Below are 71,938 nucleotides of genomic sequence, written 5' to 3' on the forward strand. Positions count from 1 at the left end.
TTTCCCAGTACGTTATAAAGTGCCCGAATTTCAGGTGTGATGGTATCAATCTGAACTCCTACTCCATCAGCATGACCCCAATAGGCTCCACCTCCTACGCCAATGGAACCGACATCGGGTCTTGTCACCAGCCTGCGGGGCCCGTATACCCAAGACTGTTGGGGTGGTGTAGAGGAGGGCTTCGTGAGCCCCAACAAAGGTGGGGGCAGGATTGGCCCTACAAAGCCAGTCTGGACAGCCTGGTCCCTGGTTATAGGTCCCGCCCCTTGCGCTCTCTCTAGCGCTCTCTCCAATGAACGGTTCCTCCGTTCTAGTTCATGCACCTTGGCCAAGAAACAACGAAATCGTAGATTGAGGGTCTTCAAGACACTGATATTGGATCCAAAGTCATTTCGTAGAGCCGAAGCCCCCCCACCACTCTGAGCATATGGGGCCCCGTGGAGCAGTGAGGACTGGGATGGTGATGGGGGACTGTCCCCCGATTGAAGAGGGGGATCTGAGGAAAGGAGAAGCAGATTAGGAGCCAGTAATGGGTTCATTGCTCTGCTGTTCTGAGCACTGCAGAGAGGAGGGAGTAGGGGAGGATGTGAGGGAGAGATGGTGGGAGGGGAGACTACACAGAGGAGACTGCAGGATGGAGGAAATAAATGAGCAGAAAGAGAGGATGAGTGAGAGCTGTAAACTGGCAGGAGGAGAAACAGGACACATCATCTGTGACGTATGGACAGCAAAGGGGGAGAAATTCCTTCCCCCCCTCACCGCAGGCAACAAACACACCAACTGCAGAGAGACAGGGGGAGACTGGACATTCCAGTGGAAAGAGAGGGCTCCCTTCTAAATCACAGAAAGAGACAGACAGGGCAATCTAGGAGAAATAGAGGATTCATTTCTAAATCATATGAGAGAGACGGACCAGGCAGTCTAGGAGAAATATAGGGCTGCTTTCTAAATCACATGACAGAGACAGACAGGGCAATCTAGGAGAAAGAGAGGGCTGCTTTCTAAATCACATGACAGAGACAGACAGGGCAATCTAGGAGAAAGAGAGGGTTCATTTCTAAATCACATGAGAGACAGACAGGGCAGTCTAGGAGAAAGAGAGGGCTGCTTTCTAAATCACATAAGAGAGACAGACAGGGCAATCTAGGAGAAAGAGAGGGTTCATTTCTAAATCATATGAGAGAGACCGACCAGGCAGTCTAGGAGAAAGAAAAGGCTGGTTTCTAAATCACATTAAAAGAGAGACAGACAGGGCAGTCTAGGAGAAAGAGAGGGCTGCTTTCTAAATCACATGAGAGAGACAGACAGGGCAATCTAGGAGAAATAGATGGCTGCTTTCTAATTCATGAGTAAGACAGACCAGGCAGTCTAGGAGAATAACAGGACTCATTTCTAAATCTTACGAGAGACAGTCATACAATGGACAATGTAGGGGAATGAGGACTCCAAATTATAGTAGAGAAGAAAATGCTTTCTATATGTATCAGAGCAGGGAGACAATACTCTAATGGATATGCCACTCTATGTGCATCATTTCCTCCTTCCCCCAGCCCATCCATGCACCCCATTCCCTTCCCGAGACCCTCAATTAGTCCCATTACCTCCCTTCCCCAGACCCTTCATTAGTCGTATTACTTCCCTCCCCCATCCCCTCTGTTAGTCCCATTACCTCCCTGCCCCATCCCCTCTTAGTCCTATTACCTCCTTCCCCCATCCCCTCTGTGAGTCCCATTACCTCTGTAAGTCCCATTAACTTCCTCCCCATCCCATCTATTAGTCCCATTACCTCTATCCCACATCCCCTCTGTTAGTCCCATTACCTCCCTCCCCCACCCCCTCTTTTAGTCCCATTACCTCCTTGCCCCATCCCCTCTGTTAGTCCCATTACCTCCCTCCCCCATTCCCTCTGTTAGTCCCATTACCTCCTTGCCCCATCCCCTCTGTTAGTCCCATTACCTTCCTGCCCCATCCCCTCTGTTAGTCCCATTACCTCCTTCCCCCATCCCCTCTGTTAGTCCCATTACCTCCTTGCCCCATCCCCTCTGTTAGTCCCATTACCTTCCTGCCCCATCCCCTCTGTTAGTCCCATTACCTCCTTCCCCCATCCCCTCTGTTAGTCCCATTACCTCCTCCCCCCATCCCCTCTGTTAGTCCCATTACCTCCTTGCCCCATCCCCTCTGTTGGTCCCATTATTCCCCTCCCCCATCCCCTCTGTTGGTCCCATTATTCCCCTCCCCCATCGCCTCTGTTGGTCCCATTATTCCCCTCCCCCATCCCCTCTGTTAGTCCCATTACCCCCCTCCCCCATCCCCTCTGTTGGTGCCATTACAGTCCCATTACCTCCAGGTGATTTGGAAGCTCTTATAACTTGCTTAGCCTCTTTCTGCCTAATCTTAGATCTTCCTCACTCTTTTTTTTTTATAATTACTAAATGCTAACTTTTTGTTTTTTTACTATTTTGGCCACATCTGCGGAGTACCACAGTGGTTTCTTAAAATGTTTGCTTTTATTGACAAGCCTAATGCAATTTTCTGTTGCTTTCAGTAATGCAACTTTTAAATAATCCCATTTCTCTTGGACTCCATTTAAATTGCTTCAGTCTGATAATGACTCCTTTACACATATTCTAATTTTAGTCTGTTTTTCTAAAGTCTAAAACTTGTTTTTGTGTGGTGTGACTCAGTCACTGTTCTTATATTAAACCACACTGATTGATGATCACTGGATCCTAAACTTTCACCTACAGTAATATCTGATACCAAATCTCCATTTGTTAAAGGACCACTATAGGCACCCAGACCACTTCAGCTTAATGAAGTGGTCTGGGTGCCAGGTCCATCTAGGATTAACCCTGCCTGCTGTAAACATAGCAGTTTTAGAGAAACTGCTATGTTTACAAATGGGTTAATCCAGCCTCTAGTGGCTGTCTCATTGACAGCCGCTAGAGGCGCTTCCCACTGTGCCTTCCCTGTCTTTTTTATATAAAGAGTACCCTGGTATTGCTATGTCTCAGTCATTTTTCTCATTATACCATGTCTCAGTAACAGCGACTAAATCTACATTATCAGTTGCCACTATTGCCACAAGTTCATGGATCTTATTCCCTAAACTGCGAGCATTTGTAGACTTGACTCTAAGCTTATCATTTTTTAACACACTTGCTACAGGCACCTTCTGTCCTTGTTTTGGGGGGCAAGTGGATTGATGTTTTATCACCCTTTCCCAGAATGCCATATTGAATATGCAAATAACGTCAGGCTGCATGCACTTTTTTATATTTCTAAACCCTCATTTGTGTAGGCTCCCTTAATAACAGTTTCTTGTTTTATCAAACCGTTGTTCACGCCGGTGCACAGGTTAGAATCTGACGGAATTAATGCACAGTTATGGGATGCACAGTTTTGCCTTTATGGAACTTGTCAGCTGTCAGAGATTATCAAAATTGAACCAGATCCATGCAGGACACTTTCCAATGGGTGAACACACTCAGTCCATGGATATAAAAACTGCTGTGTGGCGCATGATCGCTCTTTCTAAACACATTTGAAAACATAGTACAGCTGTGTATTTGAGAATTTAATTGCTGTAGAAAAATGGCAGAATCCGTAATACTTTGCCTGCTACTCATTTAGTCACTCGTTTAGTGTTTATATATCTCCACGTAGGGATCAGATTGTAAACTTGTGGACGGACTTTAAACGTATATTGAGACAGGTGCAGACTAGCATGGCTTTCGCCCCCCACCATATCTGTTTGCAAAAAAACAGACAGGCTTGGAAATTGGAGAGCGAAGCATTCTGGGAATCTATTCATTCCCTAAACTGTACATATAGGGAGCAGTTTTGTTCTAAGGGGGTGAAAGTGAGTCAGACACGCAATTTTTTTTTATATATTAATCAGTAGATCGTAGCTTTTTTTCCCTAAGGGATAATAAAGTGCATTAGTTCACACCCTTAAATTTAACCTGAATTGGCATGTGATTAATAGAGGTCTCTGTTACCCAAGTCAATGTTAGGAGCTAGTATATGCAGGTGGATATGATTAGCCAACAAAGAATTGAATCTGTATTAATTACTCTGTAACACACCAGTTATGGAGTAATCTATCAAAATGTTACGGACTCCTCAAATATACACTCCATAAGGACAGCACTCCCTGCAATAAAAAAAAAAAAATATATATATATATATATATATTAATTATTGTTCAGTATATAAAAAAAAATTCTATTGCAGTAGTGAGTATCAAGTTTATGTTAGAATAAAATATGTTGACACAACCGATCCAAAGTAAAAGCTAGAAACAAAAACAAACATTTGAGGTTACTGAATTTGCAAAAAAAATCCCAAGTTTTAAAGTTCTACTGACTAGCCTGACCCAGACAAGGAGCTGATCATCAAGTCAGGATAACTCCAATAACTTTCTATGACACAGTTCCAAGTGCTGACTTTCCCTCGGTTTATTAGCGTAGCGCAGAACTTTATAGAAATTGCAGCACAATTATCAGCTTTTTACTTTCAGAAGTTGTTAAATGAACTATAGCTCCAGAAACGTTTGTTGTGCTTTATGATGGCATGAACACTGCAGTTTAGGAGGGTGAGAAAGAAATCGAGCTGTGACATCACAGAGCCGCTACTAATAAACTAGCAAGGAGCAGTGTAAAATGATGTAGATGGAACAGAGGAGACACGGTTTTAAGGCAGAATCCTGACACATTTTATTTATTTTTTGCAACAAAAAAAAGTACAGCTAAATATTTTATCCAAAAGCTATAAATGTTGTGTTGGTGCCTTTAAATCCCACCTTAGGTTAATTAAAGTTTTATTCTCAACACCATAACCACGCCAGTAACTTGATGTGGTCATGGTGCGTGGAGTCTGCATGTGCAGTGTTTTTCTCTGTTACACCTTCGGGAGTTCCGGGCAGGCTAATGTTAATTCTGTGCATATTTGACGCCAGCATGCTATGCATACCGAAGACAGATGGCAGAGACACAAATTAACAAAGCTTGGCCAAACAAGCGAGACCTTTTAATCTCTCTAACCAGCCCATAACTGCATGCAGCCATTGGTCATCTGTCTATGTCTCGTCTGTCAACACCTCATTATCTCTGCTCCCTCTCGTATTCTGACATCTGACTATGCAATGACATTTCTAATCTAGGAACATGCGCAGGCTGCTGCTCTGACTCACAAGAGGGCAGTGAGAGAGGTCTGTCTCTGTTATAAAAAAAAAAAAAATACAAAAAATACACCAGTGCTACCTCTACACCACACCACCACCAACGATGATCCCTTTTCAGATTACAAAGAAACGGGAATTTCAAAATACATGACAATAAATAACATTTTATTTATGAGAGGGAGAGGGAGGGCATATAGATATGAACAGCTGCCATTTTTTTTAGGAGTGGACAAAATAACATAACAAATTAAAGTTAAGGTTACGATTAGGTAACAATTAAAATGACAAACAACGCTACGGTTGTGATTCATTAGGTGGACTGCCAATTAGAAGCAAGTGTCAGGCTATAAAACAGGGCTGAAAGTTATAGCTGAACTTTCACGGCAATATAAGTAGGTAATTAACAGCTTGAAAGATGATAAAATAGACAGGGACTGATTAGCAGGCATTGTTCACAAATACCACAGTATCTTAATTCTTCAAAGACTGAACATTAGAGGTTTAACCCCTTAAGGACCAAAGTTCTGGAACAAAAGGGAATTATGACATGTCACTAGTGATGTACCGAACTGTTCGTTGGCGAATAGTTCCCGGCGAACATAGCGTGTTCGCGTTCGCCACCGCGGGCGAACACATGCGCGGTTCGATCCGCCCCCTATTCGTCATCATTGAGCAAACTTTGATCCTGTGCCTCACGGTCAGCAGACACATTCCAGCAAATTAGCAGCAGACCCTCCCTTCCAGACCCTCCCACCTCCCTCCCAGCATCCATTTTAGATTAATTCTGAAGCTGCATTCTTAGTGAGAGGAGGGAAAGTGTAGCTGCTGCTCATTAGATAGGGAAATTGCTAGCTAGGCTAGGGTATTCAGTGTCCACTACAGTCCTGAAGGACTCATCTGACCTCTGCTGTAAGGACAGCACCCCAAAAAGCCCTTTTTAGGGCTAGAACATCAGTCTGCTTTTTTTTTTTTTGTGTAATGTAATTGCAGTTGCCTGCCTGCCAGCTTCTGTGTCAGGCTCACAGTGGATACTGTGCCCACTTGCCCAGTGCCACCACTCATATCTGGTGTCACAATAGCTTAAGCTTGACATTTAAAAAGAAAAATAAATTTCACTGTAATAGATTGATTAGCAGTTAGTTGTCTGACAGCTTCTGTGTCAGGCTCACAGTGGATACTGTGCCCACTTGCCCAGTGCCACGACTCATATCTGGTGTCACAATAGCTTAAGCTTGACATTTAAAGAATTTTTTTTCACTGTAATAGATTGAATAGCAGTTAATTGTCTGCAAGCGTCTGGGTGTCAGGCCTTCAGCGTGTACTCTGCCAACCTCAGCAAGTGCACTTTGCCACTCATATCTGGTGTCTCAATAGCGTGCTTTTACAAAGAAAAAAAGTTTTTCAGTGTAAGCTAATAGCAGTCAGTGTCCTTAAAGCGGGTGTCAGGCCTTCAGCGTGTGCCCTGCCAACCTCAGCAAGTGTACTTTGCCACTCATATCTGGTGTCTCTATAGCGTGCCTTTACAAAGAAAAAACTTTTTTCACTGTTATAGATTGAATAGCAGTTAGTTGTCTTGAAGCGGGTGTGTCAGGCCTACAGCGTGTACTCTGCCAACCTCTGCCAGTGCACACTGACACCTGGCTTTTCTGAACTATTAGCCCGCCAGCTTTTACCATACAAGCTGGTGAAGTCTGAGGCGTTCAAAAAATTTGTAGCTATTGGGACACCGCAGTGGAAGGTACCCGGCCAAAATTTCTTTGCACAAAAGGCAATCCCCAACCTGTACTCGACTGTGCAAAAGGAAGTAATGGCATGTCTGGCACACAGTGTTGGGACAAGGGTATCTGACCACTGATACCTGGTCTGCAAAGCATGGTCAGGGCAGGTATATCACCTACACTGCGCATTGGGTAAACCTGCTGACGGCTGCCAAGCATGGAATGCGTGGCTCTGCAGAGGAGTTGGTGACACCGCCACGACTTGCAGGCAGGCCTGCTGCCACCTCCTCTACTCCTCCTACTCCATCCTCTTCCATAACCTCCTTGGCTGAGTCCTCTTCTGCTGCTGCGTCTTGCTCCACATCAACGGCACCCCCCCAGCTTCCCAGGTACTATTCCACATCCCTATTCTGCTCTGTGTCAGTGTGTATCAGGGATCCTTAGGATAGGTGTCAATCCATATCTGCCAAGTGACCCTATGTAAGAGGAACAGTCCCTATTCTGCTCTGTGTGAGGAGGAGGAACGGGAAATGAGTAGCTCAGCATCCAACCTTGTGCAAATGGGGTCTTTCATGCTGTCGTGCCTGTTGAGGGACCCTCGTATAAAAAGGCTGAAGGAGAACGACCTGTGCTGGGTGTCCACGCTACTAGACCCCAGGTATAAGCAGACAGTGGCGGAAATGTTACCGAATTATAAGTCGGAAAAGATGCATCATTTGCAAAATAAATTAAAAAGTATGCTTTACACAGCGTATAAGGGTGATGTCACAGCACAACGGGAATCTAAAAGGGGAAGAGGTGAAAGTCATCCTCCTCCTCCCACGACCCCGCCATATCTGCCAAGTGACCCCATGTAGGGGAACAGTCTCTATTCTGCTCTGTGTCAGTGTGTATCAGGGGCTCTGAGGACAGGTGTCAAGGTGTCAATATGTCATATGTCAGGTGTCAATCCATATTCATTGTGATTTAGGAATGTTAGGTGATTTCTGCCCTTTATGGATTAAAACCAGACTCTGCATCAACTGTGTAATTTTCCATGGGAGTTTTGCCATGCATCCCCCTCCGGCATGCCACAGTCCAGGTGTTAGTCTCCTTGAAACAACGTTTACATCACTTTTGTGGCCATAAAGAGTCAATGGCGGTTCGCCCGGTTCGCGAACGTTTGCGGAAGTTCCCATTCGCCGTTCGCGAAACGAAAATTTTGTGTTCGCGACATCACTACATGTCACACATGTCATGTGTCCTTAAGGGGTTAAGCTGAAAGGACATGTTTATTCGCTATGGCAACATTCAGGGTAAAATAAGTGATCTGAAATGATCCTAAATGGCTACAGTCACAGTTTGGTTATTCAAGACTAAATGTTGCCAGGTTTCAGTTTGGTAATTAAATCCCACAGAGTTGAATCAGCAGCACCTGTGTGACTAACCGGACATGACCTGCCATAAGGCCATGGCCTCGGGGCGGCACAACTGGTGGGAATACACTTTAGGTTGTGTTAAACTTCTTTATAAACAGCCCCTATCCCACACACTAAAATCCAGTCCTTCCTCCACAGCCCCTGCCCTCCCACTATAGCCACTGTTCCCCCCCCACCATAAACACCACCCTCCCCACGACGGCCCATATTCTCCCACAACAGCACCTATATCCCTTTCTCCCCCTCAGCACACACATAACACCCACTGTCTTTACTAACACACAACAGTCCCTACCACCCCAAGATGCACCATACAGCCCCTGTTTCCTGCACACATACACCACAGACCTGGTCCCTTCCATACATTCTCTACTACCCCAATTTCCCCACAAACAATCCGCAGCCCCGTTTTCTTTCCAAAAACACATACAACCTATACAACTACTATCCTCCACACCACACAAAAAAAGCCCTATCCTCCCAAATAGACACACTACAGCCCCTATCCACAAACTGCCCCTATTTACATACCCTCAAACACAATACACCGCAAACAGCCCCATGCACCCACAACACGCAACCAAACCAGGAGCATCTCCCCCAAGCACGCAACCCTACAAGCAACTTCCCCCACATACATACAAACAACAACACAAGCAGCACCTCACGTAATAAACCCCTTCCACCTTAAAATCGGTGGATAGTAAATACATTGTTAAACACAGATCTGCACACACCAAACATGCCATAAGTCTTGCTTTTCCCACCAAAATCTCCTATTTGCACTGCTATTACTACTGAAAGGGATTCTGGGTGGGCTTATGTAAATTAGCGCTACAAAGGACCACCTTTTTTTGCCTCATAAATACCACTTTATATATGGATTCCTTGGTGTATATGTCTGCTGTATTCAACAGGTTTGAAAACAAAACCAGATAACCACTTTCGTTGTTAATGCAACGCTTCAGCATGAGGTTGGTTACTGGCTTACTATTGAGGTTTGGTGTATTGTGGGGCACTAAGCAACAGAGTTATAAGGCGAACCTACTAATTTGGCTTATGTCTTAACCACAAATATATATATATATGCGCGTGTGTAATGAGTCACCATCTCTATTTTCTACATCTGAATGGGGTAGAGAAAGCATGCCTTCAAACCACAATGTATTTCGCCAACCATTTAACATGGTGGGGGATGTGCAGCAATGTGTGCAGCCATCTTGTGGAAGTCAGAAGATCCAGTGATCGCGCTTTATGTACGCATAATGTTCAATCAACACTAGGCTGTTTCAGAGAACGAATTGGCCTCTTATGAGGTTTCAAAATTCTAGAATGATAAAACACACTCTCTGCTTTTTTCCGGGTGTGAATGAAGCTGCTTCTGAATATTTTTAGCAAACTCCATCCATGGATCCAAAAATCTAATCCTAGAACCTTTATGGGATGTTCTAGAGTGAGTGGTAAATAAATATCCACCTCTTTCATGAAGAATGGGCAATATCCTTCTACAATCTGTTCAGGATTTATATAATCACATTCCACAAAAGATTAAAGAAGCTCCAACCACCATATCCACTACCGAATCATGTAGTGGTTATGGTTAGTGCCAGGTGTGCTCTGGAACCCCCTCATTGGTAGCCTTAAAAAGGTTTTAGAACGTTTTTTTCCTTTCTTTTCTTACCGGGGGTCCACAGGGAACCACTCCCTGCCTTCGTACGGAGGGAAGAAGCTACTAAGCAGGAGCTTCCGTGAGCAATCCTGTGCTAAGCCCTGCAGTGCAGTGTCAGGATTGCTCTCAGCCAATGAACTAAGACCTGCACCACGCTGTAGTGGTTGTGGTTCTTTGAGTATTCCTTTAACCCCTTAAGGACACACGACATGTGTGACATGTCATGATTCCCTTTTATTCCAGACGTTTGGTCCTTAAGGGGTTAAAGCCCTCTTAAAGACAAAGGGTGGTCCTACTGTTTATTAGACCTTGAATAGATATGGTACATTGCATCTAAATGTCATTTTGACCATTGCTTTGTCTATTGGGGTTATGGTGGAGTAAGCTGACAGACTCAGAAAGGTGTTGAAAGACGAAGGAGACCAATCGATATAAGAGGGTCTGAAATGCAAGAGGGTCTCTACATAATATTGAAGGGATATTATAGACACATGGATCACTATAACTTAATGTAGTGGTTTTGGTGCAGATACCCTGTCCCTCTGTAGGCTGAACTCTGTAAACGCTGCCTTTTCATGAGAGTCCACCTTCAATGGCTGTCACTTTGAAAGTCATTACAGATGCTTCCTGGTATCAGTCTTGCAAAGGTTGCATGAGTGATGTTCAGCGTCTTCACTCACTACAGAGATACATTGATTCAGTGTGTCTCTATGAGGAGATTCTGATTGGTGCAGTGCTGGGATTTGACGTGCATGCCAATAGCCTCCCAATGTTTCACTGTGGGTAAGCAATGGATTGGCTTAGGTCATAAAGAACAAAATAGGCGAGGCAGCCGTGGTGAGACTGGCATGCTGCGAGAAGAAAGGCAATGAGGGCAGGAGTGGGGGGTGTCTACATCACATCTGAATAGTTAGTAGGACATGGTTAATATTACATGCTTGTATTCTTATCTCTATAGTGTTTCTTGGCGTGAATCAGTTCTTAGTGGGTAAACTATCAATATAAACTAAGGCGTGTGCCGCTTGCTCCTGTAGGAAGCTAACAGCTGTAATTTATTTTGGGAGGTCTGGTTGCACAGGGTACGGGTAGACAGCCCCTTTTTACTCACATTGAGGTGTGGGTTACAGGACGAGGTTTTGGTACGAGAATTCAAGTCCCAACTTATAACTTGACTCATGGATTGTGAATGACTCTAAAGCCCACCGGCAGGCATTCCACTCGAAATTCATTTAGAGTGAGTATTTTTTAAAAAAATGTGGAGGTGGGTCACATTCTTCCAAAAAAAAAAAAAAAAATCACTTTCTTATTCAAAACAAGTGTGAGTAAGCTAAACCCCTTCCAGCATTTCTCCGAGAGCAATAGTTACAGGGATATATTTTACAAACGTATATCTCTCAATCATATGAACTGCCTGTTATTTCAGATCATATCTTCGAACTCTCTTACATGATGGCCGATGTTTGGTTCTGCACAAGATTAGTGGGAGCTATGCTCTTGGACAGTAGCCGCTACATCCAGTTGCCATGGTTTAAATTTAGCTCTCTCCTGAGGTGAATTAATGGTGACCTCTGCAAATAGCAGCACGGAGTGTAACTCCCACTAATCTCTGACAGACTTAGACATGCATGTCCCAACACTACACTGGGATTAAGGAACCTTAAAGGGTTACTCCAAACAGTGGAGCATGCATTATGGTAAAACACACCCATCTTGGGGTTCTGAAGAGACATTTATAAGTCACTTGACTGGTCTTTTGGTTTACCGCAACATCTCGGGTACCCCTCTATGGCCTTGTTTTACAGTGATGTATGTACACGGCCTCTGTGTGAATTGTTTTGTAACCAACATGTGAGTCAGTATTTCTATTTTGTCTTCTGGCTTACTCTTGCTTTGTGAAGGCAGCCATCTTTGGTCAGCACCATAGACTATCGTGACTATGCATAGTTTGAACTGCTGAAACTGGCTCAGGGCAATGGTGAAGTGAAGTTTTGAAGATGGTGGGGAGTTAGACTTTGCATCCAACTTGTTGGGCTCTGTTATTTTCACCTCATGAAGTTAACCCCTTACTCAATAAGAGCTCACTCACAATTCAAAGCCAAAGATATTGTAAGAAATTCTGTTAAAGTAGACTAGGTATGTGTGAGTATTTTTTTTCTTTTTTTTTTACCCAGGCAATGTTGTTTATTTTACTAAAAAAGTGCACCAAAATCTTGACACTATTAATTTCTCAGCTTTTCAGCAGCATCTATATCCATTAATAAAGGAGAGGGAAGGAAACTGCAAAACTACTCATGATCGACAACCAGCACTGTATTTAGTGTAAGTCTAACAACGTTATTTGCCTTGGATGGCAAAAAATGTCGCCCCCAATTGCCCCGGCAGATGCCGTGTTAGCTTCATGTCTTGGGGAGCCCAAGAGCTGGCGGCTGGCCACCTGAGGCCCCTCTGAGACAGGTGGCTGCGCACATTAGACATACTCTTGTGATGCCGGGAGTTTGAATATAAAGTCAGTCCGACCCCTAAGTCATTAAGAGGCACACAAGGGAGCAGGGCAAGACGATCACAGCTCCCTCGCCACCTCCATTGCATGCCCAGCCAGCAGCACAGGAGACCAGCAGCCACACTGGGCCCCAGGGAAATAATCCACTACAGGTCTCCCAAAGGTAGGGAGGCTGGGTGGATTTAAATAAAAATATGAGAGACAAAAAAAGTGTGTTGGTGAAACAGTTTGCCAACGTATCTGTCAATGCTTGTATTTTTGAGGGCATGTGTCGGTATTAAACAAAAAGGGGTGGGGCAAATTTAGATTACGGAGGGTGCCTGTGTTTAGTCCTAACTAGGACAGCACAAATCCAAAATACACCACTGGTTGCTTGTGTGTGTTTTACTATGTACTTGATCCTCTTTACACCACATCAACCTAAAGTCGGTCTGTTTAATTCACTAAATGCAGGGCCAGTCTTGGGCCTTTATGCACCCTGTGCAAAAAGTCTTCACAGTGCCTCTCCCTGGTCACACCCGCTCATCTGTATATAGAGGTGTAGTGTTTGTATAGGGGATTTATTAAATTCATAATTACTGATAGACAGTCACACACAGTGTCACCTCTTTCCATTATGAGTACTGACTGCAGTCCCTGGGGTACAATTGTTGTTAGAGCAGGGTCTCCTTCCTACTTCCCCCTCATTGTGCAGCAGCTTCAGCTCCATCCCGCTGCCCATTTAGGCTTCGACCACCACATATTTAGCTCCGCCTCACTTACTTGCGGCCGACTTTTGAAACTCTGCCCCTGCGCACGCACCATACCCCTAAGGCTGGCCCTGATTACAGAAATTCTCTAATATGTTGGGTACAATTTACAAGAACTCTTTTAATTGTGCATGGTGCCAACATATTATGAAGAGCTGTACAATGGCTGAACAGATTGTACATACACTGGCAACTAAACAAATTTGAAACCTTGAACAAGAGGTGATTACTGTCCTAAAATAAATAAAAATCTTGACGGACAACTGTCGCCTCAATACTATTTAATATAATTATCCTTTCATTCAGTTTTTAAAGGAAATACATTTACTTCATTTAACACAGAGTGTAAAAACTCATCCTTCCCTATTGGAGCATGGCAAGATCATTCCGCTCTATACATATAGCATGGGGTTCACTCGGTTCTAGAGGGGGAAGCGCCTCTAGTGGATGTTTGGGAGACAGCCACTAGAGGTGGAATTAAACCAGAAATGTAAATACTGCAGTTTTGTACAAATTGTAATGTTTCACACAGAAGGGTTCAAATGGCAGGAGCACTTCCTGGAGATGAAGTGGTCTGGGTTACTTTAGGGGTCCTTTGAACATAAAGTTTATGTCCTGCTGCACTTGGTTAAGGAGGGGAACTGGGATACAGTTACAATGTGCCTGGTTTCAGCCTGCACATTATTAGTGTTTTCAAATGACCACTATAGTGCCAGGAAAACAAACTCGTTTCCCTGGCACTATATAGTCCTTAGGGCCTCCCTTCAGCCACTTACCTTAATCCAGCGCCGGGCTCCCTCGGTGCTGGTGACTTCTCCTCCCCCTCTGACGTCAGCTCCTGAGTGGAGCCGAAGGCGCACATTCATCCAGCCCATTGGATATAATTACTCATTGCTTTCCTGTGGACGTCCAGCGTCTTTTCACTGTGATTTTCACAGTGGGAAGCGCCTCTAGCGGTGGTCAGTGAGACAGCCACTAGAGGCTGGATTAACCTTTAGTGAAACATAGCAGTTTCTCTGAAACTATGTTTACAGCTGCAGGGTTAAAACCTGAAGTGCTGGAGCTGAAGTGGTCTAGGTGACTATAGTGGTCCTTTAAGGTAGAGATTATTATTATTTTTTGTCTGGAAAACCTACATAAGTTTGCCATTACTATATTGCCAACAACGATCTTGAATTTTAGTGTAACAGATTAATTGTAACACGTGAGGTTACAAACTGACACGGATAGGGAAACAGAACATATAAAGAGAAATTTGATCTGCAACAAGATTCAAATATCTACAGACAAAATCTGCAACGGCTCTTACCCCCAGGCTCAAAACATGAAGTGAGGCAGGGCGTCTGAATCAAAAAATGCTAGACTGGGAGCATTATTTACTAAATCTCAGCGAATCCAGTTACTCGTGTGTGTGGTGGGTCAGAGGTTAATAATTAAAGGGGCACCTTCCATTTTAGGTGTAATTCATATTGCAGATTAGCAAGAATATGTTTTGATAGTAAGTGGATATGTATCTCCCCCCCCCAGCAGTATTTTAAGAATAGAAAGGAATTGTAAAGGATAGTAGGCTGAACTAAAACCAAACCTGTTGTGCCTAGCTCTCTAGTTTTTAAAGGAACACTCAGCGCACCATAACCACTACAGCATACTATAGTGATGATGCCAGGAAAGCTTTGGCACACCTGGTGTGTGTCACTCGATTTTCAGCCACATGAAATAATTGGACAATTAGGTGCTCAGCAGCCTTTTGGCTAGGTATGGGTTACGGCATAATTTCTTCACTCACAGCAGTAAAAGTATAGGGAGGTGATTTTAGATGTGAGATCTATATCGGCTGTGGCTCTAGCTGGTGAGCAAAGATGTGCCACTGCCAGTAAAGGGGACTCGTGTAAGCAGATAAAATCTGCAGACCGAGACAAAACTTTAGGTATGGCAACAGGAGAGCTATAATACCGTATTTCACAGCCACAACACGTGGGTGGGATCAGCTATAGCAGAAGACAGGGTAGGCAGCTGTAGAGAATGATCAAAGTAAGTTTGCAATTAAAATAAATACTTGCAATGGCAACTGATCAGAAAAGAAGTGGAATTAAAAAATCGTTCCAGGATGTAGAAACACGTATCCGTACCACAAACATTACATCAGCTTTACCTAGGTTTACAACAAGATTTAAGATTTAAACAAGATTTAAACACCAGCTACATCTCAACAGAATACTACAGTTTGTGTGTTTTATATCGTATACATAGAGATCATAATTAACTGGTACTACTATGACATGTCCAAATGGCTGAGCATCCAACACTCCTGTACCACTGCCTACATGTTAATACCAGAGAATTTGCTCACCACTCATATACTACTAAGAGCTTTGGAGAAAGTGTATTGCACCCCATTCTTGCTGCACTGACAGTAAGAGTATTTATAAATTAGGAAATTGCCAAAAGCCGCAATTTCCAGAATGGATGGCAAGAATCTGACTAACACCACTTAATCCGTAGCAGAGTAATGGTAGGTTTTGCAGCACATGCTGTACTTTTCTTTTTACGGACAATCTAGTAAAGGGACACTATAGTCAACAAAACAACTTAAGCTTAAAGGGATTCTCCAGTGCCTGGAAAACTAACCTGTTTTCCTGTCACTAGAGAATCCTGGAGTGCTCCCATGTCGCTGAAGGGGTTAAAACCACTTCAGCTACATCTCATTCCAGTGGCAATGTCCTACAGCGCTGGGTCAGGCTCCATCCACACTCCTTCCCCGCCAACGTCAGCCAGCAGAGACCTAATGTGCGCGGCAATGGCCGCACGCGCCTTCCCATAGGAAAGCATTATTCAATGCTTCCCTATGGGGAAAATCTAATGCTGGAGGTCCGTGAGGACGTCCAGCGTCAGACCAAAAGTCCATTTGGATTCTGGAAGTGCTCTAGTGGATGTCTGTTAGACAGCCACTGAGGGCAGACTTAGAGCTGCAATGTAAACATTTTAGTTCGCTGGAACTGCAATGTTTGACATAGCAGCACTAAGTGCAAAAGGGTTACAGCACCCAGACTACTACAATGTAGGTTGCACAAAGCAGTGCCTACCACTCCACTTCTATTTGCAAACATGCTTGAGCAAGCTGTATTCTGGTCTGCTTGTTTGCTAGAACCTATGCAGAAGGCTATGAGAAAAGCCACATCCGGGTTTAGATGAATATTCTTGGGTAGAACATTGGCCTAAAGGACCACTATGTGTCAGGAAACTAGGTCTCCCCTCCTGCTGGGCTGTATGGGTTAAAACCCCTTCAGCCACTTACCTTTATCCAGCACAAGGCTCCCTCGGCGCTGGTGACCTCCCCTCCGACGTAAGCTCTCGAGTGGAGCCGAATGCGCATGGGTGGTAAGAGCCGCGCGCATTCAAAAACGCCCATAGGAAAGCATTTCTCAATGCTTTCCTATGGACGTTCTGCGTGCTCAATGCGATTTTCGCATTGAGAGTCGGTGAAGCGGCTGTCAGGAAGACAGCCACTAGAGGTTGGATTAACCCTGCAATGTAAACATGAAAATATTTTGCCTAATTATAAATAGCTGGTAAGACCACACCTTGAATATGCTGTGAAATTTTGGGCACCTATTCTAAAGAAGGATATCATGGCACTTAAAAGGAATGAAGCATTTTAGTTACGAAGAAAGGTAAAAAAAAAAAAATTTTAATATCTTTAGTTTGGAAAAACAGCGCCTCAGAGGGGATATGATATTATACAAATATATTCGGGGCCAGTACAAACCATTATTTGGAAATCTATGCATAAACAGGGCTATACATAGGACATGAGATCACGCATTTAGGCTGGAAGAAAGGAGAGGTTTCTTTTTTTAAAAAGAGCGATATGGAATTCTCTGATAAAACCACCTCATCAGGCAGAGTCCATACAGATGTTTAAACTGCAATTGGATATATACTTGCAAAAACATAACATACAGGGATATAATTTCGAATTAGTGGGGTAATAACTGCTTGATCCAAGGAGATATTGGACTGCTATTTTGGGGTCAAGAAGGAATTGTTTCCTTGTTTGTTGCAAAATTGGAAGCGCTTCAGAGGGTTTATTTGCCTTCTTTTGGATCAACAGCAAAAACATATGTGAGGAAGGCTGAACTTTATGGACGCAAGTCTCTTTTCAGCTATGTAACTATCATAGAAACCACTTAGTTTGGAAAAAAAAAAAATCACACACGGCTGGGGTAAGAATGGTAACAATAACATTTACTTTAGAGAAAAGTCATGGTGAGTATAGTTGGCTTTTAGCAGATGGTAAAAGTTAAATTGGAGGCAGAATGATGATGTAGGTATACATTCACACCAAAGGGAGCAAGGTTTAAAAGGAAATGTGTACCTATAAGCACACTGTAGGCTCTGCAGCATATAGTTAAAGTGGTTATAGGGTTTAGAGGCCTCTGGTGTCTGCCATATGATCAGCATTAAATGGTTTAACACAGGAGTACCATACCCTTCAGTGCTGCTTGGGCTGACCACTTTCAGCCTACCAAAGCTACCCATTGTTTTATAAGTGTGTAACCTCTGCACTCAGCATATAACTCCAGTGGACCGTGGGCTGTGTGTGACCAAAGACCCTCATGCAAGTGTTAGACTGTTTATTAATAGTTTTATCACTGTTTAGAGGGACCGTATCAGGGGACTCCAGGCACTATAACCAACTCAATGAAATAAAATGGTTTTAGTGCCTACAATATGTTCTGATTCCCAACCCACCCGCAACATACAGCATCCTCCCTAAGGACAACGCAGCCCATACCATATTTCTCATTGTACTCAAATTTATGATAAAAAAAGTCACAAAAACAAGTATTGCAGAGCAGCAGATCGATCTGTACAGCGTGACACAGAGAGAACTAGCCAGAGATAAAACAACTGCAATGTGTCACAGTCCTAGGCCAAGCAGATGTGATGGAAACTATTTATTCTTTTTCTTGAAACTTTTTTTTGTTTTTGGTGGACCTTTTTTGAGTTTTTTGGCTTTAGCTTTTCCAGTCAACTTGGGTGAAGACTTTTTGAGTGATTTGGATGGACCTTTGAGTGACTTGGATGGACCTTTTTTGAGTGACTTGGATGGACTCTTTTTCAGTGACTTGGATGGACCTTTGAGTGTCTTCGATTGAGCCTCGGTAGTTGCATTGGGTTCACTTTTCTTTTCTTCACTTGGTTGAGCAGGGTTTGGATTCTCTGTTTTATCTAAGATTAAAATAAGGAATTATTAAAATGGTGCATAGGGTGTTGACCTAATCTGTGCATGGTGGGTAGATGGAGGAATAATCTGGAAAGACTGACTCACCACTGGTTGCGGTTGGAATGATATTTGAGAACTTGCGAAATTTTGCAATGAAGAATCCATCCATGTTGTGTGTATGTGGGTAAAACCTGCGACACTGGCGAAGAGACGGGTGAAACCGACGTTCTTTAAATCTGAAACAAAATTCAGGAGGCACTGATAAGTGGTATTAAGAGTGATACAAGCATCTCTGACGACGACACAAAGATAATACCCAGCGATCATATAGTAATTCTTAAAGCGCTTCACATCTACATAGACACTTTATTAACATGATGATAAAGCATCTATCTAGACGTGAAACGTGTTCAGGATTACAGAGTCGTTGTCCCCTTCTAACTCCTGTAAAGATATTTTAGGTCTTGGCAATGGTTAGCTTTGCATTATACTCCGGTGGATTTATGCCGTGCCTGTACTGTTCCTATTAAACTGGCACAGCAAGGAATTCTTGCCTTATTTCTTTCTGCATTTACCCAAGTGCTGTGTATCTTCTATTTAAGAGATCTCGGGAATTGAAACACCAGCACAGAAGATTTGACTAAGCGTGGGAGTCTTCAAGTAAGTGGTTACTTATGTATAAATAGAGCATTTAGAAAGTTACATCTTCCGGATACATTGTTAAGACTGGGGCAGCGGATTAGAAAATCTTTGGTTACAGTGACTAGCAATGCAAGACGCATCACTGAAGAATTACATTATATAATGTCCCCTGTGTGGTGGACTGCCCACAAATACCACCAATTTTATAAGGCTGTCATCTCCATTGCGGAGTACTCCTTTTCAGCCAGCTGCATAATCATATTCAACAATATCTTACTAAGCATTTCCTTAATGCAGTTGGGATGTCGAACCCTGCACTCTGGAAGCAGAATGTTGGCGATTTAGGCCTTATCGGGCTTGATTTGGAGTCTAAAATGGCTACGGACTAGATACAAGTAATCCTTTCTTTATTGATGAGTGGGTTCTTCCGAATTATTATTTTTTTTTTTTTAAACACACAGCCATATTGATGCTATCCTTTCCCCTCTCTTGGGTTTCCTGATCTATTATTTGTCCCCTCTCTGTTAACCATTAACTTACCTTCATAAATAAAGATTTCCAACAAATTAATGTCCACTAACCAATCAGAACTGGTGTAGTCATTTTGTATCCAAGTGGATTTACCAAGTAAATGAATTAGCTAGGAGCCTGAGCTACAAACTGTAAAGTTTTTCCAAAATCACACAAATGTAGTGACACAAAGCCTGCACTAGTGAAGTGCCCAAAATCCTATTTTGTTACATTTAATCCAAATTGCCAGAAAATTCACATTTTGGGCCAAAACAGCTGAAGTAGAAACATTCAACACTGTATCAGCTAGTTTTCAAGATTGACTGACTGACTTGTGAATTTTAGATCTGAGGCCAAAATTAAAGTCCAGTTTAGTGAAAAAAAACTGCGTGTTTTCAGAAACCAGAGAGGGGAATACGGCTGCATACCTTACAAATCCTTCCTTCCCGAAGTCCAGGCCAGTGGCTACCAGTTTCACATTCCTTTTCTTTAACGCGTAGTCCACCACACATTCGTTCTCTTCTACCTGTGGAGTGGAAAAAAAATCACTGAAAGATCAATACAGACAGGAATACAGGTGAAAAGAGTATGAGAAACCCCAGAATATGGGAGATATAAACAGGGAAAGAATTATGCAAAATAAATAATGGTCAGATAAGCCACTAAAGTGGCTGGGGCCTGTTACTCACAGTGATTGAACAAGTGCAGTACACCAGGTATCCGCCAGTGGGCGACTGAGCATCCAAAGAATCAATAGCACTAACAACGAGCTCTTTCTGTATGTGGGCACAACGCTGGACATCTTGAATGCTCTGTAAGTACATGTATAAAAAGTCAATACATATAACCGGCTACTCCATGTGTGCAGTACATATATTGATTAGATATAGAATAGGTAAAGTTTAGATATACAGATTACTCTTCTAACCTTGCCATACATATTCACTACTCCCAGCTTATCTCTTAGTCCCTCCCGTCTTTCCAAGTGATATTTTCCATTCCTTGTTAATTTAAACTAGCTCCAATCTTAAAGCTAGCATGGTGTCATACTGTGAGAACTGGCGCGCACACACACGCTAGTGGTCGTGTTAGTAAATTATTTCCAATTATCTGCTCTTCAACGTACCTTGTTGGTTTTCACGGCCGGGTCTTTGCTGATTACTCCAGTCCCGCTGCATGGGGCATCGAGGAGAACTCTGTCAAAGCCTCCTACGATCTGTTCGAAAAATAATTAGACATTTCTTATTGTATTCTTGTAAGTTTATCCTCTTTAACAGGTGCTCAAGTTACAATAATAAGCGTAAAGGAAAAAAAAACAAAAAAAAAAAAACCACACCCCTAACAAAACAATGGTACTTTAATACAAAAAGAAAAAATGCTCAAAATCTTAAGGGAAAATATATATATATAATGTATTTATTATCACTGAATACTGAACAATAATTATATTTTCACTGGTTTCCTAAGGCCTTGTGAGAGAGATATAGATCTATTTTTTTTTTTTTTTAAATCCGACTTAAAGACTAATTTTATCAACCTTGAAAGCATATAAGTGGTTTAACTTTGTCAGAGTGTGACTGAGATTGACCCAGTTTTTCTTACGGGGGTTCAGTGATCAAATGTTTTGTGGGTAACTGGCAACAAAGACTTAATCAAGTCATTGCTAAAAACAGATCTACATATCAGATTATATGGTAGACAGTAAGGATAAAAGGCCTAAAAGGATTCACTCACAGATATTAGGAAATGTCTGATAATACATTTAAACCTTGTTCAACAGCAACAATCATCAACAATGTGCTTCTGCCAGGGATTCATAATCATAAAATAAAAATATTTATCATCTGAACTTTGCCTGTAGAATTGACCCAGTGTTTCCTGCTGAAATTGGACTTCTCACCTTTGGAATCTGTCGCCCATCATAATTAGAGATGACACAGTTAGTAACTCCCAGTCTGTGCAGATTTCCCACCACGCTCCGGAGACGTTCGGCGTTTACATCATTAGCAACAATTACTCCAGTATTTTTCATCAGTTGGGCTGGGAAACACATAAAATCATTATTAACAGATCACAAACCAATATTCTCACTAAGAACTGCTATCGTGATTACCCTACAGAGGGTATTCTCATCAATTATTTTAGCAAGTGATTCAAACAAGTTGATTATAAATGAATACCGCACCATTACTGTATGTATATTTTAAGGTGGTTATTTGGGAGTTTGTTTTTTTTTAATGCAATCGCATCACACTGCTGCTATTTTAAATGGTAACTACAGAGGTCAGTTATGGATCTTGGATACGGGTGGATTTATATAAGTGCGATATTGCACTGTTTCTATACAAGTAAATAGACATTCAAAATATTAATCATTTAATTTCTTTATGAGCAACACATTAGGGGTTATTCATTAAAAGGCGAACTGTCTGGATTTCAAAGTGAATTTCAAATGGATGCCAAATTGGATGACTTGGAGGATTTTTCCAGTTTGGATGTTTTAGCCTTAAATTTGAAATTCACTTTCATTTCCCAACAATTCTCACTTTAGTAAATAACCTTGTTTGGCAACATGAACCAACCCTGGTGGGAACAGGTGTTTTTCGCGTAATATAGAAGGTGTGGTTTAAACAGTCTTTGTTTTCCCAGTTAATATTTTAATTTATAAATCCTAGATCCCTCCACCGCAGTGACCATCTTGTGAGCCTGGCATGTGAATGGGCTGGATGGATGGTTGGCGGGTGGGTGCCATGATGGAAGAAGAGCAGAGGACGTCTTACCCATATAGCTGGTCTTTCCTCCTGGAGCACAGCACATATCCAGCACCCTCTCATTCTCCTGAGGAGCCAACGCGATCACTGGGAGCAAACTAGACGCTCCCTGCAACATGTAGTGACCAGCCAAATATTCAGGGGTGGCACCTGCAGCATTAAAGCAAATGTAAATATACACAGTATACACACACACACACCAAACCACCACATTTGTACTCACAAACTCACCAATAGGAACAGATGAATCGTAAATAACAAGCCCAGTTTTCGACCATTTACCCAAAGGGTCTAAGTTTACTCCACGGTTAATCAAAGCCTGAGTGGATGTAGAGAAAGAAAAGCTTACAATAAACGCACAAACAAGTTGAACCAAGAGGATACTATGGAAAAGGTGGAAAAAAGAAAGGCAGAATGTGGAACCTCAGTGAAAGGTGGGTTTTAAAAGGATGAGGGAAAGTCTAGATAACAGGTTTGGGAGGTGAAGCAGTTATACCTGTGCTAGATCTCTCCTGCGGGTCTTTAACGTGTTGGTCCTGATTGTGACTGGACGTTGAACCTCACAGGACTCCAGAAAATCAACCAGCTGAGAAGGAAAGAAAAAACACACAAAGGTTAATACAGACAAAGAAAGGTTATGTGATGTAAGGGCATCAAGTAGACTGTAGGGGAGAGAAGGGTGTGGAAACAAATTGGGTACAGATTGAACAAACAGTGAGTTACACAAAAGGTGAGAGGGTAATGCATCAGTCAAGAAACCTTGTGCTCAATGGTCCACTGGAAAAGTACATTCAACTTCCCTCACCTCTGACACAGGAAACAGATCACTGAGGATCTGAAGCATGAAGTCTCCATAGCTGTAGTAAGTAGAAAGATCTTTGCGAAGAATGTTGAGGTAGTCCTGACGTGAATGAGGTCCGCCGCGACTAGTAAAATCCTGCAGAACTCCTACCACATCTTTAATGCGCTCCTGGACAGTGGAAAGATCTGGGGCATTCAGCACTACATGCGGGGTTAAGGAAAAGTCACTGGAGAACATAAGTATGACTTAAGAATAAAGGAAGGAGCTAGGTTGGGATATTGTTCTCTTTAAAGATCTAAATTAAAAAGTTATTATTTGGGTACTTGTAGAAACGCAGGTAAGAGGGAGGACTATGGGTGAGCATTGCCTGGTACCAATGAACAAGATGGGAATGTGTGGAATGAGACAACATTTTTATGGTAAACAAATTCAAGGATACATTCATTTTCCATCTCCTCGTTAGTTGGCATTTCGAATGGCTCCTCTGCATCCACATTGAGCTGAATGGTAGACTCCTTCCCATCTTGGGCCTTCTCACTGTAGAAAGGACAGAAAACAGACTTAGATGGAAGTGTATGTGTGTAAATAAACATGGTGGAAGGAGCAGGGGGCAGGTTACATAGGGTCCATTTGAGCAAGGGAATACAAATAGTGACTGCACAAGAACTTGTAATCAGAGGGCAGTGCAAGACAGTACATGCACAGGACATCTAGTTCCCAACCCATCCCTACAGACAAACCAACAGTCCTGGTTTTAAGCATTTCTCAACACTGTTTAAATGGAGATCCCACTGGTTGCCTTGAGAACTGGATTGGGAACCATTGGTGTAGATGCCAGCGCATGACAGCAAGTGTGTGGAATAAACAGATGTGGTGTGTGTGTGTGTGTATATATATATGAAGCGGGTGACTGGCTTCCATGAGCCAGAAGCAGTGCAGATTAAACACATGTGAGCGAATGGACAATAACCTTGCAATAAACATTCTTAAAGGGACTCTAGTTTAAAAAAAAAAAAAAACTTTAGCTCAATGATGCAGTTTTGGTGTATAGATCATCCCTATGACGTCTCACAGCTCAATTACATGCCATTAAATCAAGTTTCTGTCAATGCAGCCCTAGTCACACCTCCCCTGGCTGTGACTTGCACAGCCTCAATAAAAAAAACAAAAACATTTTTTTTTCAAATAAAAGGTTTACTTTTTTTTTATTAGAAAAAAAAGTGATTTAACTCCTAAATGGCAGAGAATTGAGCAGTGAGACGTACATCAAAACTGCTTCATTATGCAAATTGTTTTGGTGCCTATTGTGTCCCTTTAAGCCAATACCAATGATAACTATTAAAACACAATGTCATGGATTATGATAAAATGCACAAGCATTCCCCCAAAATATCCTTAGTGCAACCATAAGAAAAGAAAATGAATCTCTCAAAAGTTTGGGGTCCAACCTAATTTGCTTCTTTTTCAGCTTTTTCTGTTTCAGTTTAGCAGATTCTTTTTCTATTGGGAGAAGCTACAAAAGAAAAAATGAGAAAAAAAAAAAAAAAAAAAGTTATAAAACGTAACGTAAAATTTTTTGTAAAACATCCCGCAGTAGTGGGGACAAGAATAGCACGAAACTTAAGATATGCTTACTTCCTCCCCATCTTCCTCTGATGAGATTCCAAAATCATCCTCTAAATCGTCACTGTCCGAAATGGAAAGTGCTCCTGCTCCTGCAGACTCCTCATCACTCTGGCCTTCCTCGTCCTCACTCTCTTCTTCCTCCTCCTCATTTTCGCCCTCCTCTACCTCCTCCATCTGCTCCTCTTCTTCATCCATGGTCTCTTCCTCACTGTGGCCTTCCTCTTCATCCTCACTATCCACTTGGCTTGGCATTTCTTTTCGTGCTCGTTTAACAGGTTTCAACCATTGGGAATTCTCATCACTAAATCCACTAGTAACCTTTTCCTCTTTAGTATCAGTTTGCCCACTTCCTGCAGGGTACAAAGAGGTAAGGACTACAGGGCATGGCACAGAAATGGAAGTAGAACGGTAAGGGAAAAAAAACATTGTACTTACCATTTTGCTTTGCTGTTGACTTCACCACAGGGGGTTTTTCCTCTACGATTCGCCTCTTAGCCGCCCTGTTATGGGATGAATAAGGCACGTTAGAAAAAGGTAACACTTGGCTTGAATATTAAACCTCAGAAAAGAACGTAGCTGAAGCGGTCTCACCTCTTCCTGCCGCGTCTGGACAGACGTTTTACATCGGAATCTGAAGACAAAGAAAAGGAGAAATGTCAATTTCTGAAAACTGGCCAAGAGTGGAGGGAAATCCAAACATAAGAATACATATAATTTTATATTACACACACACACACACACACACACACATTTATTTTACTCTACAAACTGCTTTCAAATTATACAGTCAATAAGCACCATATAGGATAATTGCCCAGAGATTGTTATAATAGATGCATGCTAGGTTTTGTGGGGTTTTCTTTGAACCACTTCAGATTTTAGTTCAATAAGATAAAACAGACAAAACATAGTATAATATCATCCCCATTTAAATGACAGTTTCATAAAGACACAGTCTTTTTTTCCAAGTTTCTGACCTCCTGAATATGGGCTCCAACTCTGTTATAGTTACGGCTTGGCTACTTAAGCGTGAATTTTGCGATTCATTACTTACGGTTTACAAAACTTAAAAGGAATAATTTTCAGCTAAAACATAGCTATATTCTTCTTTGTTCCTAACTGACCTTTTAAATCTCAAAGATGAGTGCCCTAATTTTGAGTTAAAACATAACTTATTGTTAACGAATAAAATGGATGAAAGAAAAAAGAAAACATTTAATTACTGTGGTGCTTAAAGTGAGGATAAAACCAAAGGAACTATTGTTATAATGAGATCTTGACTAATGATACATTTTGATCTATGCTCGATTAGTAAGATAAGCTGCCTGCACTGTATCCAAGTTGAACTTGCAGGTCAGCTACAAAGGATGTGTTAATACACAATTAGTAAAGTCACCTAGGCTGTAATAACACAATTGTTAGTATTAATAATGCAGAATCTTGCAGGTTGACTAGTGATACATTTAGATCTGTACTTGATTGGTAAAGTCTACTGACTATTGTCTTAGGTTTCTCTCAAGATCTCATTGTAACAATATTTCCTTTGTTTTTATCCTCATTTGGAGCACAACAAGCACCACAGTAATTGAACGTTTTCTTTTTTCTTTCAGCTTTTATTATGTAAAAAAAAAAAAATTATTATGTGTTAACTCCAAATTAGGGCACTTAATTCCCGTTTTCCTTTGAGATTTTTCCAGTCATCTGGGTTACTCCCAGCAAGAGTGCTAACCCTACTTTAAGCTTCAATTTCTCTTTAAATGTGGTACTAACTGTCTATTACACTCATTGGTTAAAAATATCATGCTGTGTGTTCATCTGAAAACTCACCCTCAGTAAGGATATTCTTCAGTTCATTCTCAGCTCCGTGTTGTTTTCTGGATTTTCGACCAGGACCTCGTGGCACCTTCTTCAGGGGGTCTAGTTTCCTACCCATGCTGGAACTGTACAAAAAGTATGAGCATTACATAGTGTATGGTTCCCTGATACATGCCTTGAATATACATATCTAACAAATACAAATTTCACTTTCCCTAAAAGGCTATTTCAGGTATCTACTAAAATGTCATTTCCTCAGCGTTCCCCCTGTCCAATTTCAAATAGTAAGCCCTTGTTCTAACTGTTCGTTTTTATTGTAAAAATGTCCTTTGTTCACTTTTAATGTTACATACACAAATAACGTACATGGCAAGTTCACATAGATATATACTCAGTCTACACACTGTGCAAGTATATTGTGTAGATGAACATTATCTCTGATTTAACACAAATTTATGTCGGTCATGACAGGAGCACTAATACAGCAAAGGAACATTCCTGGCATCATAATCACTTCATTGTAATTAAAGCAGCACTGTCGCCGTCTAGGGACTTTGCTGAATTCGCGAAATCCCCCGACAGTGACATCTCCACTGGTGACGGAAGGGGAAGCAGGGAATGGTGAGATTTACTTACCTGTGCCAGTCCCTCGCGGATGCCGCTATCTTCCTTAATCAGTGCCTCAGCGACGGTAGCCGACGTCACTGCTGTACAGCATTGAGATGCATGGAGGATCCTACAAGACGAGACCCTCCATTGACACAGCAAATTCCCTGCATCCATCACTGGTGACGGCTATGGGACTGACACTTAGACTCCGCCCTGAGACTGTAACTCAGGTGAAGGAAAAATACAGAAACAAAGTAGTTCCTTTCCTGTCTCTCTATATCTCTTGAATGTGTTTGAATTTTAGTGAAATTAAAACAGTCAAAACGAGTATTTCATAAAGATTATATCTTTATGAAATATATTTTTTTCAGGTACCACTTTAAGTTATTGTGCAAGGAGGTCCTGTTCGTTGACTTACCTTCAGGGGTTTAACAGTTAACGAATGGTATACAGTATGGGGGATATTCAGCCTACATGTCAGCTCTGCACCACCCCTTTCATTCCAGTCAGAGGCTTCAATCTGGAACTGATGCTCTCAGCAACGTCCGTTTGAGTCCGAGGCTTCAAGCAGAAAGTCCTTGGGTTTAAATGGAAGTAGCTAGGCAGAGTTGAAAACCGCCACAATAAAAAAATTGTGGGGTTAAGCCGTTCGTTAATGGTTTAACCTCTGAAGGTAAGCTGGCACTGGGGACCACAGCAACCTGATTCCAATAAGGTTGTTATGGTACCTGACGTGTCCCTTTATTTCTGCATTTAGAATGACATATCAACCGTCACGTGTAGAAAGAGTGTATGGGTTATTTACTACAGAACCACTAGATATTTCAAAACAACAGCATAAAGAGTGAAACAAATGGAGGGCATAAATAGGATTATCGGGGATTTTCATCAAACCATGATTTATTTTGTTTCATCAGGCAAACATAAATCTTAGTCCAAAATAAAGGAGGTTTTTTGTTTTTTTCTTGGTTGGTCATTTTTGTGCAATATCTTAATTTCTCTGACAAATGTATCAAACAACCCTGGCTATATTAGTTTCTCTAGGGCCATTGCAACACAATATAATTTACTGTGACTGGTCTGCTAACCAATCCAAACACAGTAATAAAGGTAGTGCTGCTATGAGCAGAGAAATACCAGGAAAGATGCATGCTATCAAAGAGACAGTTTAGGGTTGAAACTTGTAATGATGGTAATACATATTACACCCCCCAGATATAGAACATATATAGTGTATATAATTGTACAGGAAAAGAAAACCTGCTTTTTGAGTAATAGAGCAGTGAATAGGTAATGGGGGAACTTCAGACCATTTCCCCTTAAAAAGTGCTGCCTGAAAAGATGTCACATTCTGCAGAACTCATCAAGATATCCTATAGGAAGATTGATGATGAATTACTGGATAACCTCTGGCAGCTTGGGTATTTAACCCCTTAAGGACCAAACTTCTGGAATAAAAGGGAATCATGACGTGTCAGACATGTCATGTGTCCTTAAGGGGTTAACATTCTGCTGACAAGCACAGATCACATACTACAAAAGGGCAAGTAGAACTCAAAGCTGTCAGGGAAACCTGTGCCAGACATTTTATAAAGGTTTAATGTGGTGGGCACTGATAATGGAGGAGCAGTAAGGTGGTAAAGGAATGGCAGAAGAGGGGCTAAATGAGTAGCAGGCGAGGGGCAGTGAGGGGGTAAATGAGTAGCAGGCGAGGGGCAGTGAGGGGGGTAAATGAATAGCAGAAGAGGGGCAGTGAGGGGGTAAATGAATAGCAGAAGAGAAGCAAGAGAGGGGCAGTGAGGGGGTAAATGAATAGCAGGAGAGGGGCAGTGAGGGGGTAAATGAGTAGCAGGAGAGGGGGTAAATGAGTAGCAGGAGAGGGGCAGTGAGGGGGTAAATGAGTAGCAGGAGAGGGGCAGTGAGGGGGTAAATGAGTAGCAGGAGAGGGGCAGTGAGGGGGTAAATGAGTAGCAGGAGAGGGTAAATGAGTAGCAGGAGAGGGGCAGTGAGGGGGTAAATGAGTAGCAGGAGAGGGGCAGTGAGGGGGTAAATGAGTAGCAGGAGAGGGGCAGTGAGGGGGTAAATGAGTAGCAGGAGAGGGGCAGTGAGGGGGTAAATGAGTAGCAGGAGAGGGGCAGTGAGGGGGTAAATGAGTAGCAGGAGAGGGGCAGTGAGGGGGTAAATGAGTAGCAGGAGAGGGGCAGTGAGGGGGTAAATGAGTAGCAGGAGAGGGGCAGTGAGGGGGTAAATGAGTAGCAGGAGAGGGGCAGTGAGTAGCAGGAGAGGGGCAGTGAGTAGCAGGAGAGGGGCAGTGAGTAGCAGGAGAGGGGCAGTGAGTAGCAGGAGAGGGGCAGTGAGTAGCAGGAGAGGGGCAGTGAGTAGCAGGAGAGGGGCAGTGAGTAGCAGGAGAGGGGCAGTGAGTAGCAGGAGAGGGGCAGTGAGTAGCAGGAGAGGGGCAGTGAGTAGCAGGAGAGGGGCAGTGAGTAGCAGGAGAGGGGCAGTGAGTAGCAGGAGAGGGGCAGTGAGTAGCAGGAGAGGGGCAGTGAGTAGCAGGAGAGGGGCAGTGAGGGGGGTAAATGAGTAGCAGGAGAGGGGCAGTGAGGGGGTAAATGAGTAGCAGGAGAGGGGCAGTGAGGGGGTAAATGAGTAGCAGGAGAGGGGCGGTGAGGGGGTAAATGAGTAGCAGGAGAGGGGCGGTGAGGGGGTAAATGAGTAGCAGGAGAGGGGCGGTGAGGGGGTAAATGAGTAGCAGGAGAGGGGCGGTGAGGGGGTAAATGAGTAGCAGGTGAGGGGGTAAATGAGTAGCAGGAGAGGGGCAGTGAGGGTGTAAATGAATAGCAGGTGAGGGGCAGTGAGGGGGTAAATGAGTAGCAGGAGAGGGACAGTGAGGGGGGTAAATGAGTAGCAGGTGAGGGGGTAAATGAGCAGCAGGAGAGGGGCAGTGAGGGGGTAAATGAGTAGCAGGAGAGGGGCAGTGAGGGGGTAAATGAATAGCAGGAGAGGGGCAGTGAGGGTGTAAATGAATAGCAGGTGAGGGGCAGTGAGGGGGTAAATGAGTAGCAGGAGAGGGACAGTGAGGGGGGTAAATGAGTAGCAGGTGAGGGGGTAAATGAGCAGCAGGAGAGGGGCAGTGAGGGGGTAAATGAGTAGCAGGAGAGGGGCAGTGAGGGGGTAAATGAATAGCAGGAGAGGGGCAGTGAGGGGGTAAATGAATAGCAGGTCAGGGGCAGTGAGGGGGTAAATGAATAGCAGGAGAGGGGCAGTGAGGGGGTAAATGAGTAGCAGGAGAGGGGCAGTGAGGGGGTAAATGAGTAGCAGGAGAGGGGCAGTGAGGGGGTAAATGAGTAGCAGGAGAGGGACAGTGAGGGGGGTAAATGAATAGCAGGAGAGGGGCAGTGAGGGGGTAATGAATAGCAGGAGAGGGGCAGTGAGGGGGTAAATGAATAGCAGGTGAGGGGCAGTGAGGGGGTAAATGAATAGCAGGTGAGGGGCTAAATGAATAGCAGGAGAGGGACAGTGAGGGGGGTAAATGAGTAGCAGGTGAGGGGGTAAATGAGTAGCAGGAGAGGGGCAGTGAGGGGGTAAATGAGTAGCAGGAGAGGGGCAGTGAGGGGGTAAATGAATAGCAGGAGAGGGGCAGTGAGGGGGTAAATGAATAGCAGGTCAGGGGCAGTGAGGGGGTAAATGAATAGCAGGAGAGGGGCAGTGAGGGGGTAAATGAGTAGCAGGAGAGGGGCAGTGAGGGGGTAAATGAGTAGCAGGAGAGGGGCAGTGAGGGGGTAAATGAGTAGCAGGAGAGGGACAGTGAGGGGGGTAAATGAATAGCAGGAGAGGGGCAGTGAGGGGGTAATGAATAGCAGGAGAGGGGCAGTGAGGGGGTAAATGAATAGCAGGTGAGGGGCAGTGAGGGGGTAAATGAATAGCAGGTGAGGGGCTAAATGATTAGCAGGAGAGGGGCAGTGAGGGGGTAAATGAGTAGCAGGAGAGGGGCAGTGAGGGGGTAAATGAATAGCAGGAGAGGGGCAGTGAGGGGGTTAATGAGTGCAAGGGAGAGAGAGAGTGGAGCAGTTAGAGGTTCAGTAAGGCGGTTGCAGTTTGAGGTCCAGGATAATGGATTAGTATAAAAGGAATATGTGACAGTCAGAGGTGGTTCCGTTCCTACCGTAGCTCAAGCTGTCCTCACGTGTTACCACGATGGCTCCGGATGAGGCGCACACGGATGACGTAACACCCAGCCTAGCACTCGAGTCTGCTTCCGCTTCCTGTCACCGACACGCCTCCCTTCGCCTCACGTAACGGCCGATCCACCAATCAGGTCGCTCACAGCCTCTCAAGCAACCCCAGCGTGGCCCTGCCCCCTCCTGGCCGCCATGTTGTAATAGCAGTAGCTCTGAGTGAGAGTGAATGTTCATATTATATTCCATTATTACAGGCCAGGGAGATAACACAACCCAGGGTTATTTACTAAAGTGAGAATTCAGAGGCAATCTCAAACTTGCTACAGAATGTTTTCAATTTGGCTCTTTTGCCCTTAAATTTGAATTTCACTGTGATTTCTCACTTTAGTGTCTCAAGGTCTGCATCTTTACCTAGAATTTTACATTTTCTTTTAATTCTCACTTTGGTGAATAACCCTGACATGACTTTGACCTAAAATGTGAAACTCAGATTGAATTCCTGACCATTAAAACCATCCAAAATTATTCAATAAAATGAGTATTGCTGGGAATTAAACGAATTCTAGAGTGACACAAATCTGTATTCCTAACACTATTTTATGCGTTGGGGTAGAACAGGCTAAAAAAAGGTTTACTCTAACCAAAACTAGTGTTTTCTCAAATTTGAAATTCACTTTGAATTCCTGTCAGTTCTCATTTTAATGAATAATACTGTATTCTGTGCAGCAGGATCAATATCTGTATGTAGTATCCACACCAAAGTTTTTAACCCATGGCTCAGGACCCAAAGATGTGTATTCCTGACCCTAGTGTTAAAAACATATAAAGTGCATGAAGTTCAGGACCTCCATGCAGAGAGTGGAGACGCTAGACGTCCGTGCTGCACAGATCTAGGATGCACCTCTCGTGGCCGTCTGTCACTGGAGGTGTCCCTAGGCAGTAATGTAAAAAGCAGTGTTTACAGGAAAATGCCTGCAGGGACATCAAGATGTAGTTGTTTTGGTAAATATACTGTCCCTTTAACCCCTTAAGGACACATGACATGTGTGACATGTCATGATTCCCTTTTATTCCAGAAGTTTGGTCCTTAAGGGGTTAATACTCCACACGATAATAAAACCTTTTAATGCTCAATGTGAAATTTCTGTTCATACAACAGAATATGAGGTTTGTAAAGATGTGTGTGTGAAGTGATGGTCTGTAAAATGAATAATTAATGAACTGGCACTCAACTCAAATGTCAAAATATTAAACACCCTTGCAAATTATATTTGCGCTTGTAAACACATCTTAACATTAAAGGTTTCATTTTTTTTCCCTGTATGTATGTGCCACTATTTTGGATTTTTGTTTTCCCTAAAAGAATGACCATTGTCATCAATTAATTCTGTATATGGACATTCTAAAGTCCATAGGCTTTTTTTTTTTTTTTACACATGCTATTTATCACGCTTTTAATTTTTTTTCCCTCCAGGTCAGTGATGACGTGTCTCCCTTGGACCAAAAGTGGGAAAAGTTTCTATGCCAATATGTATGTATGTATATACACACACACGATATTGTATTGTTTCCATAAAGTAAAATTGCACACATCTCCACAATTCTGTATTATGCCATAGAAAGTTTTCAGGAAATTATATAAATATATGTTGTACTATACAGGAGCCCAACAGCTGTTAATATCTACAATAGGAGAGTTTAACCCCTTAAGGACACATGACATGTGTGACATGTCATGATTCCCTTTTATTCCAGAAGCTTGGTCCTTAACCCCTTAAGGACACATGACATGTGTGACATGTCATGATTCCCTTTTATTCCAGAAGTTTGGTCCTTAAGGGGTTAAGAATTACAGCTCCACTTTATACTTCAAATTGGCAGACATTATGGAATTTATATTCATAAAAGAACATTGGCACATGTAACCTAGAGGACTTGTGCCCAGCAGGAGTAATTTGGAGAGTTCTTCTACATTACAGCAGTAGGCCAGTCCTTCCTAGTATCAAGTCAGGATACACAGTATTCATTTCTTTGTGGTCTTACCCAAAATCTTCTACTCATCCACTGTATACTTCAGCATCAGTAAGATTTTTCATAGTCAATCAAAACATGACCCAACCCTCTGTATTGTGGTTATATAAAACCGTGTTGTGCAACGGACAGTAGTCTGGACACTTATTGGGATAATGGATTATCACCATAGATCCACTAGCAGAGTTAAAACCATTGCACCCAATTTCATGACACAAACTAAGACACTTTCCCATGGGATTAGAAAACGACAGCTACACTGGTAGACCTGAAAAACAAAATGTGTCTAGCTCTACATACAGTTTGTCCCATCCAACCTGCTGTATCAGAGCGTGTCATATGTGGATTTGAAATAATTAAAACAATTTTTTTTTTTTTACAGCTAACTACTTTAAGAGGAGTTGTCCAACTTCACACTGGTAAATAAAATAAGTAAAAACCCCAGTCCACCATCTCTTTTCAACCAACAGTAATTTATAACTCCTTAATATTTACAACTTTTAATATTTGTGGCAGAGGGAATGTTTAGAAATACTTTGACCACAACAAGAAACTCAAATACTGCATCTTCGTGCTATTGTCCATGAAAACATATACAGATAGCAGCTGTGTGGCACAAACTACAGCTCAGGGTGTGAGGAGTAATCGGTCTGTCTGTTCCAAAAACGCTGCTACTGCAAATGGCAATACATTTATTGTAATTAGCTGGAATTTTAATGAATTCTGTGTTGCAATGTGTACGAGGTAGATTCAGCCTTCTTCTACCAGACCTTACATGTTTTCAAGAGTTAAACTCAAGGAGTTGTCTTGTACTGCTAGAGAAACTAGCCATATAAAGCAGGCAAGGGAGCAGTACAGATCCAAGTAACAAGTAGGAAGAGTCATAGAAGACAGCTTCTCATGAATAAACCAGACACTTATAAGAAATAGAATTCCAGCACTAGCTGGAAAGAACATTAAAGCAAACTGGAAATTCCATTCACCCCTCATTGTTTTTATAAAGAAAGGCTGTGTTTCCTTTGGCAAAACCATGATATTTTAAAAGTTCTTTGTTTAGTGGAGATCAGAAATTAAAATATTGTAAAAACCGTGTAAAATAGCTCCCTATCTTTAACTTTAACATAGGGAGGGAGGAGAAGCATATATTTAGAGCAGTCTACAAAGTTAGTAAGATGGGGGAAAACCTAAATGCAGAAAGAATAGAAAAAGCACACAGACATACCTTTTTCACAGACACAAAATAGCTCTAGTATATTTGGTGAATTCAATTTAATGTTCCCCACAGGGAAAACTGCCACTTCTGATAGACAATAGAAGTCCTGGCCAGGCAGGTTATACTTAATTGGTCTAACTGTGAGGAAGTAGAGTACAGGAAGTGCAGACATGGGGCTAGGTCAGGAATATGCAAGCTTCAGCACTCCAAATGGTGTTATATGCTACATCACCCCCTATGCTTTCCCAGAATTATGGCTGTAAGCATTATGGGAGAGGTGGTCCAAAAAATTGTAAGTGCTGAATGTTGCCTACACCTGGGCTATGGTATAATTTGGAATAGTTACACAAAATTACACCAAAGCACAAGAAACACACACATACAAAAAACACACACACTTTTCTCTCGTTCCCCCCCACGCCCCCTTCTTTATTTTGAGCTTTAGACAGTGGATTTCTCGTTTTTTTTTTAAAGCATTAATCCATCACTAGCTGAAACATCACATAGTTTTTTTTGTTTTGAGGGGAAAGGTTTGTTTTGTCTTTCCTTTTCTTAAAGAATTACCAGCATTAAAAAAAAGAGCCTTTTAAAACAATACCAATGTGTAATAAAATTAACATATATAAAACCATGAAACATTGCTAAACGTTACACAACCTTTCTTAATAAAATAATTGAAAAACGTTTCATTAAAGAAAATGTGTTACTCTCATGGGATGTTGCTTGTTACATACGTTTCCAGTAAACAAACATGGATTGCACATGTAAGCATTTATCCTTGTGAATGACCATTGGTGCAAGACATTCTCCCCAGTGAACACGTGCAACACAGCTGTGAACCTTAAATTCTATGAGGTCCTCTGCTGTACACCAGCATCTCATTCTTATGGAGATTTCCCCATCGACACAACAGACCGTTCAGAAAGGAGTCATTCAGAATAGTATTTTGTGTTTTATTATACGACAACGCGTTCTGTATTAAAAAGGATGGAGGTAGGGTGTCTGTCCTGGATGACATCCCTCCTGCCCCACTCAGGCAGTTTGAGGGGACTTGAGCAAATAAAATTAAAAGACAAAAACAAAAGTATTTCCTTCTGAATTCAGGATACAATTTGCTCCTGCACAAAGGGTAAGTTTCTGGCCTTTGGGGTAAGTGGCCCTAAACCCCAAGTGAGGGGTGAACCCCTTTTATGAAGCAGTAGCAGCACCATGTGATCTGTCACAGTGAGGCCATTTAAGTCCAGGATTCCTCTGTGACTGGGACCACTCACTCATGGTTCCGGGGTGGTGTTCAGCTCTGCTGAGTTTTTTCCCTGGATGTAGATCTGGTAGCATGTCCTGTGGCCATACGCAGGTCTCTGCTTCTAGTTGGGAATGTTTCGGGGGTGGGGGTGGACGCTCTGACCTCCTGACCAGAGGAGGGGCTTGTTATTGCTGAGCAATCTGCTGAAGAAACGGAAAATGCGACAGTTAGGATAGAAGAGGCTGCAAGGTGGATCAACGCTCGCAAAATAACTAATGAAAGTAAGTTTGGAAAGGAGAATTACCGGCTGGGGCTGTGGTTCTCCTCCTCTGCTGGCTAATCTGCTTAGGATGTTCCTCTCTGACATCTGTAGCCGCACAGCCACTGGGGGAATTCTGGCAATGGTGGCTGGGAGTCTGGTAACGTCTGCTTTCATGTCACTCAGCAGTTCTTCCAATTGCTTCAACACTAAGGAAATGAAATTGTACAAAAAAAATTTGTTACTTTGCATTCATCCACCATTTCATGCAGGGATAAAAGCATACCGAATCAAAATTTGTGTCAAAGTGAAAAATGCAAGACTGACCATCTTTCAACAAGCTACTGAAAGAAGGGATATATACAGGAAGGCATTTAATAGCTTGTTTTAAACAGGACACTAAACTAAATTTAGAACGAGACCGGTTACGGTGATGTGGCACAGTGGAGTCACAAAGTAAGACATGGCAAAGGCTGTGGCATTGTACACCTGGCATTAAATCAACTGTTGCAGCAAATGGGGGAATAATCCATTATGTTTGTTTTGTATGTGTTTACCTTTGTGCAGAACAGCATTTGCTGGTTTGTTCCCTGCCATGGACTCTTTAGAGAGATGCTGGTGACTTTCAGCCAAGCATTCCACTTCGGCAAACCTGGTGTTCAGTGCCATGGAGGGGTGGGAGGGATCCTCAGACATATTTAGGTATGCAGCTCGTCTTAGCTGTTCTTCTATTACAAGTGCTTGTTCCAAAAGCTGTAAAACAAAGCAAAATGTAAATCTAAAAACTGACAGCTTCTGAAATGACATGCAGCATAATTCTATTGCTCCTACTTTCACTTTGTTTTAAATAAAGGGGAGCATATCCACAAGTAAATCTTATACTAATTCAGGAAGAGATAGAGCACATTCAGCTCTACCAAGAGACTAAAGACTTACTTTAAATCGTCGAGCCAGGAACTTGTTCTTGATTTCTAGAAAGTTCCCTCTGTTCACCTCTCCCTTGAAGGGTTCATTGAGTATGGCATAGCGTACATCATTCTGGATGTCTTGCCAACGTGCATATCCATGACTGAGAAACATTCAGGAAAATGCCAATAACAGTGACCATGTGAAGTCACTCAATCTCTATGCACAGCAAGTCACTCACCCAGCCTCAAAATTAAGTCATACAAGCACACTTCTAGCAAACTTAAAAGTCAAGCTTTAACTTTGTAAAAGACACAGCAGTACAAGAGATCCACAAAAACAAAGGATACTTTATGATTCCAGACAGGAGCCAGTAGTCATGTCTGCGGTGCCAGATTTCATAAGTCTTCTTGGTAACAGTTGCAGCTCGCTCTTCATTCTGCCATAAGGAGTGGAGCTCTGTGGGCATGGGGGATGAGGGACATTAAAAATTTCAAACAAAATTCACTGAGTGCCATCAAAATTACTGCTCTGAAAACCTGAGCAATGCCCCACACATTACATACAGGTTTACTAGGTACTGTAAAAATACAGAACTCTTTAGTGAACACACACACACGTAAATTAGTATAGAAAAAAAGAAATAGGAAAAAACAGGCAAGCCATGGATACATTTTCCAAATACTCAGACTCATCACCGGCAAACTTCTAAGTCGATGGTCCACCCAAATGCACACAATGTGTCTCCTTACCAGTAAAACCGCCGTCCGCAATGTTAAACATGAACCTCTGTTTGGAAGCCATTGCAGATGCCCTCTTTATTTTCTCCTCAGTTGGTTCTTTTGGAGTCTCTCCATTCTGTAAAGCTACTTCCTGCACATCATCTAGAGGACGAGAGAGGAAGCAGTGAGATACACAGCAGGCAGACACTTTCTAGCAACATGAGAAAACAGAAAATGAACACCAACCTTTCTTGTCATCTAAAGTGATTACTTCATCAACTTTTTCTGGTTCCACTGTAACGAGAACAAATGTATTTAGACACTTAATAAACACACAAAGAAATACACATTCAAGGATGTTGACCATGCATTACCTTTCTCAACTTTCTGATCAGTCTCCATAGGCTCAGAAGTTGGGGGCTTCTCCTTGTTCTCTGGTTCCTCTGGCTTTTCTTCGGTTGGCACCACGGGGGACTGGGACTCTGTCACAGGAGGAGTTGCCTGGAGAAGAACCAAATTTATTTGCATGCCAGGTGTAAGATGTCATTTGGTGCTCTAATGCATGAAATCAAGTGGCCTATGCACAAAACACACCTCATTACGCTCTTCAGGGGGCTTAACATCATTCTCTGTACTTTCCTCCTTGGGCACTACTTCTTCGCTCTTCGGTGCTTCCTCTGGAGAAAAATAAAATTAGGAACAATACCAGAACATACCCTTTCTCATTTGCCCCTTCCTAAAACTATGTCCTGTCATGCCTTTAAGGGAAAAGCACCTAATCTTTGGGCTGCCCTCCTAAACAGACAGGTTTACTCTGCGTCCAGCTGGAACCCCTATATCATACTGAAGATTAGGGGTGTGCAGAATTCTGCAGCTGGACATATGTCAAAAACACAATAGCATACCAAAGTCCATAGAAAAGGGACTTAAAGACAATAAATTTACCATTTGTTGCAACTGGAGCTGGTGTATTAGGCTGTGTGTCTCCAGGGGTAGACGGAGTTGGTGTTTTGGGGGAGGGAGAGTCGATCTGAATTGGCTTTTTATTCTCCTCTGCCTCAGCAAGCTCAGGCATGCTCCAGCGCCCATTCACATGTTCAAACTCTTGCACCTGGAGAGACATTGCAGGGTTAAGATGGGGATATTTCTATATAAAACAGACTAAACAAGACTCACAATCATTGTATGGTTCCTAATTTTACAAAACAAACCTAGTTGCCACGATTGTGAACTGCTCTAATGAATTGTGTCTCATTTAATCAATTCATAAGCACATAATTATAAGAATGCCTATCACAGAACAAAGAGAAACCACATATAGCAATATATTCCATTATTACAAAACCTCCTGCCTAGTATTCCCCAACATGTTTAAAGATTTCCCAAGCCCATATTCTGCAGAGGGGTCATTTGATATATGCATTTCCTTGGAACGGTCTTTTCTAACAGAAAACTCACCTTCTTACGTATGAGAGACATTACACCAATCCTGGTTAAGACATGCTGGCGAGACAGACCTTCTCTGGGAACACCATCAGCAAAGGTCTCTGCTCCATCAGCCCCTGGCTCGCAGAGATGGCGCATAAATAGGGACACATAAGCCCTAAATAAGAAAAAAGATTGTAAAATGCTTGGATGCCAAGAGATAAGATGCAGGTGTCAGAGTTAGCAAGGCTGACCAAAAGAGAATGAGAAGAAAAATGTGTGTCACAAAGTGCTATGCTCTTGGCCAGCGACTAAAGGAAAAGATCTGCAATTTGAAGGGGTGCAAATGGATTGTGTGAACTTGGGACTAAAATGTGAAGTCTTAGGAAAGAAGGAGCTAGATGAGTTTAAGCATGCGTGGGTAAGGCTATCCTAACTATAAGATAAGGCCAGGGACTAATGGAAAGTATTTAGAAAATTGGGCAGACTAGATGGGTCGAATGGTTCTTATCTGCCGTAACATTCTATGTTTCTATGAGTATTAGGAGATAGAGCATTAAGAAGGAATTGCATACAAATGTCAAAGGATGGACTTACTTGAATTCCTTCTCTGACTTGCCACGAAGGTCACGTACAAGCCACTGAGTAGTGAAGGCATCCTGAGGGGGCATTCCATAACGCATGATTGCATTCAGGAAGGCTTTCCTCTGTCTAGCATTAAAGCCCAAAACCTAAAAAATGGAGATGTAGAGAATGAAAACCATGAAAAAACCAAAACATAAGTCAACAAGATACAGGCAGCTACATCAGTAAGGAATACATCTACAAGTTAAACTAGAATAATCTAGGGGATTAAACACTTTTCCTGAAAAAAAACAAAAAACACCCCAGTGAAAGCCCCTATTTCACAAATACACCAGATTTTGTACCTCAATATTGCCGCCCACACGTGCCAGAAGTGGAGGTAGAGGCTTGTCCTTGTCATTCCGCAAACCTTTCCTGTTGGGCCGACGTGCTGCTATAAAGAGAATGGACAAGTGTACAAGAAAGAAGAGTCAGAAAGAATAGCATGGTAAACAGTGCAGAGATAAAATGGAAGAAGAGAGAACAAGGGAATGTGAACTACTAATGATGCATACCTTCTGATCTTTCATCAAAATCTTCATCTCCTTCTTCCGAAGCCACTGAGTAATCAGATTGGTTATCAGACTGATCATCCTGCCAATCTGTGAGGAGATATATAAGGAGGCAGTGGAAATCAGCTAACACAATATTAAAGTATAGATGGAATTAAGGATTTTAATAATGCAAGAACATTCACCTCGATCTTCCTGGCTGCCATCATTGTAGTTGACCTGTTTGCGTATTCTTTTGCCTTTGCCTAAATTTCGTGCAAGGTCTTCTTGCTGCTGCTCATAATGGTGCCTTAGAAGCTTCTCCCAGTAATCAGGGTCCACACTCTCTTCCTGCTTAATGATTTCACGGACCACCTCCTCTTCATCCTGGATAAAACCAAAAATTAGACTCCTTCTAGACAAAACTATTAGCCAGATCTTCTGACAGTACATGAACATCTCTACTCACTGCCATCTCCTCTTCTCGGACCACATACTGGGCCACTTTGAAGGAGCTCAGATACTCATTCATTCCTTGAATCTCTGTGTCTTCAATCTCATCCTGGTTTCTGTCCAGCAGACGAGCTATAGCCTTGTCATCGTAATGGATGACACTACCATCTTCGCCTTCCTTGATCTCACCTGAAAAAAAACCAAAAACATATTGGTTTAAACGTTAGAAGAGTCAGCAAACTGTTTTGTACTAAAATACAATTTGGATCATGGATCAGGAATCTGAAAATGTTCTGGATTGCTTACCCTCCATCTCATCCTTGAAAAGTTCCTCTGTACCAAATTTAAGAATATCATCCAGTTCCTGCTTGGACATAGAGCCAGTCTTAGAGCCAAGACCAGGTCGCACAACCAAATGAGTGAGCATCATTTTCTTCTTTGCCACTTGAGTAATCCTCTCCTCCACAGACGCACGCGTCACAAATCGATAGATCATCACTTTCTTGTTTTGCCCAATACGATGAGCTCTGCTAAAAGCCTGTATGAAAGAGGTTGTTTAGATAGTGGCAAAGGGGAAAAAATGAAGCCTGCTACAAATAAGTCAGATAGTGTTCCTCACCTGGATGTCATTATGAGGGTTCCAGTCAGAATCATAAATAATCACAGTGTCTGCAGTGGCAAGATTAATACCCAGGCCTCCAGCACGCGTGGACAGCAGGAAACAAAACTGCTGGGCTCCAGGTGCTAAGAAAGAAAAGAGCGAAAATATATATAAAAAATATGCAATTAAAGATGCACATAGCAATAAGTCCATCAGTACTACAACTAGAGACATAGAAAAGATTAAACAGGAGGCCCTGAATGGAGTTTACTCACTAACCCAAATACAGTCACAGCTTGGCAAATTTAGCCTAAATTTTCCAATTTGACACATAGATCTTGAGCCAAACATTTGAGCCAGACTTTGAAAGCAAACACTTAGGTGCCATTAGGTCACTCACCATTAAAGCGATCAATAGCCTCCTGACGCATGTTTCCGGTGATACCTCCATCTATTCGTTCATACTTATAGCCCTCATGTTCGAGAAAGTCTTCTAACAGATCCAGCATCTTTGTCATCTAGTGAAAGAGTGAGATAAATGAGGAAGGGCAGAAAAAGACCTCAAGTAAAAATTTTATATGGGCCTCAAAATTCTGCACAAAACTGAACTCCGCAGACGGTAGCATAAGGCTACAGTACATTAAGCATTATTGCACTGTGAAGTTAAACAATATGATAGATTTTTTTTTTGTAAATCAAAAGGGGGGAGGGCGGAGGCAGTTGTCTTAAGAATAAAAATATTGAAGACTGCACAAAGTGAAAACAATAATACCACTATTTTATGATAGCAAACAAGTGAATTCAACTTTATGCTGGAAAGGATGTGCTAGAGGCTTAAAGGAACACGAGAGAGTCAGGAATACAAACATGTCTTCCTAATCATATAGTGGTAAAAACACTAGCTTCCCGGTCTCTCCTTTGCCTTCCTTAAATAAGACGAAAAAAACTAAACTTTATGCCAGCACCGCATGGGCCTGCCGGTGCTGGCCACATCCCCGATCAGTGTTGACGATCTCAGCCAATCAAATGCTTTCCCATAGGAAAGCATACTTGCCGATCAGCATCTCCTCAGAGATGCATTAACTCAATGTATCTCTATGTGGAAAGTCCAGTGCAGAGCGTGGAGATGTTGAACTTTAGTGCTGCACTGACCCACAAAGCACCTCTAGTGGCAGTCTTAATGCCTCTGGAGGTGTCCCTAGGGCGCAATGTAAAAACTGCCTTTTTAACTCACCCATAAAGTTTTCCCAAAGAAGAGAGCAATAGGACGGATTAAGTGACAAAAAATAAAAAGGTAGTTTAGACAGAAAATTACATTCTCAAAGAAGTTGTACTATGGATTAAAATATTCTGATGTGAAATACTGGCAGGAATGAGGAAGTACCTGAGAGAAGATCAGCACCCTGTGTCCATCATCCTTTAGCTTACGTAGCATCTTCTGCAGAAGCAATAGCTTTCCAGCTCCCTTGATGAGGGCACCACCATCATACATCCCATTGGGCATCTTCGGTGCTTCCTACAGAAGGAAAGGACCAGATGGGTCTTATGAGTCAGATTCAAATGGATAAAAAAAAAAAAAAAAACAATGCGCATCTGCATCACAAAGTGAGGAAGGATTAAGGTACATTATCTTATACCTCTGGTGATCAATGTGTCTCCTCTTCAACAAATCAAGCATAGCAACTATGCGTGGGACAAACTAAGCAATAACCCAAAAGCACTTACCATAGCAGCTACAGGAAAGAGGTAAGGATGATTGCAGCATTTCTTTAGGTCCATCACCACATTGAGCAGAGACACCTGGTTGCCACCTCCACGGGTATTAAGAGCCTCAAAGTTTCTGGTGAGTATGAACTTGTAATATTTTCTGAGAGAGATGCAGATGACAGTCAGTGAAACGTTGGGGACAAGTGCAGTAACATGTAGAGCATGTGAAAGAAAACCGTACTCACTTCTGCATAGGACTAAGCTCCACACGCACGATTAACTCTGTCTTTGATGGCATATTTTTGAAAACATCAGCTTTCAGCCTTCTTAACATGTGAGGTCCCAGCATATCATGAAGCTTCTTAATCTGATCTTCCTTAGCAATATCTGCAAACTCCTCCAGGAAACCCTCAAGGTTGCTGTAGACAAGATGTAAGAAATGTTAAAAATAGAACCCATTCAGTATGCCATAAATTCAAACAATTCAGTCTAATAAAAAGAAAAATATATACATGTTTTAGCCTCGGTGTTCATTTTTGTTTTTACCAGTTAAGTTTTAGTCCCGCAAAAAATTAAAAACCAAAAAGATAAACTTACCTGTAACCCAGTACTGAGCCAGTGTATTCACAGCCCCAACACTCCTACTGTGAAATCATCAAACTAGAAGACTCTTGCCCAAATAAATGCACACCAAGAGTCTGGCATCTGCATGCTTTGCATGCCAGCGTTTGATGTAAAAGATTAAATTATGTCAAAGTACCTAGTGGTGATCTAAATGACAGATACTAGAGGCATGGAAATTGCAAAATGTTAGCAGTGCCATTGCTCAAAAAATATATATAAAAAAAAAAACATGTTTTCAATGGACAGAGCGTGGTCAGTATCCATCTCCCAAAATCATGAATCATGGTGTTGGTGCTCAGATTGGCTCATTATGCAAGCCCATTTAAACAGGCTCTGCCTCTAGTGGTCACAGATCATATAACAAATGAATACTGCCACTAGTGGTTACAAAGTAATATGTGGCCTACCTCCTGGATCACAAAGCATTTAAGCCATTCACCTTCATCTTCTACCTCTTGTGGTCAAATAAAATATATATTTCACCTGTCCGGTCTCTAGCAGAAACACATTATAACAGCTACCATTTACCATTAACAGATCAGAAAAGCGACAATTCCCCCTTAACATCTGCTAAAAGTGGATGCTCTATCTGGGGAGCAGAAACAGAATCCACGTTTAACGAGCACGGTTACATATCAGAACATTTCACAATGCCTAACCGGTCAGTAATAACTATCCTAAAAACAATGTTTTAGTTCTCAAGACTTGCTGTTCAACATACTTAAATCTCTCTGGTGTGAGGAAATTGAGCAGGTGAAACAGTTCCTCCAGGTTGTTCTGCAGTGGGGTTCCTGTGAGAAGAAGCTTGTGTTGCAGTGTGTATCCATTCAGAACCCTGAAAAACTGAGCAAACAACCAGAGAGAAATGAGAAAACAGGGATGGCACCTAAAACAAGATGTGTACACACACACACAATATAAATATATATATATATATATATATATATATATATATACACACACACACACTTATTTTTACCTTGGACTGATTATTCTTTAGACGATGAGCTTCATCAACCACCAGGCAGGCCCAGTCTATAGATCCAAGTACAGCCATGTCAATGGTGATCAATTCGTACGATGTAAGGAGGACATGGAACTTCACAGATGCTTCTTTCTGTGGTATACGCTCAGGTCAGAATGGCACAAAAATAAACGTTCTAGCCAAGTATTGGAATGTTATAGGTTGCTTACCTTCATACGAGAAGCTTTCTTTCCACCCCGGATGGCGTTGTCTTCAAATGAGAACTCATTTTCTCTGATGACTGCACGGCTGTCTTTGTCACCAACGTATGTGACCACGTACATATCGGGGGCCCACATTTCAAATTCACGCTCCCAATTAATAATTGTGGAGAGTGGAGCACTAACCAGGAATGGACCCTTTGAATGACCCTGAAGAAGAAAAGCACAATTGGCATCACCGGTGGCAGGACAAGCTCAAATCATAGGGGGGACATAAGGAGTTAATATTAAAGAGAAAAAAAAAAGTCTGAATGACAAGTGGCTGGGTAGATGAATAAAGGACATTGTAGTTATTCACCTCTTTATATAAGGAATACAGAAACACTGCGGTCTGAACAGTTTTGCCTAAACCCATCTCATCAGCCAGGATAGTATCTGTGCCTTGTGCCCAAGAGAAGCGCAGCCAATTGAGACCTTCCAGCTGATAAGGGTGAAGAGTGCCTCCTGTAATGTCCAAGTACTCTGGCTGACGATCATACTTCACTGTGGGCTGAGGACAAAGATGAGTGAAGTTACAGAAACTTAAGATTCACCAATCCCCCTCATTATTTAGTAACTTACATCAACAGTAGGTGTGTCAGGGGGACGTTCCAGTTTGCGATGTTTCATTTTCTTTATCTTCTTTCCAGGACGTCCTTCATCCCCACACATTAGCTCTCTGCAAGTTGGGATAGACAAAAAAAAAAAAAAAAAAAAACAAAAAAAAAAAAAAAAACTTAAAACTGTACAAAATGTAGTCAAGGAACATTTAACATACTAAAAGGAAGCTGGCCTCATGGAAACCTACCTGTGATTCCAGTAGCCTTGTTTGTACATATCAAAATCCTGAACATCAGCATCTTCTAGCTCCCAGGATGCCTGGTCATATGCCAGGTCCCTCCACTTGATCAGATAATGAACATTACCCTTCTTATCAATACTATGAATAAGTGAAAGGACAGCATTAATGGTGTTCAGATGGTCATTGCCCATAGCCCTTATGTTTTAACATAAAGACCCTCTAATCTAGATTTAGAATAGGAAACTGAATGCCTACCTATGATTTAATACACGGTGAATCATCATCCACTCTGGCTTGATTCCATAACGATAAAATTTTTCTTCCATCTCCAGATATTTAGGATCTTTGTTTTTCCTTTTACGGCTCTTTTCTTCTTCATCTACACCATAATCACCAGCGGGTGGCTCATCCATATCATTCTTCCTCTGGTAGTTACGAAACATAACCTGGCAGTGCAGCTCAAGCTAAGAAAGGAAGCCAGAGGTCAGAATGCTTTTGAGCTAAATGAGAGCAATCTGGCTAGTTAGCCTCTAATCTCTAGCTACAGATATTACTTAAGATACTTTTACACAGATGAAAAAAAAAAAAAAAAAAAAAGAAAAAACACATATATATATATATATATATATATATATATATATATATATATATAATGCATACACAATTTTACCTGGAGTTCTGTCACCCAGGAACAGTGTAGATAGGACATTCCTTGCCATTTGACAAAGAATTCTCGCTCTTGACGACCCTCTAAAGGTTTTGGGGAAGGAGTATCAGGATCCAAACTAGCTGGTCGTGGAACAGGAGTAGGGGGAGGAGGTTGCCCCCATTTCCAAATCAATATTTTTTGGATTTTACCCTTCAAAGAAGGACACTGGAAAGACATAAAAAGATAGTTATCCATCGGGAGGTAGCTAAAAAGATAGTAAAAAATTTGAAAAGTAAAGCAATACTCACAGTGCAACGCGGGCACAGCCATTCTCCATTGGGTATCTCTGGCAAAGGTGGGTTGAGACAATGGATGTGGTAGGAGGAGGGGCAGGTGTCACAACAAAGCAGCTCCCCACCATCCTTACAAACACGACAGAACTCCATGTGGTGATCTTCCTCCTCTGGATCTCCTCCACCATCATCCAAATCTTCATCACATTCTGAATTATCCTCCTTTGCTTCCCATTGAACTCCCTCTTTCTCCTAACATACAGAAAAGAGTGCCATCAGACCAAAGGGTGCGAGAGGGGATATCACCCCTCTTCAAAAACCTCCAGCTTTCTGTTACATATGAATACTTCTCTACTGGACCCAAAGCTTCTTTCAGATAGTTTAAAAAGGAACAGACACAGACACACACACACACACACACACCACGCCCCAACGTTCTCTCAACCACCTCTCCTCCCAGAGATGGCTTTACACATATTATGTGTGTCTCAGTTCATGGACCGGCCGCCATGCTCTCTCACACACTTCCTTCACTTACACAGTGTGGGCAACTCCATTTGCCCTCTGGAGCCTTGTCCATGTCAGGATCCAGACAAACCATATGATAAGCACGAGGGCAGGTATCACATAAGATGATCTCTCCACCCTGTTGGCACACCTCACAGTAGTCTTGATGATCTGTTTCATATCCATCCCCGCCTCCTCCTTGTGTTTCCTCCTCACCTGTAAGAAGAGCATTTCAGCATAAGACCAACAATGATTTCTGAACCCTAGTAGAACATAGGTACTATATTTTTTAGTGTTCTAACCTTTCTTCTTCTTCTTGCTGGCTCTTAGTCTCTTTCGGCTACGGCTGCTTTTACTGGTGGACCCATCAGATACAGACAGGCTGTTCATGCTGCCTTCATCATAATCAGACTCCACTTCAAGATCATCCTCTTCACTCTAAGAGGAAGAAGCAACAGTTTATTAGGCCAATATATCCATATATGAAACATATACCCTTCATTTTCTAGACAATCATCAGCTGCTTACCGAAGAACGTTTGCGTTTTGAACCAAAACCACCGAGCTTAATTTTTAGTGGAGCCACTTTCTTGGCTTTTGGTTTCTTCACTTCTGCTGGTTTGACAGTCTTTGGTTTTTTCCTGGCATTGGGCCCTAAGAGAAAATAAACAAGCTTGATTGCTAAACTAGTTAACACAGCTCATGTCCAGCCAGTGTTACCAAGAACAGCACTCTAAACGCTACTCCACTAAACCCTCCTTAAAACACAAAGTGTGTTGGCTGACCTTTGCCTTCCTTAGTCTTTGCTTTACGAAGGGGAACTTCAGGAGGTGGTGGAGGGGGGGGTGCAACTACTTCATTCGTTGCCACCATACTTTCTACTACCGCCACAGCTGCAGCCGCAGCTGCTGCCACAGAAGCTCCTGAGATGCCCTTCAGGGGGTTATTGGTACTGAATTCTCTCCATTTAGCTCCTAAGACCATCATCATCTTGGAGACTGCAATCTTTGGATTCTTGGCTGCAATGAGAGGTCTGAAAAGAAAGGGAAAGATTTTTAAATGCAGAGAAGATAAACGTATTACAATTTTGCAAATTGTAGAACAGGAGCATACCTGACAAACTGACTGAAAGCCTTGTAGTTGGTCAGTGTACGATAATCGTCCTCCGTGAACACATGGTCGATATCTTCCATACCCCAATCTTCTAGAAGCTGACCAGAAGATTTGGGTTCCTTTGACAAAGGAGAGAGATGTAAATTCCATGACAGTATTATTGAACGATTCCCCAAATCTGAGCAGAACTGTAAGTCATTTTGAGGTTTTCATAGGTCACTGTGGGTGATTCTCAAGGGTCTTGGTATGGTCCACCTATAGGAGTATTTACTATGTGGGTTAATGGCCATTTTGGGAAATATCTAGTGTTTTGGCACAGTTCCCAGTCTAAATGTAGCAAATAGCAACACAAGTCACCCTTAACACTAACCTTGGAGTCGTCATCCTCATCATCTTCTTCCTCTCGCTTCACCTTGGTTTTCTTTTCCTTCTTCTGTCCCAGCTTCTTCTTCTTCTTCTTGCCAGGGGTGTAATCACTGCCTTCACTATCTGAACGAACAGGTCCTCCATCATCTTCACCAAAATCATTGGCTTCCCCTGAGCTATCATCCACTTCCTAACAGATAAAGTAATGAGTCAAGATCCCAATAAAGACATGCTGACACGCTCTACACCAAGCAAATCATGGGAACCCCACCAACAGAATCCCTCCAAAAAAAAAAAAGTAAAAAACCCCCAAAACAATGGCATGCTGAGCCCTACAAGCCCCCCAACCCCTACCAATACAGCATTATCCACAGCACAAGCCCCAGTGTGGGCTACGTATTCTGATGCTTAACCCATTTCTGCTCACCTTTTTTTGTCTCTTTCCTTTGGGGGTCTTAGATTCTTTTGTTTTTTTGGGTTTCTTCTTTTTCTTTATTTTGGGAGTTTCCACCTCTGAGAGATCATCATCCAGATCATCATCATCTGAAAGTAAAGGATACAGTCACAGTGACATCTGACAGGGTGCACCCCTAAGCACTGGAGAGTCATGACAAGAGACACAAATGGATGACACAGTTCTCTTCTGTTCACTCAGACTTCTAGAAATGCACAGGCATTTGAACTGCCTGTCCCATACAGAACAACAGGAAATTTGGTCAGGCTAACAATTATTCACTAGAGTGTGGATTTCCAGTAATTGAAAGCAAATGTTATTGTGACATGCAACTAACTTTACAAATAAAATATAAGTTTTTCATTTTTGCTTACTGTGCAATTGGGGGGGGGGGGGGGGGAGGGGGGAAGAGTCGTTGATGGTTATCTACTAAAGTGTGAATTTGTAGACTGTTGTGAATTCAAACTGAATTTACAATTCTAGAACAATATGGTTATCGGACTTGTAGAATTGTTCAAATTTGGTTATTTTTTACTTTAATTTGAAATTCGCTTTGCATTCCCAACATTTCTCACTTTACTAAATAGCCATGGCCCCTGACTGTGCATAAGACAAGGCCTTTTTCTCTGGAGATCATGTTCAGATACAAGGGGAATGCAGAGGGATCACCAAGTATGTAAGGAAAAACCATGCCTAGATCTTAGCCTGAATGTAAGAGAAGACCACAAAAGGTAAGTGGCGACAGTGCACAGGGTCTCGGCCTTCAGGGAAGCTAATCATGTGCAAGGCCTGCAGGAGTCATAACAAATCCAGTGCATGAGAACAAAAGCCGAGACACATGGCAGAAACAGCAACCCACATGGGGGGAGGGGCAGATCACAGAGTGAAAAGAAGGAAACAAAGCAGACTGACACAAGCACAGATAGAATGATGGGTCATTTTTAGATAACAAATGACAGGAAGAGAGAGACAGAGGCAATCATACACAGGGGACAACAGAGACAGACGTACAGGGACAGAAGGACAGGCACACACAGCAACAAGGGCAGAAACTAGGATTCCCCAGGAGTTTAAGGGTAGGGAGGGGGGAGGCCCAGATCTGGAGAGAGAGCACGAGGAGTGGGAGGGAAAGTGTTTCGCTACACGCCCACAATGCACACGCACATCTCAGAGCAGGAGGGGGAGCTTTTGTTTCTTTAGGACAGGACAGTTAATGGCTGCTTTACTTTACACTTTGACAAGATGGCAGCACCCCAAAGACAACACACAAGGAGCCTTCATATACCACAGGAACAGGCCAATGTACTGTCTGCGCTCTACAATTAAAAGTCTGAAGCATTATGGCAGATATAAAATCTGTCTCTTTAATCCCAATAAATGTGTAGTCCTCTCCATAAAACCATTAGTCATCTTATGACAGAAATTAGCATCAGAGCAGATAAGATGCACATATAGGTATTGTATTTTTAACTAGTACAACATTGTCATAAAATACCCACCTAAAGACAAGTGCCGCACAGCCTACCTACTATATTCCTGCCAATGTTCAAAGTTACTATTTGCTTTAAAAAAAAAAAAAAAAAGTGAGGCCTCTCACATGCCCTAGCTGTGATTCTGCAGTCTCAGAGATGGACAGCAGACAGACCATAGACTGTTATTTGATTTCAAAAAGACACCCTCAACTCCATATTTTACAGACAGCAGAGGGATAGAGTAGGCCCAATCTAGGTGCATATACAACATGCTGTCATTGCAGTCTCTAAGCAGAGACAGATTTCAGTTTATACAGATTATTGTGACCAATTGCAAACAAAGAAAAAGACCTAACCTTAATTTTTCCCCGAAAACAAAAAGCCACAATCTGTTCGATCTTAGACAGCCTTCCTAACACTAGGATAAGCATCAAGCATGTACCAAATGTTTGATAAATCCAACCTGCCACAGTCGAGAACAGAAAAGGTTTATACAAAATGTATATCTGATATCCCTATGACCTGGATTCTAAATCCCATTCCCAATCCTGCAATGTAGAACCAAAACCCCAGCATGACATAAGTCACCAACATACTTGATGACATTAAAGGTTAGAAATATGGATCAAAGCATAATTTGTAAGTAAAATGGAGCATCAAACTTCATGTAAGAACCATGATTTAATCAACCAATAACCAACCCCACTGCAGAGTGGAAAACGGCAAACACATAAGGTAACCCTTTCAAAGTTAGCAGCAGAATGAAGACAACATTTCAATTTTTTGCTGATAAATTGGACCACAACAGCACAGGTTCATTTAGAACTTTCGTAGGATATGAGGTAGCGAGGCAGCTAAAAGTAAGAATTTAAAGATTTTGCATTTGAGTCCTGAGTTGAGGTTTGTGATTAAAACCAATGAAACACTTAAGTCCTTTTTTTTTAGTAGTATATATACAAATAGCTGAACATCCAAGCACCAGAACCACTACAGTGAGTGGTAGCAGTTTGGTCCCAGAATCAGCTGGTCGCTCCAAGCCTCTGAGCTAAACCCTGCACACCTGGGCTGAACTATGAGATTCCAGATGCAAGAAGATGCAGGAACTGGAACCCCTTTTGGCACCTGATACGAAGTCAACTGTTTGAACCAGGGCACCAAAACCAACACAACATACTGTAGTTATGGTTCTCGGAGTGTTCCTTTAATAAAATGCCAATTAATCAGCTTAATCTTTAGAAACAATGTGGGCACAGCTTTCCCATTGTGATATATTTATTGCATATTATGTAAACCCATCAGAACATTTCTAGTAATAACTTGTAATTGAAAATCTACCTAAAAAAAAGGTTAGGATTTGAGGATTTTAAAGAAAAACAACAGAGCCACTGATTATTTTTCCTGATTTAAAGTAGGAAAATAATGTAAGCCTGACCTGTCATTTATTTACAAGCTTGTGGAAGTTGGAAAACAAACCAGTCAAAAAAAGGCACTAAAGGGCAATATAAAAATAAAGTGAGACAGTTAAAGTGTGCATGATCCAGGAAGTACAGACATCCGATTAATTTAAAATACAAAATAAAAAGAGTTATAACTTTGTCACCAACATGCAAAGCGGCAATACAGGGCCAAAGCAAAATTAGAGCAACTTTAGGATTCGTACACTGAAAGGATTTTTATAATAAGCATACTTTTTTTTTTAGTGTCCTCTTAAGATTGCTGCTGTGCATAAGTTCTCATTCTCTTGTTAGATATTTTTTTAATACAACTGATGTCATTCTACATCATTTTAAGAGTGGAAATTCAAATGAGTTCGTATTCAGCTTACAGTCTGCCTTCTATATAAGCAGCACAGGAGTAGGAATATATAGTAAGGTCTATAGACTAAGCTCATTTGAGCAGGGTCCTCTTCAACCTATCGTTCCTATAAGTTTTCTTGTAATTGTCCTATTTATAGTTAAATCCCCCTCTCATAATATTGTAAAGCGGTACGGAATCTGTTGGCGCTACATATAAATGGCAATAATAATAAATAATAATAATGTTATGAAATGCTATGCAGTTATATTAATGCAAACGAAATCCACAGCCTCCCCCATACCCCAAAACTAACACTCATCTACAAAAGATCTACCTAGCTAATAAATTGGGGGGAGAGCACTGATACTCCTAAATATATACAGACATTTTATTTAGTGTGCTAGGAGAAGATAGATAAATATCAATTTCGTAAGCATTGATGCTACACACAAATTATAGAATTATATTGAATTACTTGAGCAGTTCTGAATCATTAGTGTAACTATCCTGTCTCAGTGCTGTTACTGCAGCTGGAAACCCTTATTGCTACCATGTGCTTTAATTGTGTGTTACTGTATTTACAAGGGATTTATAAGTTCCTTTCTGGGGTAAGGAACCCCTGTTGGAGATTTGTTGGGAGGGAAATGGGTCCAAAGGTCCAAATTCTGCCAGTCTTACGAGGGAGCAAGTGGTCTGTGTGGACTAACAATCGTTTTCTCTGCTCCCAATTCAGAAAACACTGATACAGCCTGAGGGCCACTGTAAATAAAGTTATATTCCTGTTTACGGTTCCTGTTTTTGCACTTTGGAGGTGGAGCAGAGATCTGTGCATCTGAAATAAGAAAACTTCTGTGTACCCTCTCAGAAGGCACTAGTAAACATGGAGATAATATCCCTGCACCCATATCCTATTAGAATGATCTACAAAGCTCCCCCACCCGTAGTTCGGAATCTCCTGTTCCTTTAGAAAAGACCACCAGAAGATGATGTAGGTGCATGGGCACAGATGAAACATTTTTGACCCTGTAGCAGCTGCACCACTAGCAACACCTAGTACATAAAGCATAGACTTTCTGTGTGTTATACGATATAACTGCTACTAAAATCAGTTTATTGATCCGTTTTAAGACTTGTAATAAGAGTACACTGGGCACCATTACACATCTCTGCATTTATATTCCTTTAGTCACAGCGCCACTCAATACATGGCAGCAAGCAAACAATCTGGCACTTCCTACCTTGGTGGAGGCTGCTGTTCAGCATTACTTCAATTTCTCCTTCGCTGCCTGGCGAGGAAGCCATATTAAGAAATCAAGTGGCACAGGGTAGTGACAAGCACAGGAAAGAGGACTCCAATGATCAGTGCGTAGTGCCAGGGAGAGGGCTGCAATGAGAATACAAGGTTGTCAATCTAGAATGTCACAGTCATGAGCTAGCGTAATAACCACTGGACTGTCAGCCATCCTCAAACCCTCCCTACCCCCACAATGCATGGGGGAGGAGTATTTACAAACCTCACCAGGAGGTAAAAATCCCCTGGCATTACTGTGCAGGCTCATCACTGAATTCAATAGCCTAAAATGTGGGGAAAATGTAAACAAACCTAGCTCGTGGGCAAGTTTCAATAGACTCTAGGTAAAATATAAGGACTTTACCTTCACAGATGGGCTGAGGTGAACAGAACTACTAACATAATATGCTGGTGTGTTCAGCGTCTTAAGAATAGACCCCAGGCATGTGAGCCAGGCCTTCTATATCCAACAATAAATTATGTAAAACCATTTATAGCACCTCAAGAACTCCCCCCGTGTTTGCTGTATCTTAGCCAAGAAAAGCAATATTGTGTGAATGCCATGTGAATATTATATAGATTTAAGACGTAGAACTGGTTTAAAACTACATGATCAAATATCACATTTGCATAGTGGTGTATTGTAGAATATATGTACACAAATGAGAATCTCCTCCAGCAGCTAGGTATTCAAGGTAATTAAAACATAAATTAACAAAAAATTGTGATAGAATATAGGGGTAGAGAATGTTTAGGATTATGCTGCGTCTTTGTAAACATAGTAATTAAAGTAAATCAGTAATTATATAGTGCCAGCAAACGTTCCTATGTGGCATTGAAGGGGAATCAGGCTAGATTAGAATATTACGCGATAAAGTACCTGACTGAGGTTACCAATCTATGGGGGTCAATTAGTCTGGAGTTTGTTTCCTGTGAGAGTTTCAGACCCTATTTTGTGGGGTTCGAACTACGAATAAAGCAACTCTATGAGGGTTAATGTATCATGGCAAGATGATACACTGTATCTACATAGGGAATGTCAACATATATGGAGGACAAAAACATTCTTAATATAAGGAGGAATTGTCATGGATTGGAGATGACGCAGCATCCATATATATACAATGCACCTGCATTGTTCGTTTACAAACTACTTAAAGTTTGAATGTCCATAGATAGAAAATCACGTGGAATCTGTAGATGTCATGGGTATCTACAGAAGTAATGTGTGCCACTCAATACATGGCAGCAACCAGTACTTGGGTATTTATATACTCAACAGCTGATCACAAAAGGTGTTAATTTACCTGGACAATAGGGTACAAGTTATAGGGGGTAACATCTATATAATCTATGCTGCAACTGAACAGATTATTACACTAGATCTTCATGGGGTTAGAGGGCAATTCCATAGGTTAAGGTGTATCTAAAAGTGCTTGGATAGGTGACTTCAGGGTATTTATTTATGTGTCTGGAAGCCGAAGTTCCAGCATATGTGTTACAGGGTTGTGGGGATAAAGCAGAGAAGCAGGAAGTTACAGGATATCTGGGTTATAGATGAACATTTAATGGGCAAGGCCTTTTGGGAAAAGAGTTGAAATGAGTATACAAAGAGTAATTTATGGAAAAGGGGGCTTACATGCCTTTGTAGGATAAAACAAGGTGTATACTGGGGCTAAGAAGCCGACATACAAGTTATATGGTTTTTATAGAGATGTGTATATAGGGGGTTAAAGCGTGTCTTTTGTAGGTTCAGGATAGCGTGTAAATATTGGGTTTAAGGGATCTATAGTGGCACCTTACTACAGTTAATAAGTTCAGGAATTATGGGATAAAATGTATCTATTGGAGTTGTGTATTCAGGGAAAATGTAGTAAGGTGCCACTATAGGAGAGTATGAGTAGTGGATAACGTGCATCTATACAGATAGGGAGTTACACGGTGTATTCAGGGGTCAAGGAGCCTGGGTGGGTGTTAAACAGTATATTTAAGAGTTACAGAGCCAGTGTGGTGGTTACATAGTGTATTTAGGGGTTAGAGAACCATGTGGGGTTACAGGATGTATTTAGAGGTTCAAAGAAACGGTGTGGGAGTTACAATACTTGAAGGTTAAAGAGCTGTAGTGGGGTTACAGGATGTATTTAGGGGTAGCTAAGGCGGCGTGGGGGTTGATGAGCTTCTGTGGGTATTATAAGGTGAATTTAGGGACTCACGGGAACTGGTGTGTGGTTTATACTACTTAAAGGTCAATGAGCTGGTTAGGGGTTACACAGGATATTTAGGGGTTGAGAAGCCTGTGTGTGGGTTACAGTGTGTATTTAGGGATCGAAGACCATATGAATGGTATTTGAGGGTTAAGAAGTGGGTGCAGGGGTTACACAGTATATTTAGTAGTCAAGGACCTGATGTGTGGTATTTTGGGGTTATGTAGCCTGTGTGTGGGAGTTACACAGTATATTTAGGGGTTGCAGTGCCGGTGTGAGGGTTACAAGGTGCATTTATGGGTCAAGGACACAGTATGAGCTATTTAGAGTAGTATTTGGGGGTTCAGGAGTGTGTTTAAGGGTTGATAAGTCAGTGCGGGGGTATATATGGGGTTAAATACCTGGTGTGGGGTATATATGGGGTTAAATACCCGGTGTAGGGTATATATGGGGTTAAATACCAGTAAATATCCCGGTGTTTCAGGGCTGAGGTCCCTCGGCAGGGTATATAGGGGTTAAGGAGCCGGTGTGTGGGTTTATACGGTTTATTTCGGGGTATTTAGCCGGTGTGGGGTATTTAGGGCAGTATTCGGGTTTATGTGGGGGTGAGGTCCCTGGGTAGGGGTATTTAGGGCAGTATTCGGGTTTATGTGGGGGTGAGGTCCCTGGGTAGGGGTATTTAGGGCAGTATTCGGGTTTATGTGGGGGTGAGTTCCCTGGGTAGGGGTATTTAGGGCAGTATTCAGTTTATGTGGGGGTGAGGTTCCTGGGTTGGGGTATTTCGGGTTAGGGAGCCGGTATGTGGGGGTGAGGTCCCTGGGTATGGGGTATTTCGGGTTGGGGAGCCGGTATGTGGGGGTAAGGTTCCTGGGTTGGGGTATTTCGGGTTAGGGAGCCGGTATGTGGGGGTAAGGTCCCTGGGTAGGGGTATTTCGGGTTGGGGAGCCGGTATGTGGGGGGTAAGGTCCCTGGGTTGGGGTATTTCGGGTTGGGGAGCCGGTATGTGGGGGGTAAGGTCCCTGGGTTGGGGTATTTCGGGTTGGGGAGCCGGTATGTGGGGGGTAAGGTCCCTGGGTTGGGGTATTTCGGGTTAGGGAGCCGGTATGTGGGGGTAAGGTCCCTGGGTTGGGGTATTTCGGGTTAGGGAGCCGGTATGTGGGGGTGAGGTCCCTGGGTAGGGGTATTTCGGGTTAGGGAGCCGGTATGTGGGGGGTAAGGTTCCTGGGTAGGGGTATTTCGGGTTAGGGAGCCGGTATGTGGGGGTAAGGTCCCTGGGTTGGGGTATTTCGGGTTAGGGAGCCGGTATGTGGGGGTGAGGTCCCTGGGTTGGGGTATTTCGGGTTGGGGAGCCGGTATGTGGGGGGTAAGGTTCCTGGGTTGGGGTATTTCGGGTTAGGGAGCCGGTATGTGGCGGTGAGGTCCGCGGGTAGGGCTGTCGGGGTCAGTAATACGCACACTGACCGGGATCCGTCCAACTCTCGCACGGTAGGTCCCTGGGTCGCGCGGACAGTTCACGGCTCGCTGGCTCCCTCGGTCTCGCGCGGTGGATCCTCCCGCTCCTGGACACCGGCAGTGATGGTGGAGACTCCGCCCCTTCCCTGGGCCCGCCCCGTTACCAGGGTGACCAGTGCGTTACCCTGGAGACGGGCGGCCGGCCATCCCATAATAACCTCAGCGAGCCGGCCATCCCATAATAACCCCAGGCTCGCCATCCCATAATAACCTGAATGAGCCTGACATCCCATAGCAACAGGAGGGAGCCTGACATCCCATAATAACCCTGACATCCCACAGTAGCAGGAGGGAGCCTGACATCCCATAATAACCAGAGGGAGAATGGCATCCCATAATAACAACAGAAAGAAATCACCTCAGCATCCCATAATATGCCCCCATACCTGAACTACCTCAATATCCCATAATATGCCCCCATACCTGAACTACCTCAATATCCCATAATATGCCCCCATACCTGAACTACCTCAATATCCCATAATATGCCCCCATACCTGAACTACCTCAATATCCCATAATATGCCCTCATACCTGAACTACCTCAATATCCCATAATATGCCCCTATACCTGAACTATCTCAATATCCCATAATATGCCCCCATACATGAACTACCTCAATATCCCATAATATGCCCCCATACCTGAACTACCTCAATATCCCATAATATGCCCCCATACCTGAACTACCTCAATATCCCATAATATGCCCCCATACCTGAACTACCTCAGCATCCCATAATATGCCCCCATACCTGAACTACCTCAATATCCCATAATATGCTCCCATACCTGAACTACCTCAGCATCCCATAATATGCCCCCATACCTGAACTACCTCAATATCCCATAATATGCTCCCATACCTGAACTATCTCAATATCCCATAATATGCCCCCCATACCTGAACTATCTCAATATCCCATAATATGCCCCCCATACCTGAACTATCTCAATATCCCATAATATGCCCCCCATACCTGAACTATCTCAATATTCCATAATATGCCCCCCATACCTGAACTATCTCAATATCCCATAATATGCCCCCCATACCTGAACTATCTCAACATCCCATAATATGCCCCCATACCTGAACTATCTCAATATCCCATAATATGCCCCCCATACCTGAACTCTCAATATCCCATAATATGCCCCCATACCTGAACTACCTCAGCATCCCATAATATGCCCCCATACCCGAACTACCTCAATATGCCATAATATGCCCCCCATACCAGAACTATGTCAGCATCCCATTATATGCCCCCATACCCGAACTACCTCAATATGCCATAATATGCCCCCATACCAGAACTATGTCAATATCCTATAATATACCCCCATACCTGAACTATCTCAATATCATATAATATGCCCCCCCATACCTGAACTATCTCAATATCCCATAATATGCCCCCCCATACCTGAACTACCTCAGCATCGCATAATATGCCCCATACCTGAACTACCTCAATATCCCATAATATGCCACCATACCTGAACTACCTTAATATCCCATTATATGCCCCCCCATACCTGAACTATATCAATATCCCATAATATGCCCCCCCATACCTGAACTACCACAGCATCGCATAATATGCCCCCATACCTGAATTACCTCAATATCCCATAATATGCCCCCATACCTGGACTACCTCAATATCGCATAATATGATCTCATACCTGAACTACCTTAGCACCCCATAATATGCTCTCATACCTGGACTATCTCAAAATACCATAATATGCCCTCATACATGACCTACCTCAATATCCTATACTATCCCCTCATATCTAAACTACCTCAGCATTCCATAATATGCCCTCATACCTGGACTACCTCAATATTGTATAATATGATCTCATACCTGGACTAACTGAGCATCCTATAATATGCCCCCATACCTGAACTGCCTCAGCATCCCTTAATATGCCCCCATACCTGAACTACCTCAATATCCCATAATATGCCATCATACCTGGACTACCTTAGCATCCCATAATTTGCCCCATACCCGAACTACCTCAGCATCCCATAATATGCGCTCATACCTGGACTACCTCAATATCCCATACTATGCCCTCATACCTGAACTACTTCAGCATCCCATAATATGCCCTCATACCTGAACTAACTCAGCATCCCATAATATGCCCTCATAGGACCTCCCGTATCAGTATTACTGTACCAACCCACCACAGGACCCCACATAACAGTATTATTGTACTTAAATCACCACAGGACCTTACATCTCAGTACTACTGCAACAAACCCCCAACAGGATCACCCATATCAATATTACGGTAAAAAAAACAACAACGGGACCCCCCAAGTCAGTATTACTGTACCTAAGCCACCACAGCACCCCACATTCAGTATTACTGTAACAAAACCCCAACAGGACCCCCATATTAGTATTACTGTACCTAACCCCCCACAGGGTTCCTCAAGTCAGTATTACTGTACTAAATCCCCCACAGGATCCCCATATCATTATTACTGTACCAACACACCACAGGACCCTCCCCCATATCAGTATTACTGTAACAAGCCACCACAGGATCCTATATTTATTTATTTATTAATGGTATTTATAAAGCGCCAACAGATTCCGCAGCGCTGTACAATAAGTGGAGGACGTCGAATATACACTGACAAATACAAAAGGTAGAGGGCCCTGCCCGTAAGCTGAGATCTAGCCATTTAAGCTCTTTTATACAAAGTGCTTAGCTAGATAGCCCGTGAGCTTACAATCTAAAGGATTATATTATATTATATCAGTATTACTTTACCACCCCCACCCCACAGGACCCCCATATCAGTATTACTGTATCAGCCCACCACAGGAACCCCAACTCAGTATTACTGTACTAATTCCCCCACAGGAACCCCATCTCAATATTACTATAAGAACCCACCCATAACAGTATTACTATAACAACCCCTCAAAGAACCCCCCCCCCATCTCAATATAACTATAGGAACCCCCTCCACAGGACCCCCCATCTCAGTATTACTGTACCAACCCCTCACAGTACCCCCATCTCAATATTACTTTAACAACCCCACATGTTACCCCCATCCCAATATTACTGTACAAATCCCCCCCTCCCCCCCACAGGACCCGTACGTCAGTATTACTATACCGATCCCCCCACAGGACCCCATCTCCGTATTACTATAACAATCCCCCACAGGACCCGTACGTCAGTATTACTATACCAATTCCCCCCACAGGACCCCATCTCCGTATTACTATACCAATCCCCCACAGGACCCGTACGTCAGTATTACTATACCAATTCCCCCACAGGACACCCATCTCCGTATTACCATACGAGTCCCACCAAGTACCCCTACCTCAGAATTACACTAATCTCAATTTTACTTTGCTAATCCCTCCACAGGATCCTTTCAACCAACACTTAGAATAAAGGTTATTGGTGGTTCCGGCTCCGTCCAAGATGGCCGCTTGAAGACAGAGCTCCGCTCCACCGTCCCCCGATTACAGCTATTAAGAGCGGCTAAGCATACCTAATGGGGCGCACTAAACGCCCGGAGCATCCCCAGACCCCGGGGAATCCCCAGCAGGGTCCCCTGGACAATTACCTGCAACAACAGCCCAGCGCGAGCGGCGACCCGGCTACTCCCAAGATGGCGTCCGCGCCGGAGCAGGGCCCAGCGCTCACCGCTCTGGAACGAATTGAAAACACCCTTAGGGACCTGACTGCTGCCATGGCCACTAAAACTGATCTACAGGTCATGGAGGCTAATATTCAGGAAGCTATGAGGAATGAAGTGGCAGGACTTCGCGCCGAGATCACAGCGCATACAGGCCGCATCACTACGCTTGAAGAAGCAGGCGCGGCCCTGTCCACCCGCATGGCGTCCACGGACACCGCAGTTTCGAGACAGGGTGAACTGATCCTGGCTATGCGCCGTCATCTGGAGGATGTGGATAATAGGGGTAGACGATGCAACATACGTGTACGCGGGGTCCCAGAAACTGAGGGCCCCGAGGTGGCGGCGGACACCCTCTTGGAGCTCTTCCAACTTATTATGCAATCATCCCCGCCTCCACAGATCCACTTTGAGAGGGCACATAGGGCACTAAGGCCCAGGAATGCGGATGACGGTCCAAGAGATCTTGTTTGCTGCCTCAGCTCATTCCCGGTGAAGAATGCCATCATGACGAAAGCCCGGGAGCGGCAATCTTGGCCCTTCAGAGGAGCCCAAGTAACACTCTTTAATGATTTGTCCCCCATCACTCTGGAAGCCAGACGAGCTCTCCGCCCTGTCACGACTGCGCTACGGGATCATAATGTGGTCTACAAATGGGGTTTTCCATTTGCCCTGATGGCAAGACATCAGAATCGCTGGATCACTATGCGATGGCCGGAGGAAGTCCCACGTTTCATGGGAGAGTTGGGTCTCCCGTCGCAGCCTATTACTAATTGGATTCTAGGCCCGCTGGGTCCACCACCGAGAGCTCAGAGGGAACCCAGGCAGCGACAATCCAGAGCTCCCTCTGCCCCCCGTACGGAAAGATATCGGGATCCGACCTCACCAGAGGAATAACCACCCCATCTCTCATGATTGATGCTGCACCTCCGCAGGATCTGGGCCACGGAACTCCGCTTCAGATGGCTGACTCACCCCGACCACTGTGTGAGACGCACGTACTACACTGCATACCCTAAGGTACTGTGGGGCTGTTTTTGGCTCTTGGGAGGGGGATATTGGGCCCAGCCGGGTTTCCTTGGGGACTCCTACGCTTAAGTTCACCATACCTGCTTTATGTACTACTATAATTTCCTCGATGTCTCAGATAAGAACAGGCTGCAAATGCAAGTTTTTGGGGTTTGGGCGGGGGAGTTGGGGGGGGGGCGGATGTCTACGCTTCAGTTGGGTTGTCCTGTGGCAACGGAACTCTCCATGTTCTGGGACATTTGATTGAGCATTGGACCCTCTGCTGGGGCTTTGGGTGGGGGGTTCGGGGTTGGGGGGGGGGGGGGGGATCTTGGGGAAGTACACCTACATATTGTTATTGCTATTTACGGATGTTGATGCCCGGTATACTGTATAGTATTGTATGTTTCATTGCCACCCTCCGAGGGCCTTGCTTGGTTACTTGCACGTGCGGCACGTTGCGCCGTGTAAACCTCCCCACTGTACTATGTCATCACTTTTTGACAAGCGATTATATGCCGGGTTACGACCAATCTAACCCTTTTCGTTGCTACCCGCCGCCCAGTTCGCTGTGTTCACATATTTCATTCAAAGGTGGGGTCCTCGAGGATGGCAATCATCTGTGCATTTTTATATAGAGAACATATGCTTTTATGTAGACAATCTCAACGAGCTCATTATTGATATGGGTACTGCTCTACATGAGGTCCACCCTTCCCCCCCCCCCCCCCCCCCTCCCCCCTCCCCCCCCCATCGTGCCGCCTCCTCTCCCCTTCCCCTCCCTCGCCCGTGCTTGCCCATCCCAAGAGGAGTGTGCCTCCTAACTATGATGCAAGTATGACTGCAGGATTCGATGGTAGAAAATGTTTATGCCGTTATTAGTGTTCACCTATCTGTTTGAATTTATGTGGAGATTTAGGTATTGATAAATGTAACCCTTTAGGGGAGATGGGGCTTAGGGGTTCCACGGGCCTTCCGGTACTGGGGGGCAGGATAAGTACACATCACCCGCTGTTACGCCACGAGATAGGATGCTGTCCGTTCGAGACTCTAAGGGAGGGGCGGGTATGGGATTCCGATAGAGTGCCCTGCTGTGGGGTAATGCCCGGGGTCTGCCAGTTGTCTCTGGTAGTTACGTACTGGTACGACTCCTCTGTATTTACTTTCCCTTTTGTTTTGCTATTACCATCCATAAGCCTTGACCCCGCTGTCATTCTCCAGGGAATTTCCATAGCCCTTTTACAGTAGCCCGGGGGAACGGTTGGGAGCGGTTGCCGATTGTCTTTCGGAGAGATAGTTTCCAGGCGGAGCTCGAGCTGTGCCTCCACTTTCTTACACTCGTGCTGTAGTCGTGGCCACATAGAGAGTGCTTGGGTTTCCTGGGCTGGTACCGGAACGAAGCACCCCTAGTGTCGGTCACTGCACGGGAATACCCCCCTCCATTCGGGCGGGGGGCGTAGATTTGGGTTACCCCCAAATTCTGTGAGGGTATCGACGATAAGGATACATACCTCCTTTTAACTTCTTAACAGACACCTGGCCCTGGTCCCCGGTCTCCTGTGGCTGACCCACCTTACACCCACTACTCTTATCTCTAACTTCTCTCTCATCTCCCCCTCCCCCCCCCCCCCACCACTCGCTATCTCCCCCCCCTCCCCTCTTCTTCACCTAGCTTTGGACTGACTGTCGCGTTCCCTGTGGGTTCTACACGGCACCAAGGCAGCCCCTGCTCGTAGTGACACTACGCATCATGGCTTACCGCAAAGCACCCCTAAAGGTTATCTCGCAGAACTGCAGAGGACTCAACATTCCTGAACGTAGATCGCACCTATTAAGGGAATTGAAAAGAAAACAAGTTGCGATCGCACTGCTACAGGAAACTCATTTTAGGGGAGAGTCTCACCCCAAGTTACGCGATCGACACTTCCCTACTAACTACTTCTGCAACCACCCTTCCGCTCACAAAACTGGTGTGGCTATCCTACTGTCAGCTCACTTGGGATTCGAAGAACTAGATAGAGCACAGGACTCACTGGGGAGATACCTCTTCCTTAAAGGAGTCATTGCTGATAAGATCTACACGATAGCCTCTATATATGTTCCTAATAAGAGACAGGCACCGTTTCTCCGCAATGCACTTCAACAATTGGAGGACTTCTCGGATGGGACCCTGATTGTTGGTGGCGACTTTAATACCCCGCTGGATCCTATGCTGGACTCCTCCACAGGTCATAGTTGTATCCCACAACGTCACATCAGGTCCATCCGACAATCGCTGGACTCTCTGAGATTGGTGGACAGCTGGCGGGTGCTGAATCCTACGGTGAAAGATTACACCTATTTTTCTGCACTTCACAACCGATATTCGCGGATAGATTACCTTTTTGTCACCCAAGAAGGACTCTCTCGCCTGATGGGAGCCAATATTCTTCCGGCCACCTGGTCGGACCATGGATCAGTTGAAATGGAACTGGCCTCCCCTCTCTACAAGCCGACTGGTTGGACCTGGAGACTTAATGAAGCCTTACTATTGGATCGGGATGTCCAAGATCAGCTGCACCGGGAGTTGGAGCAATACTTCAGGGAAAATGATACCCCGGACATATCCCCGATTTCTCTGTGGGAAGCGCATAAAAGCGTGATCCGCGGCATCTTTATTCGCATCGCCTCGCAAAAACGAAAAACGTTCATGGCAGAAATGACCGAACTACATCGCACTATCTCCACACTTGAGCGCAGTCATAAACGTTCTCAGTTAAATGCTGTCTATGGAGAACTGATGGAGCATCGGAGACGGCTTAAAGCACTCCTCCTGAAACGACACCTCAGGGCGGTGCAGCGAACCAAAGGCTTCTATTATGCCCACGCCAATAAAGGTGGTAAATACCTCGCCCGGCTACTAAAAGGCCCCATGCCGCCCAGACAAATTCGCCAGCTAAAACTGACCTCAGGGGAAGTGTCTCCCTTCCCGGAGCTGATAGCAGAAGAATTCCGACTCTACTATGAGAAACTTTATAATCTACAAGCACCGATCGGGGAGAGCGAAGCCATGAGACACCGCGAGAAAATCCGCACCTATCTGTCAGACGTGGACGTGGATAAACTGGACCGAGACTCCACGGGGCTCCTAAATACCCCAATTAGTGTGGATGAAATAGCCATGGCCTTGAAATCGTCCAAGACTGGGAAGGCCCCAGGCCCGGATGGCTTCTCTGTAGGATATTATAAAAAGTTTTCGGGATTGCTTGTACCTCGGCTCACCAACGCCATCAACGCGATAGGAGACAGGGGTCCTCTGGGCCGGGAGTCAGTTGCCGCTACCATCACTGTACTCCTGAAGCCCGGGAAGGACCCGCTACATTGCGGCAGTTACCGCCCGATATCCCTGATTAATGTGGATTCCAAGCTATTCACAAAGGTGCTGGCGAATCGCCTCAAACACCTTCTACCCGAACTGGTTCATGCTGATCAGACGGGATTCATCCCGGGTAGGGAAGCCAGGGACAGCACCCTAAGACTATTTGCCATTCAACACCATGCTCGGAGACAGGGGACCCGGCTGATGCTTCTTTCCACGGATGCGGAGAAGGCATTTGACCGGGTCAACTGGTCTTACCTGCTTGAAATGCTACAATGGCAGGGGTGTGGAGAGAGGTTCCTCGCGTGGATCTCTGCCTTGTACGCTGATCCTCGAGCAACGGTACGGGTCAATGGGGCCACGACTGCCGACTTCGCTATCCGAAACGGTACCAGACAGGGATGCCCGCTCTCACCTCTGTTATTCGCACTCCACCTAGAGCCACTTCTCCGAGCGATCAGACGGAATCCAGACATCCAGGGTTATGAATGGCATGGCACTCACCACAAAGTAGCGGCCTATGCTGATGACCTTCTCTTTTTTGTCCGCAATCCCAGGATTACGCTACCTTGCCTCCTTTCGGAACTTGATAAATTCGGACAATTGTCCGGATTTAAACTTAACATCTCCAAATGTGAGGCGCTAAACATCACGCTCCCCCTGGAGGAATACCGATCTCTGGAACCACAGTTTGCGTTCAACTGGCTATCTAGTAAAATGAAATACCTAGGGGTGTGGGTGACCACGAATCCGGAAGAAGTTTATGACTGCAATTTTTCACCCCTCCTTAAAAATATCCTAACGGACCTTTCCAAATGGTCCTATCCACACGTTACGTGGCACGGTAGAGTGGCAGTGCTTAAGATGAACATCCTCCCGAGGGTTCTCTACCTCCTACAGACTATACCCCTGGCCATTCCGGTGAGCTTCTTTGCGGCCCTAAAAACAGGAGTACTCAAATATATTTGGCATGGGGGCCGCCCTCGGCTTCGCCATGACCTCTTATGCCGGCCGAGGACACAAGGTGGCCTAGCGCTCCCCGATTTCAAAAGGTATTATCAAGCTGCTATTCTACAGCGCGTTCTGGACTGGCACTCAACGTCGACACCTAAACAATGGGTGGCCCTCGATAGAGGTCTCATAGGCCCGACGCTGGAGGCGAGGGTATGGGGACCCCCCAGGAGACGGCCCACCCTGACGCCTAGCGAAGGGTTGGTCTCGCAGACCCTGCTTGGATGGCAATCCCTGAGGGAACAAGAACAGGTGTCACCGACACCTAGCCCACTGCTACCGATTACTCACAATGAAGAAGTTGGAGGGGGGCTCCCGACTGAGGCATGGCCTATCGAGAGTGAACGTACATTTGTACCCATATACACGGTTCTTAGTGGTGGACGATTGCGGGATCTCTCATCGCTCCTAGGGGATAGACCTCCTACCTTTCTTTCACACTTCCGCCACCTACAACTGAAACATTTTCTGGCCTCCATACCACACAATGCACGACTCCACAGGGAACTTACGTGGTTTGAGCAGCTTTGTGATCAAGGTACCACCCTAGACCACGCAATTTCATCTCTATACTTACACCTGCTCACCGGAGGCGCCTCCACACGGATGGCATTCAAACGGCAATGGGAAGGACAACTAGGGAAGGATCTCACCACCCAACAATGGGAATCCGCGCTACTTTGGCAACATAAGAGCTCTATGAGCTCTTATTATCAGGAGCTAAATTATAAGCTGATCTCCCTATGGTATAGGACACCGGTGCTGCTCCACCGCATCTTCCCTTCTACTCCTCCGACGTGCTGGAGATGTCAGGAGGAGCTCGGTACAGTGATACATATCTGGTGGGAGTGCAGGCTTATCATTCCCTACTGGGATATGATTAGAGAGGCGGTTCGGCTCATCCTAAGAGATCTACCAACGTGGGGTGCAGAACTGGCTTTATTACACATCTCTGCTCTACCCATACCAGTGTACAAGAAATCAATACTACGACACCTGCTTAACGCCGCAAAAGCTAACATTCCGGCACACTGGAAGACGGACGTAGTACCGACCAGAAGTGAGTGGATTAAAAGAGTGGAAGATATTCAGGGGGCAGAAGAAGCCCATGCTACCATCATGGGCCGGGTAGCCAGACACACTGAAATGTGGGCACCATGGTTCTTCTATATCGCCAGCTGCCGACAGCACGGGGACTATCAGGGGCGCGCAGCGCAACCTCCAATGCCCCCCCCTCCCTAACCTCTTTCCTACTCTCTTCTCTCTGATCTCTGGGCCACGGGGAATCTGGGCTCGGGACTGGTTGGACCATACACAGGACGGATAATTGACATCTCACGGTACATGACTGACCTGACTACCAACTGACGATTTTTCGGTGTTCAGACTTGATGGCGGATGGTAAACCATGATCTCCGGGGATGCCCTCGGAGACCCTGGAGACCTAGGTCACGCTGGACACTTACTAAATTTGGGCGACCACCACTCTAGTCCACCCCCTCAATGCCCCGGGATGGTGCCCATACGTACTTACGCATTGAGAACTCGTGACCTTTGACATGGGCGATCAACTGACTCCCTTTTTAAATGGTTTAGTGGTTTGTTGGGTGTACTAGCCGGTGGATACATCTCGAGCTCCGCTGTGGCACACTGTCTGGAGGGATGATCTCCCACCACCGCAGAGTCTTAGAACCTGAATATTAGCCTTATCTGGGGATACACTAGATAAAGGGGTTATGCATGTGAAGTGATGAGGCAGTACTCTATATCGTCTTCACAGACCCAGAATTCTAAACCTCTACGTTGCTAACGGTTGACCCAATTTTCCTAACTCTGCTCTCATGGGATAGATCATGCCAACTATCTCTGCCTAACCTAAAGCAACGTCACACCTAGAATAGTCACTGGTGCACCCATGTAAATATCTTGGGAATGTTCTGAGGTACTGCTCATTTACATATCTGAACCTGACAGCTGGGGACCTGCTACTGACCCACAAGAGGAAGCTCGGATCTTCTGATTCGATATAGGTTAATCGTATTGCTCCTGTTTATATCACAATTTACTAGATATTACAACTTTGTATACATGTCTTGCTAATGCCTTGAAAATTTTGCTCGTTTATCTGGCCTGCGAGCCAACTCTGTATTATTTATTATGCCTTAATAAACAGATTTACAAAAAAAAGAATAAAGGTTATTAATATTTACCAGTTTTCTCACAAAATACCTATAATAATAGTACTTCCCATACACCCCCTACTTCACTTATACTGTGTCTATCCCCACAGTACTCCTTAACCCCTACAGTACTATACAAATTCACCCCAGAGGACAGTGAACTCTACAATAGCCCCCCCTTATGCAGTTGTAATCAAAATTATTCAACCCCTATTGAAAATCAGGTTTATTGTCAAAATGTACAGACGTTCAGCTGTTTGCAACAAAACCAATTGAAATAGCTCAACACAAGCAATGCTTCAAGTGATTTCTCCAAATCCATTAAAAAAGGCATCTTATAATGACTTCTCAAGTCTTAAATTATTCAACCCCTTCATGGCAAGCATCTTTAGCACTTAGTAGAGCACCCGTTTGCTGATAAGACCTGCTGCAAACGAGATGCATAGTCAAACACCAGCTGATGGCAGTGTTCCTCAACAACTGAGCAATGGCCTCTGGTTCAGAAATATTCTTAGTTTTGCATGTTGCAACCGCCTTCTTCTAATCGCACCAATGATTTTTTATGGTCATAGGACTAGGGATGTGCATGGGCAAAAAATTGGGTTCGGTTCGGCATTTCCGAAATTCGGGATTTTGGCAATTCAGCACTTTGGTTCGGTACGGCACTTCTGAAATTCGGGAATTCGGCACTTCGGTTTCGGCTCTACCGAAATTCGGGAATTCAGTAATTCCATAACCCTACCCTTAATCCTAACACTAACCCCTAGCCCTAATTCTAACCCTAACTCTACCTCTAACCCTACCCCTACTTCTAACCCTAACCCTATCTCTACTCCTTTGTCTAGCCCTAACCCTACCACTACCCCTAATCCTAACCCTACCCATAACCCTAACCCTAATCCTAGCCCTACCCCTACTAAAGTTAGGGTTAGGGTTAAAGGAAGGTTGGGGTAAGGGTTAGGGGTAGGGTTAGGGCTGGGGTTAAGGGTATTGTTAGATTTCTGTCATCATTCCCTTAATTTTACCTCCCTCTCCTGATTTGCCACTTTTCAGAAATCCAAAGCACTTCGGCACTTCCGAAATTCGGCAGTTCGGATCGGCACTTCCCAAATGCAGGACTTCCGAAATTCAGGACTTTGGCAATTCAGTACTTCGGGAATTCAGTTTGGCACTTCGGAAATTTGGCACTGCAGACATTCAGAGGCATCTGAATGTCCGAATTGCTAAAATTAGTCCAAATTTAAATTCAGACCGAACCGAATTGCATATGTCTACAGGTGACTATGATGACCACTGTAAAATTATCCAGGACTTTTTCTGTAACCAAGCCTTGGAGGAATTTGAGGTATGCTTGGAATTATTGTCTTGTTGAAAGGCCCAATGATGCCCAATGTCTGCTACCTCAGAGACAGCATGACGTTTTCTCCTAGGATTTCCTGATATTTTAATGAATCCATTTTTGCCAGGTTTCCAGCGCCAGAGGATGCATAGCAGCCCCAGAGCATCACCGAGCCACCACCATGTTTAACTGTAGGCAGAGTGTCCTTTTCAGCCTCACTTTTCTTCCTCCAGACATACCGATCCATTGGGCCAAAACTCCTTTATATGATTTAGTGCATATTGGAGCAGACTTTTCTTGTGTTTTTGGTTCAGCAGTGGTCTATGTCTTGGAGCTCTGGCATGGAAACCTTCTGCATATAATATGCATCTTACTGTGCTCACTGAAACTTAAGTGCCTGTTTCCACCAAGTCTTGCCTCAGGTCTTTTGCAGTCACTCAAGGGTTTTTCACAACCTGCCTTCTCAGAAATCTGGTTGCAGTCATTGATAGTTTCCTTTACTGTAACCATTGTTCCCTCAACTTGCTAACTATTCTTTCAACAGTGTCTTTAGGAACATTCAGCACCTTCACTATCTTTTCGTATCCTGTTCCTTGTTTGTGAAGGGCGATGATCTCTTCTCTTAATTTTGTGGACCATTCTTTTGACTTAGCCATATTTCTAACATGTAGTCAAATGTGACACTCAACAAACCCCTAGCCAGTTCAGGTATTTCAAGTGTTCCAGCTAAAGCACAACTAGTGCAACTAATGAAGCCCTTGATTAGTTACATAAGGTGTGCTTGAGACAACACCTATTTTGCATATTTGTGCTGTTGTACTGCAGAAGTCATTATAAGTTGAATTTGAGGAAACCACTTGAAGCATTCATTGTGTTGAGCTATTTCAATTGCTTTTGTATGATTTGTTCATTGCAAACAGCTGAAAGTCTGTACATTTTGACACTGAATCTGATTTTCATTGGGGGTTGAATACATTTGATTACAACCGTACATCTCTCTACTTCACTCTTACTTTTAAACCCCAGATAACTCCCTAACCTATCTTACAATACAAATCACCACCACAGGACCCCACTATCTGAAATTACCATACCAATATCAAACCTGAGTGTTACTATAGCGATATGTTCACCACCCCTCCATCTTGACTCTATAATATCACAGGATTCTTCACATGAACGAACACAAGAACACCAACTACCAGAATACAATTATATCAGCCCTCCAGTACTTCCAACCTCAAATATTCTATATCAAAATCAACCCCTGAACTCATTACTCTGATAGTACTTAGCTACAGTGACATCCTGCTTTTTTATATTAGTGTGCCATGTCCCCTTTCAGCTACACTCAGTATATCCACCTCTTTCTCTGTCCCAGGCTGCATACCATGAGTCAGCATCTGCATTCTAGTAAGAAGGGAAGGAGAGGAGTGGATAAATGAGTCCTGAACAGAGTTTGTGATTAGTGAGAGAGAGGAGTTGAGAGCTGTGAATTTGTAAGATTGACAGATAAACAAGGATGATAAATGAAAGAGAGAGATTGACATAGTGTATGAGTAGGCTTAAAATGCATACTACTAGTCTCTCCCACACCATCTCCATCAAATACAAGACACTCGGAAGGTATGGCTGTTATAGAGCTTTCTATCAGAATGATTCTGTAAATTATAATCATCATCACTAGGTCCAATAGGCTCTTAAACCAGCCCTGCGAGCTACACAAGCACCTACCTGAACCCTCTTAAACCTGTATTCCTAACACTAACTCCCAACACTACTACTACTAACACTAGCTCCTTCTGTCTCCCCTCTCCCTCGCGGGCCCCAACCAATATAAGGTGAAAAAACATTTATTATTTACTTAACCGATCCCGGCACCAATGTCCCTCGACACTGGGTCAGCGCTACTCCACACACATGCTCACTGCAGACAGGCAATCTCACTG

General features: G+C 43.5%; 3 protein-coding genes and 1 non-coding gene across 6 annotated transcripts in view; all 4 read right to left on the minus strand.

The window, feature by feature from the left end:
- Window positions 1–710, minus strand: part of IFFO1 (intermediate filament family orphan 1) — a 35,520-nt gene extending 34,810 nt beyond the window's left edge. The window contains exon 1 of the mRNA XM_063435218.1: window positions 1–710. This exon is cut by the window's left edge and continues 33 nt beyond it. Within this exon, the coding sequence (XP_063291288.1) occupies window positions 1–539 (539 nt within the window). The 5' untranslated portion in view covers window positions 540–710.
- Window positions 711–17,463: 16,753 nt separating this feature from the next.
- NOP2 (NOP2 nucleolar protein) lies at window positions 17,464–31,516 on the minus strand. The gene is made up of 17 exons (XM_063433726.1): window positions 31,404–31,516; window positions 26,645–26,757; window positions 25,409–25,448; window positions 25,249–25,317; window positions 24,827–25,163; window positions 24,640–24,704; window positions 23,631–23,728; window positions 23,195–23,391; window positions 22,886–22,975; window positions 22,621–22,708; window positions 22,399–22,539; window positions 21,519–21,658; window positions 20,745–20,834; window positions 20,304–20,430; window positions 20,047–20,140; window positions 18,572–18,702; window positions 17,464–18,471 (listed from the first exon to the last, which is right to left on the minus strand). The coding sequence occupies exons 2-17, from the start codon at window positions 26,748–26,750 to the stop codon at window positions 18,194–18,196; spliced, it is 2,091 nt and encodes a 696-aa protein (XP_063289796.1). The 5' UTR covers window positions 26,751–26,757; window positions 31,404–31,516; the 3' UTR covers window positions 17,464–18,193.
- A 4,079-nt stretch (window positions 31,517–35,595) lies between these two features.
- On the minus strand, window positions 35,596–57,492 carry CHD4 (chromodomain helicase DNA binding protein 4). 3 transcript variants are annotated; one of them, XM_063434268.1, is made up of 40 exons: window positions 57,351–57,492; window positions 53,633–53,778; window positions 49,098–49,214; window positions 48,676–48,863; window positions 48,306–48,424; window positions 47,978–48,225; window positions 47,722–47,846; window positions 47,496–47,631; window positions 47,225–47,409; window positions 46,702–46,938; window positions 46,415–46,618; window positions 46,000–46,208; window positions 45,751–45,882; window positions 45,525–45,621; window positions 45,262–45,453; window positions 44,913–45,113; window positions 44,698–44,835; window positions 44,440–44,561; window positions 43,340–43,513; window positions 43,113–43,254; window positions 42,772–42,903; window positions 41,788–41,905; window positions 41,406–41,530; window positions 41,093–41,324; window positions 40,803–40,975; window positions 40,540–40,720; window positions 40,358–40,444; window positions 40,148–40,236; window positions 39,816–39,949; window positions 39,252–39,396; window positions 38,739–38,904; window positions 38,388–38,470; window positions 38,168–38,294; window positions 38,040–38,087; window positions 37,824–37,955; window positions 37,422–37,530; window positions 37,102–37,234; window positions 36,723–36,918; window positions 36,211–36,374; window positions 35,596–36,109 (listed from the first exon to the last, which is right to left on the minus strand). In XM_063434268.1, exons 2-40 carry the CDS (start codon window positions 53,694–53,696, stop codon window positions 36,092–36,094), a joined length of 5,622 nt encoding a protein of 1,873 aa, XP_063290338.1. In that variant the 5' UTR covers window positions 53,697–53,778; window positions 57,351–57,492; the 3' UTR covers window positions 35,596–36,091. The 3 variants fall into 3 exon arrangements, with proteins under 3 accessions (XP_063290338.1, XP_063290339.1, XP_063290340.1); XM_063434269.1 differs by having other exon boundaries at window positions 48,676–48,861; window positions 49,099–49,214; window positions 57,345–57,492; XM_063434270.1 differs by having other exon boundaries at window positions 35,596–36,106; window positions 57,345–57,492.
- LOC134575951 (small Cajal body-specific RNA 11) lies at window positions 38,537–38,675 on the minus strand. The gene has a single exon (XR_010085794.1). It is a non-coding gene; the product is annotated as a small Cajal body-specific RNA 11 (non-coding RNA).
- Window positions 57,493–71,938: the final 14,446 nt, after the last annotated feature.

The sequence above is a fragment of the Pelobates fuscus genome, chromosome 10 (assembly GCF_036172605.1).
Source record: "Pelobates fuscus isolate aPelFus1 chromosome 10, aPelFus1.pri, whole genome shotgun sequence".
NCBI lineage: Eukaryota > Metazoa > Chordata > Amphibia > Anura > Pelobatidae > Pelobates > Pelobates fuscus.

Coding starts and splice junctions, on each gene's coding strand:
- NOP2 (XM_063433726.1), bottom strand. CDS start 26,750: ATGGGTAGGAAACTAGACCCCCTGAAGAAGGTGCCACGAGGTCCTGGT. Junction 25,164..25,248: donor ACAGCAAAGCAAAATGGTAA/GTACAATGTTTT, acceptor CCCTGCAGGAAG/TGGGCAAACTGATACTAAAG. Junction 22,976..23,194: donor ATCTGTTTCCTGTGTCAGAG/GTGAGGGAAGTT, acceptor TTTCCTTCTCAG/CTGGTTGATTTTCTGGAGTC.
- CHD4 (XM_063434268.1), bottom strand. CDS start 53,696: ATGGCTTCCTCGCCAGGCAGCGAAGGAGAAATTGAAGTAATGCTGAAC. Junction 43,255..43,339: donor GAGCTTAGTCCTATGCAGAA/GTGAGTACGGTT, acceptor CATCTCTCTCAG/AAAATATTACAAGTTCATAC. Junction 38,295..38,387: donor CCCCTGAAGAGCGTAATGAG/GTGTGTTTTGTG, acceptor GTTCTTCTCCAG/GCAACTCCTCCTGTGACAGA.